The sequence below is a fragment of the Argiope bruennichi genome, chromosome X1 (genome assembly GCF_947563725.1).
Source record: "Argiope bruennichi chromosome X1, qqArgBrue1.1, whole genome shotgun sequence".
Taxonomy (NCBI): domain Eukaryota; kingdom Metazoa; phylum Arthropoda; class Arachnida; order Araneae; family Araneidae; genus Argiope; species Argiope bruennichi.
In genome coordinates, this window is record NC_079162.1 from 133,821,517 (window position 1) to 133,890,841 (window position 69,325).

A 69,325-nucleotide genomic window follows, 5' to 3' on the forward strand; every position below is an offset into this window, starting at 1 on the left:
CGAGACCTTACAATTATATGGATCTTGGTACAGTGGATCCTAACTGTATTGAAAGATTAATAAAAATGCAATTATAAAATAAAAGTTGTATTACAAGAAATGCTACAAATACTGATTTGTTTACTCTATCCTTTAAAATCAATTAACAGCCTTATAAAGAGCAATTAAATGTCTCAAAAAATGAAATACTTCAACAATTAAAACAGTGCTTAATTTTATGTTCTAAGGATCCTTCTAATATTTGAATCGTGGTTCAATACTGCTTACTTATGACCGCTTTTCTGTGCAAACCGTGAAAATCCACAACATCTAATTCAAAAAGTATCTTTTCTGAAAATACCCAGGTGATACATTGTTTATGATCCCCTGTAGTGTTTGAACTAAAGAAAGTATCAGTTTTCGGAATGGCGCTGGAACTCTTCAGAGTAGGAGGAAGGTAGGTTTTTTGGGGGGTCTTATAGTGATATCGAAATGTCCTTTCGACGGTAGAGATCCTTCACAGCTCTCTTTTGGGGGGCTTTCTAGTTGGGTGTTATTTGACTTGTTAATCAAAGCTCTAAAAGTCACTTCCACCAAGATGTCATCAACGCCTCTGACCTCTACCAATAGAGGCGCTTCTTTTGACATCAGTCTTATTTATGTCCCAGAGAATTTTTAGCCATATTATGTTAGTTTTTCTAGATGATATATATATATCCTCTCTTTAATTCACAGAGCAATTTTCCTTTTTTTTTTTTTTTTTTTTTTTCAAAGTAGTGTGGCACATGTACTGTATTTTGTTTTGTTTCGGATCTTCTTTTTACTAAACAGGCTTTATGTTTATAACAATTTTTTCCTTGAGCCTTTTCGTCTTAATTTATATAAATTACCTTTGTCCTTAATTTACAGAAATGAGTAAATAATATGACAATCTACATAAAATAAAAATAAAACTGTAAACGAAATCAAATCTTTAATTTAAAAATAATTAAGAAAATAAATTTGATTGCACCAAAATAAATGAATTAATAGCCATTTTTAATTTTCCTTATAATTTGTAAGAATTAAACATCATAATTTCAAAATCGTTTTATTTTGAATTACTATTGTAAATAAATTTAAAATAATATATTAATATGAATCCCAAAATATTACCATCAATTTACTGTTTAATGCATTAAAATTTAAACTGAGAAACAAAGTTTGCCACTAATATCTACAGATGTGCCAATTTTCTTCCATTATTAATCAAAATTGTTTAACTTCAGTAAGTTACGTTTAACAGCTTGTAAAGAATATTTAATTTGTGGTTTTTTTTTTCTATTAAGCATAGCTGCAAAAAATGTAATAATTTTAATAGGACAGAGACTATTACTTTAATTCACTTTAGTAAAATAGCTATTAAGAATTGGGTTCATTCAAAGCTGATATAAAGAATTAACAAATAATTTTAGTATAAGTATACAGATTCAATACCTTAAATAAATGTTTACAAATGTAAATCACTGCTCTTACTGCAACATATCATGAAGAAAAGGCATGCTGATATTATATATATATATATATATATATAGTCAATTATAACAATAAAGACAAATTTGTTGGAAGATAAATTTCAAATTTTATTTTAAGATTATTTCACAGTTTAACATATATACATCCATTGCTCTAACAGCAAAATTCACATGGCTGTTTGGTAGAAGATGATGATTCAGGTTAGAAAACACACTAGAACAATTATATCCACTTTTGTTGATCATACCAATATCTCTTAAAAAGAATTTCACTATTTTTTTAGATTTACCTCTATTTAACACCAAAATGGCATATGAAGTATTTTCCTTCTGTACTGGAGAAATAGGCCTTGTCCATACTTCTATGTAGTTCTTCTGAAAAGGGTATTTTATTATTTAAGAAAAAAAGCAAAGGTAGTACATATCAATATACACAGAATATCAAGGCATGCTCAATACGTCCTTTTATATAATTCATAAACTCTGCAGTGATTTGATTGCATTCTCTAATAGAATTATATATGAATTCATAACTTTTTATTCATAACAGACTGTTCTTAAATACCTAATATGGCAGTAACAGAATAGCCCATTGCTAATTGATTTTAAAACGAGAAAGAGTCTTCAAAGAAAACCTTCTACAATGTTTATACATCAATTTGATGTTTTTAAGACAATCTTTAAGAGGCTAGAAGATGAAAGAAACTTAAACTGATTCGAAATCTAACCATTTATCTTTACGAAATCAGGTTAATTGTACACCGGAAAATTTTCTAAAATAATAAAATAAATTTAATTTTTAAAAAATTAAAAGCACATTTTTAATTATGTACTAAGAAGAAATTTTTTACTTTAATTGTAATCTAATTCGAAATTTATAATTAATAATTCATTATTATAAATATTATGGAGTCTTTAAATCAATTTTTCCCTAAAATTTAATATCAGGTGGCACTCTAAAAGTGATAATCATTTAATTACACCAAGCGATTACTTTATAATTAAATTCTAAAAATAAGCATATTGCCCTTTAAAATACACTTGTGCAAAATACGAGGAAGTGAGAAGGAAAACAGTACATATCAATATACACAGAATATCAAGGCATGCTCAATACGTCCTTTTATATAATTCATAAACTCTGCAGTGATTTGATTGCAGAAATCTAAAGACAAGTTTTTGCATCTAAAATTCAGTGAAATAAGTTAAATAAAACAGTATGAAAAGAGGAAACTACCGGGCAATAAAAAGAAAATGCTTTTGACTTTACAGACTATACAATCTTTATTTTCAGTTCGATTTGTAATTATAAGACAGTTAAATTGGATTATTCCTAAAATCATTCATATATCATCATATAGGATATCCATTCTAATCGTGAAGATAAGTTAATTTTTAATGACTAAACACAGGCATAAAATTCCAATTGGGAAAAATACTTTAATTAGAATAATATTTTATATTGATAATAAATGATAATTGATTTTTTTAAATACAATTTTAAATTTTCATATAGCCCTCCCCAGTCTTATTAGTAATATTTAGTGAGTATTTTCAGCATACCACAATTTTAAACAAAAGAAAGCTATATTCTTTTGCAGCCAAAACAGATGGAGTTATGAAGCTCTGGATATCACTATTTTAGTTGATTTTAAACGGTTTCAATGGCTGTTTTAAGGATGGACATCCAATCAACTGGTTACATTTTTTTTTCAATAACTATTCATTGAAGTAAAAATAATGAAAATAAAAGCCTAATAACACAGTCAGTTATGATCACAGAAAATTGATAATTTGTTTAAAATGTTAACCTGACAAGTTTATTTTACTAGATTACTAATAGAACTAGGGGAATGTAAAAGAATTTATGTTTCTTAATTTTTTGAGAAGTACATTCATTATCTTTAAAACAACATAAATAGCACTCTATATTTCATTTAAAACCTTTTTAAACTATAACTAATACTATACTAAACCTATTTCAAACAATTTAGAAATTGGGAATTAGGTCACAACTAGAGTGGACAACATGTATACAAAAAGTTTTGAATATTTTAGATAAATATCGGTTTTAAAATATTAATGTTTTTGCATCTACAAAATGCATTGTGATATAAAAATCAAATTGGCAATGTTTCTAAAATTTGAAATAAAAACAATAATTATATAATTTCTGAGAAATATTACTTTATCTAAAATCATGTGCAATAATAAAGAGTATATCAAATAAAATTATATAAGCAAAATGGATCAATGACAAAATTAAACTACAATTTTTTACAATCAACAAATTTTACAGGCCCAAAGAAATTTATTTGGTGGTCATCAATATGTTTAGTCACAAAAATGATATAATGCAAAATGGTTTTATCCAAAAAGATCACAAGCAAAAGACTTATATTGCTTTTTTAATGAAGTGCTTCAATTTTTTTGTAAGGAAACAAATACAATTGCCCAAAAGTTCAAAATTTGTGCACAGACTGCAAATGTAAATCCAACAATATATTATTTCTAAATTCCACAGAATAATAAATTATATAATAGCCTTACACCAAAACTCTCGCTTATACAGAGAATGAATCTGTTGATTCAACAATATATCTCAATGTAAGCATAAATCTTGTTATCACAATTCCAGTAAAATAACTAACATTTTTTTTTTTTTTTTTATTCTTAATACTGCTTGGGAAGGAGGCAGCTTCTGTGACTTAGTGGAAGTTGAAGAGCTATTTTTTCCCCACAAATTCCCAATTAAGTGGCAGGGAATCATTGAGGCCATATTTCGATATAAAAAAATAAAACCAGTCTATAGCTAAATTTGCAATCAGACTGAAAAAGAAAGATCAAGACAGATGTTTAGGAAACGTGCAGAAATGGATGAAGGGGGGTGGGGCAGTTGACTCACTCTGCTTCAGAATGAAGATAAGGATTTGAAACTTTGAGCAATGTTTTTACTTGACATCAATTGCATACATTTTTGTAAAATCATTGCTTATATATTCAGGAAAAAATTAAGATGTTTGTTTTTTAAATTCCAGTTTTTCCGCAAGTTTTTATTTATTTATTTATAAAATGATAAGTTTCTAAACAATGAAACTTACAGAATATGAGACAAAATGTTAGCAAAGCACCCTATTGAAACGTAAAGAAAATTCTGTAAATATTCGATTTTTAGTAAATAAATTTCAACTGCGCAAACGAAAAATTGCCTATTTTTCTTTTCAAAGTCAGATATATGGGACAATCTATATGAAAATTCCAGATGAATAGAACTGAGTTTCACAAGGATAGTGGTATTTCAGTTGCTTTCCACCAGAACAAAGCTAAAAAACAACAACAATAGTTTTTCAATATATTGATATTTTTTAAACTTGAATCTTCGAACTGTAGTACTGAATTCTGTAAAAAATAAGAAATATGCTATATACCCCTTCATATTTATAAATTAAGTACTTCTCATGAATTACAGTTAATTAGATATCATAAATAAAAAAGTTTATTACATTATTCACACACGCTTTACACTGGTTTGATCTACAATATAATAATAAGTTTTCAGATACATTTATGCTTCGTTTATACGGCAAATGCATCGATTGCAATGACGGCCCTTACTCTATGAGGAAGGCTATCCTCTAGTTTTTGGACGGCTTCTACAGAAATTGTACATCTTTCTTATAAAAGAAAACTAGAAAAATATGTTCTAGCTCGAAATCGACGCCCCATTTAACTCCACAATTGTTTTAGATAATTGAGATCAACGCTCTGAGTAGGTAAATTTGATTTCTCAAGATCTGTATCAGCAAACCAACTCTGCACAGCTAGCGCTTTCTGAATAACAGGTTTGCTGAAATAGATGTTGAGGAATTGAGATAGGTTGTTATTCGATCAAGATGACAACTTCTCAACATCAGTGATATGGCTTTCTAATTTTCTATTACAAAAATTGTGCACAATTCCTGTACAAATATTCCAAAACTAATGATCAGCCCTCCTCAAATAGTAGCAGTCATTGTTGCAGCAAATGGTAAAGTCACCTCATTATTAGTAATTGACACATCTTCAAAATAAATAAAGCATAATCATATGCGGATGCTCACGTTCAATTATATTCTAAATAACGTTACATAATATCAGAAGTCTAATTTTTTTTGAAAATGAAATGAATAACATAACAAAATTTTCTATTATTTATGACATGTAATTTAATCCAATTAATGTCAAGTACTTATTTTAGGAATATGAAGGATTATTTAGAATGTTTTTTTAAATCAGTTTAACTATTCGATTATTCAGATTTAAAAAATACCATTTTGCGGAAAACTGTGCATCATTTAACTTCTTATAGAAATGAAATTCTGCCCATTGTAATGCCGGCATCTTTCTGAATTTTAATGACAATCAACTGGAATTTTTATAATAGAAAAATTATCACTTTTTATATAAATTGGCTTTGAAATTATGGAAAGAAAAATAAGTTATATTTCACGTGCGGGAAGTTAAAATTCTATAGAAAATACTCATATTTCCTCGAATATTTATAAAATTTAAATTTTATTACAATGATTTTATAACATATTGTCACATATTCTGTACATTTCAAATAATTTGGCTGAAAATTGAGTTTTATAAACAAAAAAAAAAAAAAAAAATGTGGGATTTTTTTTTTTAAAGTAATTTTCTACTGAATAAATAGGCTTGTTATTTTTACAAAAACGCATGTAAATGTTGTCTATAGCAAGTAAAACAATTGTTCAAAGTTTTAAATGATTATCTTCTTTCCGAGTTTGATTTGATTTGTGAGGTTTTTTGGCGCAAGAGCCACATTTGGCTAAGCTGCGCCAATCTTCTTTCTGAGAAACAGGGTGGAACAAAATACTTTTTTTTTCTCATCAATTTCTGGGCGGTCTCATAAACACCCATTTTTATAGAGTTTTTATGGTAAAACTCGCATTTAAACATATTTTCACATAGTCGAAATTCAAATACAGTTTATTCCGGTTTTTTCGAGATTTTTGAAAATATGCATAGCTTCGAAAGTGTCCGAATACTTTTGATCACATAATGTATTTCACGGAACACGTCTTTTAACAAATATTTTAATGTACATGATTTTATGATAATATTTTAAATACGTGCTTGTCAACAAAAGAGAAAAGACCAGAAAAAGTTTTGTTTCTTTTGCATGTATAAATATTTTAAAGTACATATTTTCTGAAAATGTTTGCTGCAACATAAGAAAACATATATCAAAGGAGAAAATGTAGATTTACCTTATATATTCTTTTACCAGGAAGTCCCAATGGATCTTGATTTATTTTAATTGCTTTAAGATTTAAAAGAATGTTTTTAAATATTGGATGCATTTGGCGCAAATCATTTGACATAAGTAATGGAGCAGGTAAAATTGACCAAACAGCCATTTGTACTCGTGCTTGACTGGGAAGTAAAGGCTGATTTCCAATCATAAGCTGAAAACAAAAATTGTGTCAATGTCAATATCTTATGTTGCTGAGTAAGAAATAATAAGGTGATTCCTTCAGTTAGAAATACATCTGCTCTTAGTTTTATTAGTTCCAAAATTTATAACCCTCCCTCCCCCCACTTTTACTGCATGTCTTCCGCTTGCATGTTTATTGATATAAACGTGCAAGTGCAAGGTATGATTTATGTACAAGCATAAGCGACGAGCACATCAACACAGAACGACAAAAGAGCGAAACGACGAAAAGTTCATGAAATATTTATACCCTTGATTTTATACTGTGAGATTTTGATATGGATTTCCTTACATGTGTCAATTTATGTAAGAGAATTATAGGAATCTTTTAAAGGAATGTCTTAGATTGACACATTTTTATCCCTTCACTCTGTGAGAGAATTTGTCGATCTCAGCAATTTTACAGAGCTTCTGTTGCATTCATTAAATAAAAAAAAAGGTGGAATTGAATCAAGAAATAAGAGAACATTTTAGAATGAAGTTAACATGGGCTGAATTAAGATAAAACTTTGGAAATTAATTAGGGTTTAATTTAGATTTCAAAATATCATTATATATATATATATATATATATATATATATATATATATATATATATATATATATATATATATATATATATACATACATACATACACACACACAAGGAGAGAGAGAGAAGAATGCTTAATATTTATATAATTAGGCTTTTTATTTATTTATTGAATGTTTCTGTTTTTACTTAATCATTTTTAACCCTTATATATCAAATTTGATTTTATATATGAATGGAAGATTAAACTGACAAGAGTATCTTTTAACAATAAAAAAATAACTAGAGAATGAGCACAGAATGCTCAAAGATGTTTATATTGAAGAGCATGAAGTATAGTAAGTATAAATTTATTTTTTAAAAAAGTTTGATTGTGTTGTTTTTAATTTAATTTTCTAGAATACGAAGTATACAGTATACTTCGTATACGAAATATATTGTAAATGTCAAATGAAATTCGAACTCGAGATTTTGAAGAATCTCCAGGTTTCGAACTTTCCTGAATCCAAAAACCATTTTTGGAATTATGTTTGTCTGTCTGTCTGTCTGTCTATGAATACGATAACTCAAAAACGCTTTGAGCTAGACAGATGAAATGGGTTTAACATAAAATTTGTAGATTTCTATCAAATTTAGAACCAAATTTATTGAGATAAAGTCTGTCTGTCCAGCTGTTCGAATAGAAGTGAATATGATAATTACAAGACGTAAAGAGATAAGATTTGGTGTACAGGTGTAGATCTAAAATTAAGATGCTTATCAAATTTTCAAACAATTCTACCAAAGAGTTCACCATCTGTCAATCTGTACTTTCGCATGCATGCAAACTTTAATAAAACTCGGTCATGACTACAACTGTAATTCTATGTCAAATTTTAGTTTCAATTGGTCGAAAGAAAGCCGTCCAAAATACACATTCGATTTTCTGATACTTGTGTATTAACCGCATGCCAATGATTATTCTCTAAAGATAGCACGATAAATTCAGTAAAAACACTAACATTATGCCAAAAAACGACATTTCGTAACTATTGTCCGCCAGTGCCATGCTGTTAATAGACATGTACAAATTTCCTTTACTATTCAGTGTACGTGACTATGAAAACAAAAATCTGAGCAATGCATTCAGGCTTTTCCACATTTTTAAGAATGGGTAGAATGATAACACCTTTATTAGAATGTGAGAAAGTTTTAGAAAGACCACTCCCACTGGTTAATAATATTAATATACTTTCTCTCTCTTTTTTTTTTTTTTTTTAATCTTTCGTAACTTTAAATTGTATCTATAGTTAAAGGAATTTTAATAAAACATCTTTATGATACTGATGTTCATGTATAACATTTAGTGTTGGAGAATCCTCTCTTTTTGTTTTCAATTCTACTATCTCTTTAAATTATATATCAATCTGTTTGCTTCTAATTTTTAAAATATGCACTTTGTTGCTGTTTTGTGGAAACGTACTAGATGGCAGGACTGCAATCGACTCATTTTCTTTTTATGACAAGGGAAGATTTCACTCTCCACAAACCTTCAATAAGATTGTTCCTTCATTGGTAAGTGGGCCAGCAGGAGTTTTGGAGGTGAAGATTTTAGATTTAAATTAATTATTTAAAAAATTTTACACTTCGGAAAGGCAACTCATTAGCATAATATTTGACATCAAAACTTCAAGTATATAATAAGTTACCATGTCAGGATCACTCCAACAGCCAGGTCCAATATGTCGGGATAAAACTTCCTGGTTATCACCGAAAAAGTCAATAATGTTCAGGATGCTTTTCCATGAAGGAGTAATATCATGGTAATTTCTCCATAAGTTACAATGCGTCGATATTAATTTATAGTTTGGCTGAAAATTGAAAGGAGAAAATTGATCAAAACACAAAAAGAGAACTGCAGTATGAAACTAAAATATTTTACCATTATTTCTTTTTCTATCATTTTTAAAAATTTCAAAACAAATTTATATTAAAAGCCTATTATATTAAAATTAAAAATGAATAAGAGAGGGAACAGATCATCTTCTAATTTTAGCTCAGTTTAGTACAAGATATTAACAAAATCAAATGACGAAGGTACCCAAAATACCCTGTAAAGAGTAATTTTATAAGTTAGCAGCTTTATAAGTTTACATTAAATTATTCCACAAAATAATTAACTTTGTTGAATTCCAGAAGAACATATAGAAATTTCAAGGCAAAATATAATCATCCCCTACTTGTACGGCAAAGGAAAATAATTTTTACTTCAGAAATATTTATGAAGTAAATTGATTTGAAAATAAGATGATTTAATTTAGTAAATAAAATATTATTTATTTTTCAATCTTCGACGATTTTAAAAACATAAATAAATATGAAACATTGAAATTGCAAAAACAAATATATGCTTGGATAATTTAAAACTTCTTTCGACATACAAGACAGCACGCACAGAACTGATAGTTAAATACAGTTACGGACTAACTTGGTTTCAAACATCTTATTCAACATACTGAAATCGTGGCTTATTTCAAAATGATTCATCAACTATTTAAATACTGATAATTTTTTATACATTTCCTCCGAAAAATACTTGAACATGTCATTATTTTTCGAATCTATAAAGGCTAAAATCGAATATATCATTTAATTTAGTATTGTGTCTTTTAAGACATTTAAATCGCATTTGCACAATAGACGTACTTCATATCTATTTTCACATCATTTTCACCAAATTTTCCAGGGATAACCACCATTTCTTCTTCTTTTAAACCAGCCTTACTTATTACAGATCCTTCGAATATAAAATTCAATTCGATGAAGAAAAAAAAACTTTAAAGTTTGTTTTAGTCTATTCAAATGTTTAAAAAAAAGTATAAGTTTCCTTTCGTTTTTACATTTCATCAGTTGATTCAATGTTTATACTAGGCTCTTTACTTGCTCTTATAAAGATGTGCACAAAAAGTTGAAGAAAAAATATTCGTCAAAATAGGAATCTGGATAATATTTCATATTTTTATGTTCATGTTCATTCATAACAAAATTAAAAGCAAATTTCATACTAAGAAAAATGTTGCTGTTTTTAAAGAAATTTTAAGAAAATTATTAGAGAAATATGTATTTATAATGTATCAACCAAATTAATTTATTGTGTTTAGTATTATTTTAAAATTATGGAGCATTTTGAATATTTGGGGAATTTTAAACATATATAAAATTCAAAAAACATTGAAATAAAATATTAGCAATAACTTCTATTCCATGTCTCTATAACATCCATCCAATTGCAGAATTTCACGAAAATCCGTATTATTATTGTTTAAAAAGAAGCAAATTGAAAAAAAAAATTAGGTTAAGAAATATTAGCAATAATTAATAACAAACTATATAATACAACAAAAAGATCTCCTAAAAGTGGAAAAAATTAATTTTAATATAATATTTAGTCACAATAAATTGTCTAGGAATTACCATTTTATATCCAGTTTAAAATGGTTTTGAATATTAATAATGCTCAACATTCCTACTTTTACTCTCATAACATGTGGTGCGATGTTCGAAAGAAGGAAAGGGGGGGGGGGGAATGAGTATATCTCCCCCCCCCCCTTTTTTTAAAAAAAATAAAGAGTCATTAAAGCTTCAAATCCTAATTGTGACAGGAGGTGGGTCTTAGTTCCACTACCTTTTACCATAAAAAATACAAACAAAACCTATTTTCGTTAATGAAGATTTTCTGGGAGAATATTATTCCCCCACACACACATGCGATGAAATGGTGGTTTATCCTTCGTTTCCAGTGCAGTTAGAAATATTCATTTAACCAATTTGAGTGTACCTAGACTATTTTGACAAACGCTGCCTCGATCACGACTCGATTTAAAAACGGTGAATGAAGGAAATATAAAGATATCATATTAAATACTGCGAGAGAACGTGCTGACAGAGTAAAGTTTTTGAAATAAGCACATGGAATATAAAAATAAGGCAAACAATCAACTGTTTAATGGATACAAAACAGCATCATTTGAATCGAAATTCATTATAAACAAGATGCATAACAATTATTCTTCAAAACTGAAGGAACTTCTCCGAACTAACGATCCTACTACATAGCCGAAATGTCGGTCCCTCAGAAATTTAAATGTAACCTTTCCTCCGCACAGCGCATGTTTAGAAACACGGATGGCTTCCGCTTTGTACTATAAGTAATGGATTGATTTTTTACAGCATGTCAACGATGTTTCATTCTATTTATGAAAAAATACTGGAATTGTGAAGTTCGGTAAAAATTATATATAAAAATAATTCCCGTTTTCAAATGAATTCCCTGAATTGTTCCGATCTCTCTGAAATCATATTTACAAGATTTTGGCACATTTTAACACTATCACAAGTGACATTACTATTTTTAAAGCAAGTCATCGAGTTAAAATACAAACATATGTAACTTAAATAAGAAAATAAAAAAAAATACAACTTTTAGCACCAATAAGCACTGAATTTGTCTTCATTTCAAAATAAAATATATCAATTACAAATTCTATTACTGAAATTCTGCTGATGCAGTGAGTGAGTCAAATAATAGAAAGCTGTGAGATAATTAAGAAATACCTAAACCAACAACATCTTATTAAAATAAAAGATTTTCTATTCATATTAAATATGGAGTAAATGGAAATAATTTCGCAAATACTCACTTCAATTTTATTTATAAGTTGATAATAAGGCCAACTGCAGGAATATACCATAGGTCTACCTGTAAGATTTAAATATTTCCCAAATGATGGATAGCCTAAAAGATATAAAGGAAAAACAGAAATATTAATTATAATAAATATTATGCTAATAATGAAAGAGGAATCATTTGTGTGCATACCGATACTAAGGTACGTGTCATAATAGAACCAGATTAGTTGTTAACGACAAAGTAATATTATTAATAATAGATACAAGATATATTAATCATTAGCATATCGCACACCTCACTCATTATTTGTTACATACAGGAATAGGAAATAAATACTAAGTTCAGTTTTTCAATATGATATTTTCAAAATAAGCAGGAATGAAAGTGTAAAAAACAATATATTTTGTAAACTAAAAATCTTGTTTCGATATTTTATCGATGTAAATAAGAAGTATATGCATCATGTTTTGCGAGTTCAAGTGAAAATAATTTCAAACTATATTCATCCCAAACAAAGCTAAACACTTTAGAATTTGAATTAATATATGTTTGATGTAGAAAACGCAATTCGTATTATATTTTCATAATTTTAATTTTTTAAATTGATCTTTGGACTGGAGATCTTCAAAAGAAAACGAAAATCTGTACAATATTAAGAGGGAATATAAAATATAATTTGTGCTAAATGTTTGTACAAGTTACATCAAGGTAATTTAAAATATAACTAATATTTTGAGAGAAAATTCGAGTGAAAAATTTTTTATCCGCTGAAATGCGACAGGAAAAAAATCTTTGAAAATGACACATGCATTTACCCATTAAAATACCAAGTGGACTTATCTAGATTCTTTATCCAAAATAATAACAACATATATCTACGTCCTCGTAATTTTTATTATCTACTTTTCAACAAACCCGATGCCGGCATCCTGGCCAAGAGGTATCTAGATTCTTTATCCAAAATAATAATAACATATATCTACGTCCTCGTAATTTTTATTATCTACTTTTCAACAAACCCGATGCCGGCATCCTGGCCAAGAGGTATCTAGATTCTTTATCCAAAATAATAATAACATATATCTACGTCCTCGTAATTTTTATTATCTACTTTTCAACAAACCCGATGCCGGCATAATGGCCAAGAGGTAGCGCGTCTTCCGCGTGATAGGGGTGTCCCGGGTTCGAGTCCTGATTCTCAAATGGTTGTTCTTCCCTTGTGTTCTATCTGTGAGGTGTGTGAAACAGCCAACCCTGTAAAAAGGGGTTGTGCAAGCAAGTGTGTGAGTGTCATCTTCATTTAAGCTGGAAGTGAGACTTCTGCACTCGGGTGCTCAGGGGTCATTACCCTCAAAAGCTAATGCAACCCCTTTCTGTGGTAACGCGGACACAACAACATCATCATAATCATCATTATTATTAACAAACCCGATTGTGATGAACAGTATAGATAGTACATGCTTTAAAATTAAGCTTTAGTTTCAATCAAGTATAACAGACAAGCTTTGTAAGACAGAAACAATCGATAGTGGAAGTCAAAACTAATCAATTTCTTTAAACCAAAAGACATTTTTTTCAAAGCAACAAATTTTTAGAAAAATAGTTTATGGTTGAAAACAAATGCCATTTTAGATCGAAATTTGCAAGCAAAATTAAAATTAATGATTTTCTTAAGCTCCGTGAACACAAAGTCGAAAAAAAAAGTTATTTTTCCATGAAATTAATCATTTTTTCAGATCAAAATTTATTTATGAATAAGCTATCGAAATTCGGCTAAGTAAGTCTCCAACAATTTGGGTAGAAGCTTTTTTTGGGCAACGTTTGTCGATCAAAAACATTTTACAAAATTTTTGGCGATATTTATAACTAATGGTAAAGAGATTGATAGTATCTTGTCAAGAGAAAAACAGGTGTAGCAAAATGAGACTACTTTCCTAAATTCGGTATAGAAATTTAAATTAAAAATCTAATCTAACGCAACATGGAGTTTTATGCATCATTTAATATTAAAGATTTATTTAATAGAATGCATATTTCCTGGGCGGTTTGGACTAATAATCTACTACATGCTATGAAGCTCAAAAAAAGTATTTGAAAACAGATGAAGGTAACCAAATAATAGGGTGTCAAAATAAGTTTCTTTCATATCATGCTAAGAATTGTTTTAATTGGCTATGTTTATATGAAAATGGATGCTTATCTACTAGCCACTATAATATCGGTTTCAGTCGTCCTAAAGCTCTTTTAAATTATATTATAAAGGCGAGGCAGTCTTTTTTTATGTAAAACTTCTTTCTACATCCTTCAATATAGACAGCTAAAGGAAGTATTTGCAACATATTATTGCTTTAAAAAAATGTAACAGTGCAAAAGATACAACAAACGAGGTTTGTACAATAGTCAACAAAAATAATGGGAGATTTCTGTAACTTTGTTACTTATTACAGCATCTTCACAAAATTGGTGTCAATGGAAATTACTGGAAAAGACAGTTTATTTAGATCGATAAACTGATTTACCGAATTAATTAACGTGATTAATTAATTAGCACCTCGGAATTTCTCTCATTACAGAAACTGAGATTTTTTAAAATTCGATCCAGTATGTCTTTTTCTATATGTGTGTCAAAAATCTCTCCGAAATTCGCAGTAGTTCTTAAGATATAATTAATTTTGTTTGCTTAAAAGTCCATCTGAAAAGAGACAACTCACTAAGAACCATATATTGAGCAAAACTCACGATTGCTAAAAGCAAAAAATTCATTTCTTTCGTTTCATTTCGCTGAGATTCCAAAAAATTAACCAAATGTGGCACAGATTGATTTAGAGAGCGAATATTCATTTTCAAATTCAAATTAATACATAATTTCTTTTCACTGGAAATTTAAGAATTTCATTACTTTAAAAAATATTTTCGAATCTGTCTCAATACTGATCCCGCCATAGACATTTCAATAACACCCAGAAAGTTTTATTGTGAATGAAATACATTGGTCCCAAAGTATATAAGTGAAATTTTATTTCACTAGTAAAAAATAATTCGCATAATGGCATTTTAAAAAAATAAATTTATCAGCCTTTATATAAAGGATTCAGTTCATTTTCAGTTTGAAGTCATTGTTAATCAAACAGAAAATTCATTAAGGTAAGAAGTACTTTTTGATTATAATAAAGATTTTATCAATATTTTAATCAGATTAATAGAATAAGTAAGTTTAAGACTTTAAATTATAGAAATAAATGTTGATTCACAGAAAAAAATTCATTTGAACGTCATCTGGTTAAAATCACTGTATATTTATGTTGATGACACAATTCATCACCGAGAATCACTTTTTCTTTATCTCATCAGAATTTAATTTTTAATTTTTTTTTCTCGTATACGAAGTATACAAAACAAAACAGTGCAATCGTCTAACAATTTGACCATGTGACTTCATATTCCGAATTTTTTTGAAGTAAAAAACTTATTTGGAATTATGACCTCCTGTCTGTAAAAATGTCCACTCATATTCGTTCACTCGCAAATGCTAATGGAGACTGGGCTGTGTGTGAGGCGTTTTATGTATGTGAAAATGGAGCGAGTTACATCGATGAAATTTCGTATGTGATCATTACATCAAAAATGTAGTAGTGCATCAGGTTTTGATTAAATCAAAATAAGTTATTATGTCTATCTGTCGGAAGAAAACATAACTCAAATAAGGCTAAATGGAAGAAATCTGGTATAAGGTTTCATCACAAAACCTAAGATCTGCTAAATGTTTGACTGCTTATTAGTCCGTTTGATTCATGAGTGTTCAAACGACACTACTCAAATAAGCAACAAACTAGATATATGATATATGAAATTTGAAATGTAGCTTTGACACTAAAACCGTCGCTATGTGCAGAATTTTCAGTTCGATGTTAATGTCCAAAAGACGTGTTTTATTATTATTATTATACAGTAACTAAAACATCAGTTGCCTTTTTGAATACTTTCAGTAACAGTATTCATCAACAATACAGTCACAATATGCATACAGCCATGCGGACAATCAAAGTAAGAATAAATAAAATAAATAAATAAATAAAAGGATCAAGTGATCCTTCATTTGCATATGAATTTTGCATTTTCTAATTCTATGACAAAAACCATTGAATTATGCGCGAGAATGCAATTTGTATCAAATACAAATCACGAATATAACATCGGATTTTTTTTATATACTTGTATAGACTACATAACTTTTAATTTTATTTTAGCCTACAATAAGGCTATGTGATGATATTAATGATATATTGTCTAGTTTGAAGGAGGATAACATTGTTGTTGCTATTTCTTATCACACACAACCAAGTTGACAAAAAAGAATAAAGAACGGTTTTTTAGCAATATACAATAACGATAGATGGTTGAATTAGGCTCAGGAGAGATATTTGAAAGAAAAGAAGTCCATATTTGCGTCACAAATGAGGGAAATTATCATAAAACCTGTAATTAAGTAGAGGCTCTGATAGACATCACTTGTAGAATCAATCAGTGTTTCAAATTTCTAAGATGAAGCTATCTACATATGTGGCTTAATCCAAATCACAAGCTCTTAAGGCGGCGACAGAAAAGCAAAGATAAATTGCATTTTATTTACTTCAACCTTATTGGTAAATTATTGGTCACTATTTAACGTAGATTTGATTTCTTTGAGCTACACTGTCTTAATCTACAAATTTGAGGAAAAATATAAGATCATATTTGAAACATAGTAATTAAAATAGTAATTTCAATTAATAGAATATCTTAAATAAATAAAAATCGTATTCCTTTTAAAAATAGCATTTTTTTAATCCCTCGATAAAAAAAGAAAATGCTTTTCAACACGAAAAATAGAAATTTATAACTGCCTTTGAGCTTCATGTATAAGTAAAGCAGTGTTCATACTCTAATTTGAAATTTTTAAGTCCAACAAAATCTAAAATATTAAAACTATTGGAATGATGCCTAAATTCTACTTCAAAATTCGTAAATGTAAATTACTTGCACAGATAATCATTGATCTTTAAATCTTCGAAAGAAAAATAATAAAATATTAATATACGATAAAAATCGCAATACAGAAAAATAAGTATTCTTTCTTCTAATAAGAAATATTTTCTGAAATTTTACATATTTTATAATATCAAGTGCTTGAATAAATTTATTTTTTACTAGAAAGTTAATTTCACTTCGTATGACAATCATCTGATCTGGGAATTAATCAAAGATGTTTTATAAAAGTAGTTAAAACTCACATTTCTCGATAGAAATGATAGTAGATCCATAGAAACAGAAATAATAATATACAATCTTTCAGCATGTAGGTGCGTCAAGGCTTTTATTACCTTACAATTTACTTTATCACAGTCATGCATATTCACAAAAATTGGAAAAGAATTTTTTTTTTAATTTATAAATTTATTTCATCCATTTGTGTAGTAAAATAACATTCTTTAAATTAACCAAAAAAAAATAGAAATGCATCATAGTTTCTAAGATAACGCCAAAAGTCATTATGATTCATTTAACATTGAATGCGCCATTTTTCAAAACTTTAACTCTCGAAATTTTTTATGAGAAGCTTACGATAAAGTTTTTTGGTGACTCATTTCATGATCAGCAATTGATTAAGAGAAAAATTTGGTAGGCGTAATGGGAAAATAATTGTGTTAAATAGGCCAATTAATCAGCATAGCAATCTAAATAAACCTGTCACGAGCCATTTCTATTGACACCAGTTTTGTGGAGATGCGATAATAAATAGCAAAGTTACAGAAGCGTCCTATTATTTTTGTTCATGACTGTGATGCTAAAACTATCATGACAGTCCGCAATAGGTTTAAGAAAATTAAAGAATTAATTTTTTTAATTAAGAAATTTAATTTTTACTTGAAATATGAAGACCGCAGTGACAGCCCAGTAACGAAAGAAAGATTTTATCACAGCAGTGACGCTGAAATTCAGCTATATCGTGTGTGCAGATGCCACTAATATTCCCAGAACAACGGTATATAAATCACAACTGAATATGCCAGTCGATGTGACGTTTTGGATTCCACGCCTATTGACGAAAACCAGCCTTTGGAATCACACCACTAAAATCGATTTGCTTCTCTAGTGACATAAAAGAGATCCTTTCTTAAAGAGGCATCGATTTTGCATCAAATGTACATCGAAAATGCACTAAATCTATATACAATAGTCCTACAACAGTTACGAAGCCCAGACTTCACCTGGAGAAAGTTGTTTTCTCCATTTGGAGGGATTGAGAAATTGTACGTGTATCGTGAGCTCCTTCCTCAAGGTAAAATCATCCATTCTGCCCAATATGGCAATCCATTTGATAAATGAAAAACAGCCAGAATTGGAGAGCTGACGAGGAGTCATTTTCCAAGCTGTTACAACTTGATTTAAGCGTTCTATCACCACCTCCGTACTCTCCAAATCTTGCTCCACCTGACTGATACTTATTATAGTCATTTAAACTTCTTTCCGTGATGAATGGTTCCAATCCCTAAGGGAAATAAAAACGCACATCGGGAAACATTTTCAAGCAAATTCCAACGATTTTGAGAAGAGGGAATAATGAGGCTTCTTCAGCGATGAAAGAAAGCAATAGAGATGAACAATCCATATATAATGCAATAAATCAGCTTTAAACAACAATCATCATGTATTCATTTTGTATTGAAAAAACGAATGGGGCACTTTAATATGTCTTTATAAAAAATCATTTTTGACAGTTCCTCTAATAAATGCAAAGTCCTCTAGGTAATTTTAACAACATTAGTATGTTTTAAAACTAAAGATATATTTTAATTTTATGAATATAAGGAAAATATATCCGATAATTTGATAACTGATTATACAAAACTCTTACATTTTCATTATAAGTGTCCATTTGTTTTAGCTATAAAACATTGCTATATTTCTTAGTGTTAAAAAATTTTCAGAACGATTCATTAAAAATTTTTCATCCTAAAATGCTTACTTTTTTATCAACTAATTATTCTAAAATAAACTCGTTGAAAAATGTAAGTTCCATTTAAACTATCGGCTTTTCTGAGAGATTTTATCTAAATTTCTACTACTTGTTTATTTTTTAACTAAACTAAAAAACATTTTTCGCCCATTTTCTTCTGATAATGAGACAATCTTCTCAATATTCGTTCAATTAGCAAATCGCCAATACCAAAGGTTAAAAACGGATTTAGTATATTAACCATGAATGATATTTATGTTTTCGTTAGAAATTAAAATCCTTTCAAGTGTAATAATTTTAACGTAAAAACTTTTGTTACAATATTTTAACATATATTTTTATGCAATATTTTTGTACCTTTGTTAAAAATATTTTAATATACAAATCCCAATTTTCATCTGAAACATTTTTTATATATTAATTAGTTCACAAAAGCTTTATTTTCCTGTTCTTCATCTCAATTTGAGTAAAGAACTTATGAAAATGTTGTCATTCCCCCAAATTTCTTAAAGTTTTATACTCTTCTTAATTACTATTTTGTAAAAGATGAAGACAGAGATGTATATGTTAAAGAGGCAGTAATTATTAAACTATCATTAGAATTCTTTTAAGATCAATAAATAACGTTGCTTAACACACGTTAAAAGATGAAATAAATATATTTAAAAAAATTAAAGTAGACTAGTTCAAAGTCTCACTATTACCTAGTAACAGCGTATCAATAAAAAATGCATTCTAAAACGTTATTCAGAGGAAAAATTATATAGAGATAAATTATTAATTATTACAAGTAAAAACTGACGAATGCTGCAGATCATTCATTGCACATCTAATTTAATATTCCTTTTCAAACGAGCATTATGGAACTGATTGAGCGGAGATGGAAGTGTGCGAGGTAAGGGAGATTCTAATATTTTTGTTTGTTAAATTATCACTTCAATATGCACATAATTTACTACTGTCAAAACTGCAAGGAATTTATACCATAATGCGTATCTTATGTTTATTTAGTACGATGACATTTATTGGAAAAAAAAAGATCACAGTAAAAATTTGATTATTAAATCAATATAAATAATATATAAAATATTAATAACCACAATAATTAATTCCACCACCATTTACGGCATAGCAAATTTTCAATTACCGTGATTCATATGGGCTAAAGTAGAATGGCACCCATCAAGTTTAACCATATCTACTTTCCATTTTGCGAATGTATTAGCATCTTGCTCCATATGACCAATGATTCCAGGGTACCCCATACAGGTTTTAAGTCCAAAATCTTGATAAATTCCTAATTTCAAACCTCTTTTGTGCATCTATGAATGATTTAGACAATTAGAATGCAAATGCAACATTAAAAAATGATAAAAATGAAAACTTGTTTTCAGAGATTTTCTGTATTTAGGTTCTTTCTCTTTATATATGTGTTTGTAATAATTTCCAATTACTTATAAAAATAATTTTCTAATCAATTCTAAAAATAATTTTCTAATCATTTAAACTCAGGCTTCACTGTAACTTTAAATTCTAAGATGTGTGGACTGTTCATTTTTCCACAAAATTAAAATACTGAGTTGACAGATTATTTTCTGAAGCCATATAAACTCAGAATATTTTCTCACTGTCGCCTTTTCCTGCTTTCTGCCTTCCTACTTGGTTCTTTCACCAAGGTTTGGACAACGACACCTTGACAAAATCGGATTATTTCTTTGAAGTTAAGAAGAATAAAACGTGTTGAAAAAGTTGCAAGTTGATTAAATGTGAAGTGTATGTATATGTGCATCTCTAGTAGTTTTGCCATAAAGAGCAACTCTAATAAAAAGATGGAGAAAGATTTTTTAATAGGAAACACTATGTGACTCGCGTTACCATCTGACATTTTTTTTCAAAATTAAATCTATATGTACGAATAAAATAATGTATTTGATTAACAAAAAGCTCTTTACAGACATCTCGTGTACAAAAACTAGGGCTTGTGTAGAATTTAAAATTTAATTTGTACAGATAATATCCAAACTCTAATTTGGCACTGACTCACATAACAAAAAAGAAATTTTTGTGGGTTGATTTCAACCTAGAATTATTCCTCTTTCAGCACAGTAGAATAAAAAAAAAAATCCATACAATGAATAATATTTCTAGGTTATGATCAACATAAAAATAACATTTTAATTGCATTGGTTAATCAACATTTTGAGCATGATTCACATCACATGTTTCTGTGATTATGTTATATTTCCCACTTTACTATTTAAAGTTAATGAAATATTGGTTTAAAAACATTTCATTTTGTAGATTTTAATGAAGCATTGCTAACTTCAATATATATATTGAAGTTAAGTATTTTAACAAATCAATTAAAATTAATAACTGAAAAAAGTGTGAATAAAACCAGTAAAAATTACACTACATATATTTCAAAACAAATTACAGTGATTTTATCTACCGAATTATAATACAAAAGAAAAAGCCCTCTTGCAGGTTTTAATTTCCGAATGAACTATGATCGTGGATAAAATATTTAATCTTATATTTATTTAATATATTAAGTAAAAATATTATAATTTGAAATATTTATTTATATATTAATTGGGATGTTACCTAATAAATATGAAATACAGCATACTACTTTGTATTTTTGTGTATGATTTAGGAATCCTAACACTAGCGCAAAAGAAAGAGTGAATCTAGAGTAATACAGTGCTTCAGTAAAAATACTTACCTGATTTTGTTGCAAAGGTGCACTTTGGATTTTATCCTGGAAGACATATGTATAATTTTCAGAGAAATGTACTTAAGTCATACATAATTCTCTGAGATATTCATTTGACAGTACAAATTGATTCATATTTTTATATAAATTGCCTTGCTGACGTTTCAATATCGTAACGTTCCAAATATTGTGGCAAAAATGTTACTCCAAAATGCGTGAGGTTGAAGATATCGAGTCCCTTGAAGAACCAAACTGTTAATTTCTAATAATTTTTTTTCAATCATAGGAAACAGACTGCTCCTCATACAGCCATTCATCAAGGAGAAAAAATGGCTACAGCAGCAAGAATTAGAAAGAAAGTGCGACATATACTTTGATACAAATATACCCTAATGAATTTTGAAACGATTTCAAAAGAACGGCTATTTCTAACGGTTCTCCGTAATGAAAAAAAGGAGCTTTAGTTTAGTTACATCAATGTCCCACTAGGAAACAACACGAGGGCTATTTTAGGACGGACGTAGTAACTTTGAATCCCGGTCAAATGACGAGAACGACATTTTGAGGCCCTTCTCCACACTTTTGCACTTCAACAACGAATGGACATTTGACCATAACATCAGATTTAACGTGCACCAGGCCCGCACAAAAATGGTCTTCTGTGGAATCGGGTCTCGCACTTAAAACGCTCCGAACTCAAAGCTGAAATCTCACTACTACTAGTGGTCGTTTCAGGATCTTACAACAAAATGCCTAGATAAATGGAAAGAAATGAATTTATAACCAAACAAAACGATAAGAATTTCAACAAGAACTCAAATACCAAATAAATATAAATAACCAAGAAACTGTAATGCCAAAATTAATTCCTTTCATTTTCAGTCAGTACCTTAGGTCTTTAAAGAAGATCGTTATTTCTAGTTATTCAAAAGAAATCGAAGTCCTCGTTGATTTCTGAACACAGATATCATTGGTTCTTACTGAATAAAGAAAGAGGCAAAATTTTATTAATTCCTGCTTTTGATGGATATAGATTGAAGTGGAAGTCTGCCAAGTCTCCATTTATTTTATTGTGGAAATAATTAATTCAACAATATAGATATGCTAATAGTAGTAACAGACAAGTTAAATGTTCTTTGTTGAATAACTCATGGAATTAATTAGTTAATTCTATTGGTGAGGACTTTTTCAATATTAAAATAAGCAGCAAAGAAAGGGCCTTTACACTACAAAACAACAACTGCAACATCAGTAGAGATGATTTTCCCTATTCTGCAAACTTCAGGAGGCTCAGGAGAATGAGAAGATCATTCACTCCACAGAAGTGGAAGAGAATTTTGAAGAATCGATAGATGCTGATAAGGTCATTATTGCCTGTACAGCAGTAAAGCTACGGAGAGAGCAAGAAATGGACCATTGTTGAGAAAAGCTTTCTTACAAACAGAAATGAAGAAAAGATTCATCGATACAGAACAAAATATTGAGAGAGCTGTGAACGAATGTTATCGCCAGTGAGCAAGGTAAATTTTCCTCTCGAAACTTACAAAATAATTTCATAAGAGATTAAATTACGTTCAAAATTTTCCCCCTGGATATCCAGCCAGCAACAATTTAATAGAGAGATATAACAAAGTTCTGAAACAAATTCTCCCACATGTAATAAGAACCGATTCTTCGAATTGGGTAAACACAACCCAAATTTACTATTAGTCTACTGCGAAGTTCCGAACTCTGCTATAGGTTTCACTGTTCTGTGTACAGAAAAAAAGCATGAATCCTTTGAAAAAATTAAAATCATCATGCTCTGGAGAAATTCCCTTATCAATGGATATTGGTCAATCTGAAGAGAATTACCTACAAGAGTTAAAATTAAAGATGGAAAAGACCATTGAGCAAGAGAAAATATTTGCCGCTAATAAGCTATATACTTATAGAAAATACTATAAGGTATACTGCTAAGGTATATTGAATAAGTACTACTATATACTTATTCAATATACTTTAGCAGAAAATGGAAACAGATAAAGAGAAGAACTTAGATTGCTTAAAAGAGGTTCAGAGGGGGAAAAAAAAAGGAGCCTGTTAATAAACATCAAGGATTGTTTACTGGCAAGCTGAAAAATTCTAAAGTTAAAGAATATAAAATTCGTTTAACATATCATATGGAAACCAATATTAGATGCAGGATTAATAGAAAAAAGTGATCCAGTAGTCTGTGTTTACAAGAAATGCAAGGGTATACAACTATGCATATACTACTGAGCACTGAATGCCGTCACAACACTAGATGAGTTTGCTATGGGGAACGATCTGATATACAGAATAGGAAAAGTTAACATCATAACAAGTCCAGTGGGAAAGTAGAGCAAGGATTATACATCATTTAAAACATATCGAGTCCAATATTTATTTAAAATTTAACCTTTTGAACTTAAAAATTCTGCAACGCCATTATTATACTTTATATCAATTTAGTGAATTTGCAAAAGCCTATATCTACAGTAATGTATTATTTCAGCTTGAATTTGAAACACAACTGCAACACCTGAACTGCATATTTACGAAATTACAATGCCTTTTATTCGTAGTAAATCCAAAGAAATGCTCACTTGCGAGAACACAATAAAGCATCAACTTCATCTAGAAAAAATTAAGACAATACAATTCTTCAAACTAAAACCTATTTATAAAGTTTACTTTGATTACTTGACTATAAGAAACCTCTCATTAACTCATGGAAGTAATAACGAAAAAAACATCAGAAATCTCTAATTGGAAATAAATACACCAAACATCCTTTTAAGAACTTAAAGGAAAAAATCCCGGAAAAACACTCAAAGTTGTACACCCTATCTTTAGAGAAACTATTCCTTATCGATTCTGATGCATTTCAGATACATATAAGAGCCTGCCTATTGCAAGAATATGATGGCAAGCAGAATTCCATTTGTTATATGAATCAGAAACTGTCCACTACAAAACACATTCGCCAAAAATCGAGAGGAAGCATATGCAACAGTATGAACTTCAAAAATATTTTAATTATGAATATTTTGCTCACCCGTAAAGATTATTAGCGATCATAATACTCTAATATTTCACATTAAATTACTTCCTAAATCATCAAAGTTGAAAACAAGGGCGCAAAAAAATAATAATAATAATAATAATAATCTTCTTACAGAACTTTGGGCAGAGTTATATCTGTCTCCAGGCCTGACTTAACTTTCTAAGTCTTAAATATAATCGATCCAGCTAAAATTACTTCAGCAATAAAACATAAATATAGAATAGCTTTATATGAGGTAAGTTTGTCAATGCCAATACCATTATTAAATTATGTCTGTACTAATAATAATGAAGTATATATAAATATTTTTTTCTTATTACTTTAATTCATGCTAAAATGCCTTGCGATGCAGATTAGACAATAAGTAAATTCACAGATTTTAAAATGCCTTTAATCAATTTTCCTAATACGACTTTATAGTGTAATGAGCTACACACATATGTACAATATTATAACTGTAAAAGTTCACTTCAGCATATTGCAAGTTATAAGGGAATTAAAAACAAAATTAACATTGTCTGAAAAATTTAGACAAAAATGAAATTAGATTAAAATAAACAGTTTAAAAACCTGGTTGTGCATCTATTCTGTTAATTCGTTCATATATACGAGTTTCCGTCGACGAAACAAGGAGCTCAATTCATACCATACATCCCTCTTGATTTCATTTACAGAATATTGTCTTCCTTTACTGTAAACTTCCCGATGCATGATTCCCCAAAGATTCTCTATTGAGTTATGATCTAAGCTACATGCAGTCCAAGAGAAATTGTTTATATTCGGAAAATTAAACCAGACTTTGTGTTGACTGCAATGAGAATTGAAGCATTATCTTGCTGAATTCCCATTTAGAGGCTCGACAAATGGCAGTAGGTTATCCTCCAGTATCTTAGCAACATACTAGCAGTGATGTTTGGCCAGGAACTGGATTATAAAATAAGTAGAAAAGATAATTGCCTAAGGGATCCACAACTTTGAAGGGTTCCAAGACAATTGGATGATTTTTATTTATACTAAGGTTACAACTTTTCATTTTTATTTTCTAAGATGCTGGGACTTTTTCTTCTGAATTTCTGAAGATAGCCAGCTTCTGAGTGTCTTTTGAAAAGTAAATGCACAAATATAATTTTTAAAAATTAATTTTTTTTTTCAACCAAAATAAATTTTTAGAAAATGTTATCTTTGGATGACTTCAAACAAATTTATTAATTGTACTGTCGCAATGAGGAAAATAAAAAGAGCCACCTAGATTTCTTTTGCAATCAATCTTCCTATGTGAAAACAAAAAAAGGTCATGATGGATAATAAAAGATGTCAGCCTAAAATTTTTGTCTACATATTTAAAACTATACAAACTTTGAAATTTCCTAAGGAACACCAATTTTTAAATGTCATGAATAGATTTCCCATGAAAAAAATACCCGAAGTACAGCTTTTGATTAATATACCATTGCATCCGGAGATATTTGACAATTTTTGTTAAGGAGTTGTTTCCATATTTAGATGTGTAAGATTAAGAAATTCCTTGGACGTCGGTAACAGTATTTTGTTGTTGTTGTTGTTATACTTTTAACGTATTTTAAAGCTTTAATCCACATAGTAAAATCGTTTGCTATTTCATTCATGACAAAATATTAACAGCAAAATATTTTAGGAGAATCTTGATTCTTTTCCGGAAAGAAATATTTAAGAGCACTGAAAGTTTTGCTTAAATTGCACACCATTATGCTGAAAGCACTAAAATAGAAAGTTTTTTTGTATGAGTAAAAGATATAAATTTAAATATATTTTTTTATTATTATTATTTAAAAGAAATGTCGATTTTAGCGTTAAAATTAATATCTTACCAATTCATCGAGAAAAAGTTAACTCATTTTTGCTCTTTTGCACTTTATTCCTGTATCTCTTTATCAGTATAGACTATCGTCACTGCTTACTAATAAAAGGCATGTAATGATACAAAAAAAGGAGTGCAAATAATTCACTAATAAATGTAAATCAGTTTCCTTCCATGCTTAATGTTTTATTCTTTATGTTCTATTCTTAGTATTGTTTGCCAAAGATTTCATTGTCTGTCTTTAATACGCATATATCCTATGTATATAGGATATATGCGTATTAAAGACGTGAAAAGCATATTGCAGATCATCACTTCTCTAAATGTTCATTCATATCTTTCAATTCTATTATTGTAGCATTTTTAAAGCTATAATTCATCATATATCTTGCTACTTCTTATATGAAAAGAAATTTGAAAGGAGGTATAGTTACAAGAAATAATATATTAAATTATAAGAATAATTATATCTATCAGCATAATTATTATACAGGGTGTTCATTAATTATTGTCGTAGTTTCCGTATCCCATAACTTTCGAATAAAAAATATTACGAAAAAAACCTATTACGAATTCGTAAATTACAACTCAAAGAATTTTATTAATGATATTAAAAAGATTAACGAATGTGCACATGGCTGCCCTTCGTGGCTCGTAACACATCGAGACGAAATTCGATTTCCCTCCAAGTGTTCTCCAGCATTTGTGGGGTAACATTTTGGATCGCAGTAACAATTCTGTGCTTCAGTTCATTAAGGGAGGGCACAGGAGTCTAATACACAATGTTCTTGACAAACCCCCATAGAAAGAAGTCCAGCGGTGTTATATCTGGTGATCTCCTAGGTCATGAGTTTGGTCCACCTCTTCCACACCATCTGTCGGGAAAGTTCTCGTCTAAAAAGTCACGTACAATCATACCCCAATGTGGGGGTGCACCATCTTGTTGAAATATCACATCTGGCTGATGTTGCTGCATCTGAGGGACCGCATACATCTCCAGCATGTCAAGGTATGTCACGGAGTTTATTGTTGTTTCAGCAATTCCAATTCTCGATGATCGTGGGGATTCTCCAAGTCCCATATTCTACAGTTATGTTTATTCATTTTTTCTGCCACATGAAAAGTGGATTTGTCACCGAAGAATCATTTCCGAAGGTAATTTTCCTCATCCTCAATTCGAGTCAAAATTTGTTCAGCGAACTCAGAACGACGTGGTTTATCATTCGGGTGTAAAGCTTGCACAATTTGCACTTTGTAGGCATTCAGATGAAGGCGCTTATGGAGAACGTTCCATATCGTTGTATGCGGTATATGTTACTGCACAGCTGCTTGTCTCGTTGATTTTCGTGGACTGCGAGTAAACGTTTCTTGGATGCGATCAACATCTCCCTGCGAAGTGTTCGGTCTTTCCGCTCCCTTTCGGTGTAGAAAGCTACCAGTTTCCTGAAATTGTGTTAACTAGCGTCTGATAGAATTATCCGAAGGAGGATCTTTCTTGTACGTGGTCCTGAAGCGACGTTGAGTAGTTATGACTGATTTAGTTTCGAAAAACCACAATACACACATTGCTTTTTCTTGCACGGTCGCCATTTTTATTTATGACGTCATAATTACCCAGAATGCAAATGCGCTAAGATCGCATTGTTGCCACGTAAAATTCTTTGAGTTGTAATTTATGAATAAGTAACCGGTTTTTGCGTAATATTTTTTATTCGAAAGTTATGAGGTACGGAAACCCCGACAATAATTAATGAACACCCTGTATATAGATAGTTATAAGAATAATTATTCCTTTTGATGTTTTTAAGAAGTAACCAGCTTAATAATCAAAAATTTATTTTAGAACACATTTCCTTAAACAGAACAAACTTAATTTAGTTAAACTGGGATTGAAAAATTTAATATTTATCCATCAACTTATCATTATCCATAAAAAGGATGATTACTAAAATCAATAAAAAAAATTTTAAATTGTAATAAAATATTACAATTATATATATATATATATTAATACAAAATATCAATATTAAATGCCTAAAAAATAATGTTTTGATGCCTGATTTTTTTTAATTCCATTTGTGTTTATATACAATTATACAATAACTTTAATTATGGCAGATAAATCTTATGAAATTTAAGACTTGTGAAAGAAATACTATGCACTTAAACATCAGTGAACTTAAACACAAATCGCAATTTTCTTGTTAGGAAATACGGAGATTTTTATCCATAAATTATTAAGAGAAATAATTTGTTAGAATGTTTGTAAAATTAAATAATTAAATCCTACAATGGTAATAATTACGAAATAAAATCACATTCTTCAAGAATTTGTTATATTCTGTAAATGATATTATATGAGCTAACAGATAAAAATTATAGCTTGACAAAGTCTATCATCCACATTTATAAATAGCGAAAGGTTAATAAAATTAAATATAACAGCAATGGAAAAAATTTTTTTTTATCTGATTTCGTTTGTATTAGGCTGACGTATTTTTTAAAATATTTTTTTATAATGCAACAATGCAGAAAAAGATATTTGCTTCAAAGAATGCATGATCAGCAACATTTCAAAGCCAAATAAAAAACTGCCGATATTTTGAAATTTGTGAATGTACCCCTAAATGCATAGCTTTCGGACCAATACATTAAACTTAATGTAACGGGAAAACTACTTAAAGGAATGAGCTGAAATTTTGCATGTCCACCAAAAATGGTATTGCCCTACGATTTATGCCAAAATTTAAGTACGCCTAAGAATTTAAGTACGTAAAAATAGAGTTAAAAATTTTTCAACTCTACTTTTGTAATTTTTTTCACATATTAAAAAAAAAATTTATGTTAAATATGCATGCAAAATGTGTAGAATACCTTATATTTTTATAACAAAAAGGGTTTTTGTCCATATAAATAATAATAAATTACACAGTAAAATTTTTAAAATATGAATAAAAATTCAACATTTAATTTTAAAATTAGAAAGACAAGTTTTTGTTAGCACATATTTTCGAAATGAATAGGACTAAACTAACGAAACTTGGTTTCCGAGAATAAATTTTGATGTAATTTTAAAATGTGATAAGAAAATGGGAAACTAGAAATTTTAATGTTTGCACTTATTTCCATATATAGACGGCCCCTTACGAAATTTGTAATTAAAAATCTTTAAAAAGAAGTGAAACCCTTCAAATGGTATTTTTTCGACAAACGATGCAAAAATAAAGCTGCATAGTTCCTCCCCCCCCCCTCTTCAACTGTACATTTATATGTACAAAAAAAATTATATAATTTATAACAAAAGAATTAAAATTTTGATTCTTTTGCACTGCACTTCCAGGCACTGCAGCTGTATCAGATTTTTTTTTTTTTTTATCTTCGCTTATGGACCGGTACAATTGTTGCAATTGCCTCATGGAAACATTTTCCTATTGTGTCATATCCACAGAGTCAGAAGATTTCCGCCTGCAGAAGTTTAAAATTAGAGTTGGCGTTAATGAAATTTCCGAGTCAAGTTTCGGCAACTTTTTTTTTTTTTTTTTTTTTCCTTTTTTCCCAAAAGAAGCAGTCTTAAGATGTATGGAATGAATAAGCTTAATTCTATTCATGAATTATACGAGACGGAATCGAATTGCTATTTTGCCCGTTCAACAATTTTGTAATATCACTTTTCCAGTATCAATAATACTAATAGCGAATGTTGAACTATATCGAAAACTCATGAATGTTAAAAATTTATGATAATGTTTTTAGAAAAAACTGAAAATTTTTCAGAAATAATGATACTTTTCACCATAATATGGTCACAATTATGATATTACTTTGAAAAGTAGTAATTTATAAACAGGTAACCGATTACACCGACTTATACGAATGAAAACGTATAAGTGATAATCAAAACCTGTATATCAAATCCCAAATAAACCATACTCGATGTTACTTTATTAGATTATATTTTTTAAATTTGATAATTATTTGCATTTCAGAAAAATTTTGGATAAAAAAATTATTTTTTCAATTTAACCATTGATTATCATAGATTCCACGAATATTTTTCGAAAAAGTGACTTTATAAATAATTGAAACTCCCAGCAAAAAATTAAATTTTCAATGTACATATTACGTATTAAAAATTTAGTGCAGCCATGCTACTATTTATTTATATTACAAAAGTTTCGAACTATTTTAAGTAAAAAAACATATCGATTTTGCATGCAATATATAAATATTAAAATATTCAATTATGAGGTTAGTCTATGGAATAGAACAGTGTAACATCTGTAATACACAGGAAAGAAGAAAGCAATTTTAAACAGAAAATACAAGCAACTAGTGCCTTAAATATTATACATAAATTGCTATCTTATTTATAAAAAATGAATGTGAACGAATAAAAAATAAAATGAAATTCACATTGCAATGTTCAAGCCTTAAAAAAAAACTAAATTCATAGTTTCAACAATAACTTTGATATTGAATACATTTCAATTTTTTTCCACATTCCAAAATAATTGCAGCAAAAGTTTTTATTCATATTATCTCTATAATATGAATATAAATTATTATAAAACTGGTGAACCCTTGTTTAGAATGCTAAATAACTAAACAATTTATTCAGCACCATAGCATTTAATTTGGTAGGGTCTTCTGCTATATTAGTAAATTACCATTTTAGGAGAAAAATGATATAAAACAGCGATACAAAGTCACATATACGATCCAGACAAAGAGAAAGAAAAAAAAAACCAAAGAGCAAGCGGTTTACTACAATAGAGAAAAATAACCCAGTAACACTACAGGTGGTCGAAACTAAATGGATCATTTTCAACAAATGTGGTTAAAACATGAGGAAGGCACTTTCGAGTTCTTCTGATTGAGAACCAGCAGTTAGAGAAATTTTACAGAATTTGGTTACCAAAACCTAAGGGAATAATTTAATTAGGTAATAATAAAGAATAAGGTAAGAGAATAATTTATTTACTTAAAATAAGCACATTACAGAAATCGACTCCCTTTACAGAGTGCACTAATCAAAAATACAACAAACACAAGCCACAAAGTAAATTAAAACACATATAAAAAAAGGAACAGCAAAGAATAAAGAATTATAAAATTCTAATCCATATATAAATAAGAATGTAAACAGTTAGAAAAGGTCAAAAAGTAAAACATATACAAGCACAATACCAACACAGAATAATAAAAATAATAATAATAATAATATTTGTCCTGATCTTAATTTTGATACTAGCTATCGATTCATTTTCACATTTATTTAATATTTTGAAATGTAAGAAAACCTATATGTATTATTTTTAAAAAAATATCCACAATAAACAAGGAATATGTAATTATTTGATTTTTCCAATGATGAAATTTTAGAAAATACATAAAAAAGAAAACTTGAGGCATGGTATTCTTAGAAAATTTATTTCATGGATTCTTAGGATTATTTCCAACATAACAAAAGGCATTAAAAATGTATTTCGGGTTACAGCTTTCATCAAAATCAATATTACAAAAAGAAATTAAGAAAATGTATAATTTTGGTATAAAAATCATACGAATGATATTTGTTATTTTACAGAGAACTAAATAATGTTAACAAAGAAGGTATGTTTTTTACGTGAATGCTAACATTTGTTAAAGTTAAATGGTGGTACTTAACAACTGCACATTTGAATACTTTTGATGCACATTTGCTGTTTTAAAAATTAATTTGTTTCTTTAGTTCTCTTCATCTGAATAACAAAGCTTTTCCCTTTGCAAGTGATATTCAAATTCAGGAATGAACATATCAAGTTCAACAAATTACATTTAAACAACAATCTTCATTTTTGAAACTATGAAATATTAGTCTCTTTAAATACAGATATACATTGCATTTCAATAGATGATATGTATATCGTGTCAGCAATCACACTATTTAAATAATAAATTGTTTCAGAAAATTTAAATACTATCACTATCATATGATAACATAAACTATTCGCTGCTTGAATAAAAAGCTGATGAACTCTTTTAGTCATTTGGAAAATATGCATTTCTTACTTTCATCATCATCAGATATTTTGAAAACATACACCATGACTCATAAAAACTGCATCTTTAAAGCAGGTTAAATATTTTTTGAAGAGCTACAAATATTTTTTAATAATTCTTTGATAATATTTTAAGCCTTTTTAATATATTTAATGCTATATTATATATATATACATATATATATTATTAGTTATAATCTTTATGAGTATTTCTCCTCCAAGTAAAGTGTGCACCTTCCTCATATAAACATTAATAGTAAACCAGTATAAGGCAACTAGTGCAATTTCTTCTTTTTATGCTAGGCACATTTACTAAGTTGGAAATCTTAAAAGTATTGCAATTTGATGATACTGCCATATCCATGAAAAGGGGCATTAAAGTAAGCTAATCCTCATAAATTTATGTCTGAAGGAGACACAGTTGTTTTTACATCCATTCAACTCCTGTAGAGGTGGAACCTCAGCTAGATAATTATCTCAAAATGTTACCAACAATTCAAGATGTTGAAATAATTTCAGCGACTTGCACTGAAGCCACTTTGAATCTGATGATAAACATTTCACCTCTTTCTATTAAATGAACTTCTGGTTAATCTTTTTTAAATAATTATTTTTTAGAAAAGTTAGCTTGGCAAAAAAAAGGGGAGGGGCATAGATTGCTAATACTATGATATGATACTATGATATTTTATTTAAGACAATTATTTGTATATTATTCAGTTATACTATTTTTGTAATTCATCTCAAATTTCAAGTCTTGAAATATCTACATTTTGCATTATTCATTAGTATATCTTACAGATTTTTTGGTATAAAAACTTTTTTCAAAACAATGTGGTGATGCTTTTTATAAATTTTCTATTGATAATTGCAATGGCAATTAATTTTAAACATTTTATTTCATTTTTAATCTTTCGGAATTGATAGCTACGGAGCTTTACATCAAGAAATAGGATTCCTTGAACTCTATGGTTTTATGCCTAATGATCACTATGTAGTGAAAAAAAAATGATTTTCAAAATATTTTATCAGAATTTGTACCAAAAAAATTGGGGAAAGTTATAATATGAAATTGTACATAACATAATAAAAATTGAAATACAAAATTTAAATTATTTTATATTTACAAAATGAAATAATTTGACTTAAAAAATAATTTTAAAGTTTGATAATATAATTAAACAGTAGAGTTTTTAAAAACTTTTGATATCATTTTACTATTTAGTTTAAAATGTAATAATTTTGTTATTTTGGTTTCTTATCACATTCACTCATATGTCACTTCAAAACTCTTCTATTGAAAAATATGCAATTCAGTCAATTTTAATTAAATCAAGTTTCATAAGTTTTAAATTATTTTTATTATAATAAATTTAACAATTTAAATGTATCATTACTTTTAAAGAAAAAAATTAATATCTTCAATTTGAAATAAATTAATTATTAAATAAGCAAGTTAATAACATTAATTTAATTATATATAATATAAACTTTTACATTAATTAACATAAAAAATGAAACTAAAGTCAGTAAATAGAATAATATTCTGCCCACTAACATCTGATGTCATCATTTTAAAGTAGTAACATTACAAAAATGATTTTACATCATGAAATTCAGCAAAAGCAAAAATTATAACCCTAACACTTTATGATTCACATAATTTGTATTTTTCATCAAAATGTTTATTTGGCAACTCAGTTAATAATATTTTTTTAATTACTTGATTGCAGCCCTTTATAATCAAATGTCTCTAGACAGCTGTCTAGTCAAAAATATGCTACTGCTTTCAAAACCACCAAAAATACTGAACTCCAAACTATTTTACTATCCAACTATATTACAAACTACCGATGTGAGAAAATCTTAAATTAGAATAATAATATATTTTACTTAAATCTATGAAAAGTTAGTTTGATTTTTAAAAGATACATAATCTATTTTATTATAATTCTACATATGTAACATGCCAACATTTAGGGGAGAAAATCATGAAATTAAGCATAAAATAAACAGATTTCTGATGCTTTCTTTATTTTCAATTTAATCATATAAAAATTATAAAAAAATGATAAATGAGATGAAATATTTTTTATCATTTATAAACAAGCATATAAGTTAACCATTTTTAATATTCTAATAATTTGTAAGCATACTATTTCAAATCATTTTTAAAAAAAGTTGAACACTTTTAAGTAATCCTATAACCATTCAGTTAAGAAAAAGGATAATTTAATTATGATTTGCATTATATAAATAAGTTTCAATAATTTATATAAATTATAGAAAGCCCAATTTATAAACACTTAAATATATAAAATCATAAATAGCAATTTTAATCATTTAGCAAAAAAGAAATGCAGAAATAGAAATTTACAATCTTAGCTTTGATGTACTAAAATTGTACATTCACGCAATTCAAGTTTCTCAGAAGTATACATCCTGCAAAATATTCATTGGTATAGAATAAAATATTTTATTATTGAACTTACATAATCTGCCAGATAACCTATGCCATGAGGAAATCTTTCAGGATCTGGAACCATGTTTCCATTTGAATCTCTAGCGGGAGCCATCCAGCAATCATCCACATTTATATACACATAGCCTGCATCTCTGTAACCATCATCAACTAATCTATCTGCCATTTCCATAAAAAGTTTCTCACTAAAATATCAATAAAATGTAATCTTTCTACATATTTAATAAACAATAAATGAAGTCATTCAATGCAAGTGCTTTAGGATATAATTTTGCTTTTTAAAGTGAAAGATTATGAAATGAAAAAGATTTATTACTAAATATTTAAAATACTAACACAATTCATAAATCTTAACAATGCTTCATCAAAAAGGAATCAATTCAGGAAATGTCATTGTATGTCATCTGATGTCACATCCCCCCCCCCATCATACTACCATATAAAACTACAAGCAGCAAAATATAAGATAAGCAGTAGATTCCAGCTTCAAATTAGCATGAAATACTTGACATATAATACTTGACCATAAACTGGCCCCAATGATTATATACAGTTACAAATAATATTAGTAATGGGGAAATGGAGATGACAAATATTTGATTTGGTAGAATTTATACTGACACATGATACATAATAATATCTACAAATAAAGGGAACAGGTATAGTCTATCCACTATTGTTTGTAGATTATCAGTGAAAATTAATACAAGTATGCATATTACAAAGAGCATATTGTCTTGCAAATGAGTATTGTTTCCAGTTAAGAATTCTAGAGATAGTTTCGAAATGTTAGCAGAAGCATTTTTATATGTAGGATTTTTTTCTACATTTTACATAGGAAAGAAAATAACTGTCATAAACAATTTTAAAACTGCATGCCAATTTTAAATTTGCATGCTAAATAAAGCTAGCTAATAATATTTAACATTAAAACTATTATTTAATTCATTTTCAAGTGTGCTAATTGATTTCTAGAAACTATTGCAAAAATTTCATAACAGGATTTTGTATAATCATTTATATAATGTTAGTTAAATGGTTTGTTATGCTATAGAATCTTAAATGAAATTGCAGTCATTAAGAAAAACCATAACTCCATTTGTTGTTAAACTTGCAAGTTAAAAGAGGAAACGTAAGCCTAGTTTCAAATATTATTATTGAGCCCAAGCCATGATCAAGGTAGAGAAATCTCGCATAGTTTTATCACTTAGAATATGAAATAAAAATAGGATAAAAGAGCAAATTTTATGAATATGGTTAAAAATAAATTATTATATTTATATTTATGTGATTACTTGTAAAGTCAAATAATAACATGCAATATAAAAATAAAGGTATACACAAACAGAAATATATATAATAAAATCATTAAATTCAAGCTGTTACTGGAACAATTTATTTGACTTAACAAAAAGAAACAATAAATTTGTGCATTAATAAAAATAATTGATTTTTATTTAACAGACAGAAACAAACACTTTTATCCATTTAACCATTTTTACTCAGTAATACAGATATTCATATCAAGCTTTTAACTCTTAAAGGCAAGTATGCAAATAAATATTCTATGATATCCTCAATATATAACATCCATGAATTTTAGTTATCTTGGAAAGTCTCATTCCACTCCACACATCACATAAAATTTAATTGTTTGCAAATATTTTCTGAATGATTCCATTGATGCCACTGACCAGTAAAAACATTATTTAATCCCTTTTTGGTAATGAAACTTAAAAGCAATTCTCCAGCATTGCAGTTTTCACAATTTTTCTCCCAGAACTCCAATCCCGAGTCTGAATTGCAGAGTATTTTTTCCCAAAAATCAGTGTTGCAGTAAATGTTCACTTCCTTTAGCAACAGAATAAAGTCTTCATTAGATGTGTCTTTAGGAAGAACATTTTTTTATTGTAAACTACAAAATTTTAAATATCCAATATTAATGCTCTAATTTTCTTCTTTAAAGAAAGCATGTGCTTCTTTCATATATATTTTAAGATAAAGCTTACAAATAAGTTTCTTTAATATCATTTTCCCAATTATCATTTCTTCATGCATTCCTGCAGCAGTATACATTATACATGTTTGGCATAAGAATTGAAGTTCTTTGTTTTAATTATCATCACTAACATTAGGCTCCCTTTCTTTTTGCAATTACAAACCACCTTTTTCACTGAACTGCTCACAACAATCATTTGCTTTCAAGGCACTCCAAATTTTTTTTTTTATTGCTTTGCCAAGCATTTGAAGAATTCTGTAAGAAAATTCTTTTGAGATAGTCGCAGTACAAGTATTCATACCTGAAAATTCATTGGAAGTATTTAATTTCTTGGTTTCTCTGCCTTTCTCTAAGCAGCTTCCATATTTTCTCTCTCTTTTTTTGGGGGGGGGGGGGAGGGGGTCATAACATACCTGAAGATTCTTATCTGTTATTTAAATATGACTGCTTCATTCATACAAATATAAGACATTAAATACTTTTTCATTACCTATAAATAATTACCATACTTAAATAACATGAATTTGTGCTAAAAAAATTTATAAACAGAAATATATTAAATTGTTCATTGTTTTTAGATTCTTCAACAAATATAATATGAAGTTATAATTTTCGTAAAATCAGTTCATTTCTAGTTAATTGTAAATCAAACATTACCATATGAATTTATAAAATGCTTGGTACATCAATAACTGACACATTTGATCGAAATATCTATAACAAATGGTAAAAGAAAATTATTAAATCTAATTATATGTTTCAAATACTCAGTTGTCAAATAAGAAAATAATTAAATACCTTTTGGCTATATTGTATATAGATCAAACTTTAAAATGTTAAAAAGTAATATAAATTCGCAATCATTCTCTAAAGATAAAAGAAAAGTAATAATAATAAAAGCTCTGTCACTTATGACAATCATAAATACCAGCATTCAAAGTTTACAAAAATTGTTAAAAACCTTTTAAAGAAATAATTTAGCTTGTAGATTATAAGTATGGATTTCATTTATAATTTTTTGTAGATATAATAGCAAGATTTATACTGATAAAAATACTAACAGTTACAATTTATACCTTAATGTTTTTATTTGTATTATTCATTATTGCCCACATTTATCTAGAGCATAGATTTCAGTGAAGTTATTTTAAACTATGTTTGAAATGTCAAGACAATTGTGAAGTAAAATGGCATTTTCTTTTTTAGTTTTTATTTAAAAAAAGTCATGCATATAAATATATATTAATTTTTAAATACTGTAAAATCTCAAGAAAATAAAAAAAAAAAAAAATACATTAGTTTTCTTTTTATTATCTCAACAAAAAAATTAAAGGGAAAAATGCTTTAAAATACTAACACTTTCACATCCAAATCTCCAATTAATGGTACATGTCACATTAAATCTGTTTAGAAACTTTAAAAAAAAAAAAGGAACAGTTAGTTTAGCCACAGAAGGAAAATACGACTGTTTTATAAAAAGGAAGCCTGGGATTAATAATCCTAATAGCATAATAATAATCCTATTAGTTTATGCCTTTATAGTTAGTATACAATTCTCACTCCCGATTTCAAACCATTCCATTTTGAAACAAAGATGGTACTCCATAAACCGGTGATGGAGCATTCTGTCTCAGTGGATCACAATCTTTGATACCTAATCTTGAATTAATTAAAACCTAGTATTATTATGAGCTATTATTCAGATTACGGATGTGCCACTTCAATGATTACAGGTTTCAGAAATGATGAAAAGTATATACTTTTCAAAATCTAATATCATACATGTAATTATATAACTGAACGATGATTGTAATTACTGCCCAGTTATCAAATTGATAATAAGAAGCTTCAATAAATTAGATCAATAATACTGCTTTCCAATTGCTTCCACAGTAAAATATCAGTATTTCTGTACATAATATTAAAAAATATGAACGATACAGAATTTGTGCTGTGAGTAAAGAAATAATAACTATTTAATTTCTTTTTTTTTATTGATGAAACACTCTTTGATATCATATATGCTATAGAATCTCTTTAAACATTAACAGACAAAAAGTTTATAATTTATTTAAATATTCAATAATAATGATGGCCCAACAAATATCGTAGAACTAAATATACAGAATTCCCAAAATTTATTAAATAAATTAATTTTAAATAATCAGACAAATATAGAATTAATAATATTCTTTTGTGAAACTTCGTAGCTTTTCCACAAAACTTCAATCACTTCCTCCATTAATTAAACTATTTAAATCCTCCGAATTTTTTCTCCCTCTTAAGTATCAAGTTAAAAATATATTTAATTTTCAGTTTGTATTTATTAAATTCAGACTAAAAAAAAGAAATAAGGCAAATAAATTAACATAGTAAACTAAAATAGATGTTAAATAATTCGTTTTATTGAAGCACTATTGATAAAATATTATATACCTGATGCAGTTATCAGGATCAAATCGGCAGTTAATATTACACTTAAATCGTTCCCACGCTAGCCATCCCATAGGAGGTGTTCGAGCAAGACCATTTTCCAAACTTAAGGTCGCCTGATAATGCACAGAAAGTAAATACAATACAAAAGTTATTTTAATCCTCATTATAATGTTGTCCCTGATAATTCTTTGAAGAATTTTCTCCAATATAAAAAAAATCAGCTTCACAAAATTTAATTTTATCACAAAAGCTGAGCTCACAAATGATACTTTCGCAGGCTGATGAAAGATGATATTTAAAAAACAGTTTGAAAATTCATACAATTTTATATAAAGAATATTTAACATGCACAATAAAAGGAATTTAAATCATCATAATATTATATTCAAAATAACGATGTGTAGATTTAAATAGCGATACTCATTTGAAAATATCCTAATAAAATCATTCTATAAATAATGTGCCCGTTAGAAGCGAAACATTTTTTGACAAATCGACTGATTGGTTGATTGTGATTATAGAGTGTTTGCAAAGTAGAGTTGAATAATCCCCGATTTTTTTTATTTGAATAATAAATATTTTTGCTATTGTTAGTTTTAAATATTTGTTCCAAATAACTGTTATTTAAATCACACATTTAATTAAAAAATTATTAATTATTATTAATAAAAATTTCTTAATTGTAATTAATACTTGGTTTATTAATTTAAGTAAAGTGTGATTGACTTAATTTATCTATTTCAGTTTAATTTTTAATTTTAATACTATTCAAAACCATTTATTTTATTTATTTATTTGAGTAAAATATTTTCTTTAAAAAAATTTAAATAAAAAAAATGTCATTTGCCTAAAGATTTAGTTCTATATTTTGTCCCTAGATGGCGCCTATAATGACGGTCATTATACTGACAACAATTGAACGTAAATTAAGGCCTTATCAGACGGGCAAATACCATTTACACTTTCATGGACAAACGCGCATGGAAAAACCTATGTAGTGACACGAGGGCATTTGCTGTATGGCAAACCCAAATCCACAGGTGTACTTTACAGGTTAATTTATCGCTTGTGAATATCTGTAGTTGACTAATTTCGTTAGTGGGATTCCTGTTCATACATTCCGTTACTGTCATTACTGCTTATAATGGACTTTTATTGCTACTTTTAGTTTTTCTTTTCACTTGCTATACTTATTTTTAGTAACAGTTTTGTTTTTGTTATTAACAGTTTGTGGTGGTAACATTATAAGCCAGTTAACAACTTCCGGAGATGAGTGTACACTTTTGTCTAGTGGCTATGTTACTCGGCTACGAACCCTAACGTTGTGAGTTCGAACCTCAACCTGCACAAGTTTATATTGCTGTCCCATCAATTTTGTGAATTTTTCAGTAATAATGACAGATTTACATACAAAAAAATCTTGTAATTGCATAATGTGCTGCATTGGTATTTTATAGATTAAATTGGGAATATCAAATTTAACACAGAATTACATTTAAAAAGCGATTTTGGGGGTGGGGGTGTAATTTTCTTTAAAAACGAAAACTTCACTATTATTTCTTTCATTAAAACATTAAACGGCAGCAGAATCATTCATATTTTCCAATTCCTTCTAATGTGACTATATAATTTTCTGAACTCTATTTCAATGGTTAGAAAATGAATTGATCCTTATAACTTTCACATCAGCATAGGAGTTAAATAATTTTTTTAAAATTTCATTGAAGATGTTAATTGCATATTTTAGAAATTCAAAGTATATAATCAAAAATTCTACCAATGTTTTTTAAATTATGGATTCAGTCTGATCAAATATATTTGACAAAAAAGAAGACAATTCATATAAACATTAATAATTTTAATTCTGAAAATAAGTTTCTTTGATTTTGATGAGTATCTATTGGTGTTAGAACTCTTCATCTTCTGATAATTTTTATACTAATTTCTTCTTATAACATTTTTTTTTAATAATGAATATTCAGTGGATTACAAACAGTCTCTTTTTCGTGAATAAAGCCAATCAAAACCAATTTTTTTATCACACGACCATACAACTTTTTTCGCCGTCTTTTTACAGACAAGGAGTGATTCGGAAATATGTTTACAAATTAGTCTCATGTTGGCTTCAATCACGACAATCTTGACAGCTACGCCACTACCAAAGCCCTACACGATTGGTTGAATTTCGTTTGGAAATGATCTTTCCATCACTATCGTCAATACTTTCAAGCTGGTTGAAAACAGTTCACGATGACGAAAATCTTGCTTGACCTGCGGGCATAAACGGAAAACTATCCACGAAATTGTAAGAGGTATTTGACCGTCTGATAAGGCCTTAAGACGGTCATTGCATTGACAATTAGAAATTATTTTTATGCCAAGTCACTGAAAGTTAAGAAGTCAAGTCACCAATACCATTAAGATAAACTTCGCACTTTTAAACACTTTCCAGTGAATAACTCCAATTTCAGTGATATGAGTTTGAAATGATTACAATGATACTGTAATTATGGAGAGTGAATATTTTATGAACGGTTATTATGTAAGCAATATCAAAATGTCGCAAATACCAGTGATCAATACTTTTGAAGAGAAGTGTGATTCAAATACTTGATAGGATTTTACTGGTGATATTTCGATTACAGGTCCTGGTTCACGATAGAAAGTAACAATCGATACGATCTGTCCAATTAAAGCTAAGGAACAAGAATTCAGTCATGCGTAGGGAAAGTCTTTTACACACAGACGCACGTTCCAGGAAAAGACCCCTTCCCTCAGCTCCCTATTGTCGTTGCGGGACTTACTGGTCACAAGCAGAGAGTTTCTCATTTCACAAAGAGCCCCATGTGCGCCTTCAGATTGGAGCCCTCTTTCCCCTCACTTGTGATTTTCCGAGGTTCTTTGATGTCTGCTCATTTTATCGACAATATGTGGAAAGTTCCAGATCAACATCACCGGGTGAGAGTGGTCCTACAGTGGGTCAGATGGCAGATTTACGACCATATCCGTAAAGGAACGGAAACTCTCCTGAACCATGCCTGATAATGACTGCTGCTGGAAGCAATGATCTGCTTATCTCATTGTGCATAAATGCACTCATTCCACAATAAAATATTTATTTATTTATTCTCATGATAAACACTAGTGATGGCTTCGGCATCAAAAACAGCAGAAATGAGATAGAATTATCAAAAACTGCAACTACAAATTCAAGTAAAATCAATCTCAAGTTTCCTCAATATTGATATTTTTACTTTGGGTACTGATATATATATATATATATATATATATATATATATATATATATATATATATATATATTTGGGTACTGATATATATATATATATATATATATATATATATATATATATATATATATATATATTATACATAATGCTTAGAAATTAATATATGATCGATCATTGTTAAGTGAATGTACCAAAAAGTCATTGAATTAATTAGTCGATTTCAGGTTTATGTTGGATATTAATGTAAAATCTTAAAATCTGCAATAGGCAAATAAATTGTAAGTGGAAAAGTAATAAAAACAGTCGTGGATTTCCTTCAATCTAAAACCGAAAAGGAACAACTACCCGTACTGACATTATGCAGCCTGAGTCAACACCTCTGAAAGAATAGAAGGGATATCGGCTGATTCCCGACGCTCCCGGGGGAGGAAAGGACATGCCAGAAACACAAATTATTCTTGTGCCCTCAGAGAATATCCCATCCCCATAACTGTAGTCATAAAGAGAAAAGCAGAAATATGTTAATGGATTGAAAAGTGAACGGACCGGTTATTCTTCGAATTACCGTATCATTGAAATTGGAGTATTCACAGTAAAGTGTGAAGTCACCACTCCACTTAATGTTATTTGCGACCTTGACTTTCCGATATTCGCACTTGACAATGCTCTATCCCATAAAGATAATTTCTAATTGACTGTGACATGACTTTCTAATGGAATTCATTCTGTTCATTTTGCAGGTACCATCTAATGGCAGAATTTCGAACTAAAGTGAAATTTTTTTAAAGAAATTACATTTCTTTAAATTCCGCTTTATCAGATAATGCTTTTCTCCAATAAATAAATAGAATTTTAAAAAATCAAAATTAAAAAGTAAGCCGAAATAGCTAAATTAAATCAATCACACGTTACTTAAATTAGCAAATTAAGTATTAATTGCCATTAATAAATTTTATATTTCATACTAATTAATAATTTTTAATTAACAGTATGATTGAAAAAACAGATATTTGGAACAAATATTTAAAAATAACAATAGCAAAGTTACTTGTTATTCAAAAATTCATGGATTATGCATCTCTATATCTTACCATGATCTAGAGATGACGAATATTTTACGAATCGTTATTATGTAAGCAATATCAAAAAGTCACAAATACCAGTGATTAATACTTTTCAAACAGAGGTGTGATTCAAATCCTTTAAATAATTTTGCTAGTCAAATTTCGATCACAGGTCCTGGATCACGATAGAAAATAGCAATCGATACGATCTGTCCAATTAAAGCTAAGGAACAAGAATTTAGTCATGCATAGGGAAAGTCTTTTATTAAAGTATCTATTCCAAATTATGATGTGGAGGTGCTCGTGACCACTTTGTCACATCTCTTAACTCCGAAACATCACAACGTTGCCGTTGCACAAAGTCTTTTACACACAGACGCACGTTCCAGGAAAAGCCCCCTCCTCCCGTTCCCTATTGTCGTTGCGGGACTTACTGGTCACAAGCAGAGAGTTTCTCATTTCACAAAGAGCCCCATGCGCGCCTTCAGAATGGAGCCCTCTTTCCCCTCACTTGTGGTTTTCCGGGGTTCTTTGATATCTGCTCATTTTACCGACAATATGTGGAAAGCTGCAGATCAACGTCACCGGGCGAGAGTGATCCTACAGGGGTCAGATGGCAGATTTACGACCATATCCGTAAAGGAACGGAAACTCCCCTGAACCATGGAGGATAATAACTATTACTGGAAGCAATGAGCTGCTTATGTCATTGTGCATAAACCAGATTTCTTTCGCTCTCAAACTTCCACAGTAAAGTATTTGATTATTTTTTTCTGAAACAGTTTTCTGCAGACATTCAATGCTGCAAATCAATTCCATCTGTAATATCCCTTCAATAGATATAAAGCCATAATTACTGTCATATATTTAATATTTTTCTATGACTGAAACGTTTTGGTATTCACATAATTAAATTGTCTGTGCCTGGTTGGTATGAGAATTCCCTGCCGCCAAAGAATGCCCTGTTTTTAATGTAGTAATACACAGTTTTTTTAAATGTAGCATATTTCTTAGTTATGGTTCATAGAAAATATTTGTTGCAAATTGGTATTGTGTATAAGTAAGGTGCAGCAAATTGCGATGTCTGTGATTCTCAAAATTATATCGTTTTAGGAGTTAAAGCAACTTAACACTAAAGTTAATAAATTATTTCGCTAATTTAAATAATAATTATATATAATAACATTAACCCTATGAGCCTTAACTCGACCGAGATCGCCCCGTCCAACAGGGGTCTGATTCAGAAGCTTTGAGGCATTTAGGTGAATTTCAGGGGTGGAAAGAGTTTCGTGACGAGCGCACCATATGTTCGCTATGGGGGGTCCGCTAACCTTGACATTGATTGATGAGCAACGTTTCAAATCTGCTATGATTGCGAAAGAAAATGACACATCCGATAATAACTAAGGCAATGAAACATTATTTATCAGTAAAAAAAAAACTAAACTCAATGATTGGATTTTAAAACATTTTATAATGATTGCCATAAGTTTTTCAGTATTTTTACGCATAAGATATCAATATTTTTAATATGTTTATCAATTAAAAAATGTATTTTATTCCTCTTTACTTATTTTTATTGACACTGATTATTCGAATATTTTTTCGAAATCTGTTTCTTTGTGTTTTCTTTTCTGAAACTATATTTAGTTACGAATTGATTTTTTCCAAATTTATTGCAATATCAAAAAACTTCAATTAGATATTAAATAAATTACAATTACTGTTTCTTTCGTCGCCTTTTTACATTTAGTACATTTTAGAAATAATATGGTGACTGTTAATTAAAATCAATTATTGTATAAAATTTAGAAATAAAGTAAAATTTAATGCATTCAGTTTCAATTTTGAAGGAACTTCTATGAAAATAATTGAAAAATCACGAACCGATTGATAAATGTCTACCTGCGGGTGAAAAGTACAAATAATCTTAACATATTTATTAGCTTATTTGTCAAAACTTCTCAGTTATATACAAATACAAAAATCTTGCAGGAAGAAAATTTATTATGTTTTAATTATGAAATTAAAAAAAATATTAATATTAATTCAGAGTCTAATTTGAATTGCTGTAAAAATTCTACATGCACTAGAATATTTTATGAGAATAAATAAAATGATTATTTGAGAAACCGATAACAATAATTTTTTTTCTGTTGTGAAATATCGCCAGAGCACTCCCCTCCCCCCCCCCCAATTATGTAGTTTATGTACTAATATGAAAATAGATTTTTTTGAAGAAGCAAGAGAAGGTAGGATTGTATTAAGATATTCTTCGTGATCATCTTTACTGAATCAGTTTTTCAGGGAATTAAACATACAATTCAGAAAGGAAGAGCTTTTTACAAACTGCATTCTATATTTGGTATTTAGAGATATTTTAAATTTTATATTGACAAAATAAGAAATTTTAAAGATACATTTTTTTAATCTTTTCATTAGATTCCGAAGTTTTCATTAGATTCCACAGTTTTCTAGTCGCCAGCACCTTATTTAATATTGCACTATATCTACAAAGTTTGTAAAAATATTTTGGACAAGTTAAAAAGCAACCCTAATTTTACTTTAATAAATAAATTTAAATTATTTTATTAATAATTATAAAATAAAAAAAATGCTTGAATTTTCAAGACTTTTGTTGCTAAAATAGTTTTCCATTCTTTGAAGACTTCATGATAATTTTCACATGCTTTTTAAAGGTTTAAAAAATAATAATAATAAAAAAAAACACTAATTCTAAAATACAAACTTAAAATCCCAACTTTATTTTTATCGTCTTATGTTTTCATACTTCATAAGTAAGAAAATACACTTTTGAATAAATGCACCTAAAACCGTTGAAATACGGGTCAGTGTAAATTCTGCATATCAGTGTAATTGAGGCTATTCACAGTAAGTATTTGTAAGTGTGAAGTCATTGCTTGCTCAGTGGTACTAGTGATTTTTTGACCTCAGTGACATCGCACTTGACAATACCAGTATCCCCTGAAGATAATTTATAATTGCCTGTGACGCGACCTTCTATTGGCATTCATTCGTAGGCGCCATCTTTTGGCAGAATATAGAGCTAAAGTGAAAATTTTAAAGAAATATAAGGGAAAATTTTAAAGAAATAGAAGGGAAAATTTTAAAGAAATAGAAGGGAAAATTTTAAAGAATAGATTTGAGCTAAAGTTTTTATTTCAATTTTTTTTCAAAAAATACTTTACTCCAATAAATAAATTAAAAAATTGGTTTTGAAAAAAATTCACAATTAAAACTTTAGCTCAAATGTGTAAATTTAGTCAATCCCACGTTATTTAAATTAATAAATTAAATATTAATTATAATTAATAAATTTTATTATTAATACTAATTAATAATTTTAATTAAAAATTTGATTAACAGTTATTTGGAACAAATATTTAAAGATCATAATAACAAAAATGTTTCTTATTCAAAAAAATCGTGGATTATGCATCTCTAATTATAATTCGAAGAATAACCGGTTCGTTCACTTTTCAATCCATTCACAAATTTCTCTTTTTCCCTTTATGACTTCAGTTAAGTGGATGTGAGAATTGCTTCCTTGAGGACACAAACGAAGAATACGTTTTTGATAATTCTATGTCATTTCTGCTGTTTTTGGATACGGAAGCATTGTCTGGTATTTTTCATGAGGTCCCATGGTGCATTTATCTGAGAATGATGATTTTGATATTGAAGGGAAACCCGCACTCAGAACTGACTTAGAACTGTTTATTTTCACCTGCAATCTCTGTAAATCATCTGCAAAATGGCTGAAGTGAGTGCAGTTAGAATACCTCCATACAACTTTAGCGACCCGCAGTTGTGGTTTTCAATGTGTGATCGTACATTCGCCCTCGGTGTCCCTAAGCCTATCACATCCAGGTCGCCATTGAAGGGAAACTGAAAAATACAGTTCCTATCATTTTCTTAAATATAACTAAAGTTCAGAAGTAGTTGCATCCTAGAACTATTCTAAAGCAATAAACTTAAATCAAATCGTTCTGCTCTCCCGGGAAATACGTGAAGTACAAGCTAGCTCGCAGAACCGGAATGAATGCATACGTCAGTGCGATCGTTATCTTAGCTAAAGCTGACGCATGCGCAGAATGCAAGGAAAGCTTTGGCGCAAATTGGTGATAGCACTTCTCGCCCCAATATTAATAAAGCGGAATGAAAATTTATTTCTTAAAGATGATTATTTTTCTAGTAATATACAGCAAAGAGGTTATATACTCTTTTTTGTTCCATATATTTTGAAAATAAGTGTAAAAAATTGTAAAGTGTAAATATTTCTCATACAAAACGCATACTTTTATGGATGTGATTTCATAGATCTTTGTAAAAGAAACCATTAATTTCTCTTATACAATTAGAAAAAAATCATTAGATGAATGGATTATTCTAAGAATAGCTAATTTTACATTCATTTTATATACTTCTTGGGATTCTTAAAATTATATTTTGAAAAACATAATTTTCTGTATTTATAATGTCTATTTTAAATGTAATTTTTAAAGAGGGATGACGTAATACATTTACGCATTGCTCTGAAATGCGCCTGTTTCAGAATAGAATTTCTCCATTTCCTAAATTATTTAACATTTGCTAAGGAGATTGATACCAGTGTTTTTAACACCAGAATTACAAAGAGAAAGCTTAACCGTCAACCTTAAAATCCTTTCTACATATATAACAAATGTTATGCACTTGTTTTAATATGTGTTTTTAAATAAATGATAACAGTATGTGTCAATTGAAACTTTATATAAATGCCCTTTTTGTGAATGGGAACTCCTCTCCCCCTGCTTTAAAGGACTCATGAATGGATAATGGAAAAGAAATCAATCCTTCTTAGAGAGCTGACCGTGAGTGGCTGTTAGAATGTCCAACTGCTTTCCAAACGAGTGGTCGATCGGTCTTGATAGAATTTCCGATGATTAGGGAATTTTCGATAATTAGCGACATTTCGATAATCATCAAACTTTCGATAATTATCGAGTTTTCGATAGTGATCGAATTTTTATGAGTACAGAGAATCTGTGATACCAATATCTTACGACTGGATTTCAAGGCATTTTTTGTATATCAGTAGCAAGTATGCTGGTATCTTTTAAACCTTTTTAATCTGCATGATTTTTTACAGTATGCTCTTTTATAAGTATATAATTTTTGTAGTTTTAAATCTTAAAAAAAATGCTCTTTTTTCAATTTTATAATATCTATTATTCATTAGAATATTTTATTTTGTAATAAGTTTAAGATTATTTTTAGTGATAGAACGGTTCAACTTTATTTTATAGCTATGTAAATTTTAATGTTCACCGTTCTTGATCAGTTGCTGTGTGCTAACCTGACTTTATAGAACCTTCATCGAACTTTCGACTATTATCTTTTTTCGATAATGACCGAATTTTCATGACCATTTAGAATCAATATGGGCAATATTTTACGACTGGATTTCAAGTCACTGTTTTGTTTATCAGTTGATAATATTTTTTTTATCCGTATGTCTTTCTGTAGAATGCGGAATTATATTCTTAAAAATGCATATTTTTTCTAGTTTTATATCTTAAAAAATGCTCTTTTCCAATTTCATAATATATTTTTTATTAAATTATTATTATTATTATTTTGTATTTAAAACAAGTATAATTTTTAATGGATAAATGCTTACTACTCCGACTTATTTCAGTTTACAATATTAGAATATATGTGCAGTCCCCCCCCCAATTTTAACGTAGTTAAAAAATGTCTTCTTCTCCCCCCTTTTTTTTATTCATGTGCCTTTGTTCAAATATACAATATTTTGAATTGCTAAAAGAAAAATTCTGAATTTAATAGATTTATTATATTGGTATTAATATAATAAGTCTTGATATTAATATTATTATATAAATAAATATATTATATTAAAAATGACTGTTTTTCTTACAATTTATATTTAACTATACTATATTACATTATTAATGAAGAAAAAAGGAAACGTTTTCTAGAAAACAAACTTGTTCTTTTAATGAACTTCGAATAGAGTGAGATGGCCCGGCGTTTATAGTTCTGGGCTGGAATTTTGATAAGTCATAATCTGAAGATTTAATTTTTATATATTTAAAACATTACCAAACATTAATTATGATTCAAAACTTGCTTACTTGAGGCCGATGGTCTGGCAGAGGAGGAGATTTGTATTAATAAAAGTTGATATCTTAGTTGCCAAATAAATAAATTTGTAAAATATAGGAATTCTGTGAGTTATAAAATGTTAGCACTTTTTCAAATGTAATTATTCAGGTTCCAAGATATTTCATTACTTTCACTCTGTTATTACAGCATTAAAAAAAACAAAAACAAAAAAAAAAACGGCCATCTGCTTAAATAAAATTGTGAAAAGTGTATATGCCACACAACCATGAGTTTTGATAAATAAAAACATGCATTTCCACAGAGTCATAAAATGAAAAATTTGTGTAAAATAAATCGTTGCATGCAGATTAATTTAAAAATGTGTTATAATGATTGATTAAATTAACCAGTTATGAAAAGAGGGTCCACATAACGTACGTATTTATAACCCAAATTCGATATTGATTTTAAAAATGACAGAGATGACTCTATAAAAAATTATATTTCAATTTAACACTCAGTTTCATTAGATTTATCCTTTAAAGAAGAGTAAAACAGCATTTTAACCATGTTGTGTGCCTTGAATTTTGAACACACAAACTATAAAAAATCAACACGACCTTTCTAATACAGTCCATGGATCAAGAGATTATATGAATCTTCTACGAACTTCATTGATTATTTTTACTTACTCATATGTGAAAGGAAAATTACTGTAACCGTCAAAAACTTCTATCTCGAAATTTTCTCCACGTTCTAGACTATGCTCTGTCCGAAAACCAAGTATCTGTAAACAGGACGAGCTGGATTTCTACCAAATTTTAAACGAAATCCTTCAACAAGAAGTTTGTATACTTTCCCATTCGTACTCGTATGAGCACGAACACTTCGGAAAGCTTCGAACCAAATGTCTGAAATTTGCTGTGTGATCTTATTAACAGTTTATTTTGAATATATGAGTGAAGTATTTGAAAGCTGAACTAAATTATGTGCGAAATTTTCACAGGGTGCCTAGTGAAAATTTCTGAACGATATCTGCATTATGTTTTAAAAAAATTCATCTCATTTGGAGGAAAAGAAAAGAGAAGGGGGGGGGGGTTGTCGAGAAAGCTATGAATACTTTTATATTTGAATTCTTAGAAAAAACATCGTGTTCTAAAAGTTTTGTTTTACAAATCCAAATGTTCTTCGTCTGGTCGTCATTCAAAAGACAGCGAAAAAAAAAAAAAAAATCCAAATTTTTTGATACTTCAAGTTACACATCGCGAGCGCTACTTTCTAAGGCTTTTTGAAAAATAATAACAGTAACTCTTTTTTCAAATTTGACTTATAACAATCATTAAAAATTACAGAACATTTTTAGAATAGGAATTGTTCAGACGGATAGAAAAGTACTTAAAAATATTTTCGGACGAGATTTATTTCCAAAATTAATAAAATTTGATATTTTGTTAATATTGACTCCTATTTAATACATATGTACATCAGTGGAATTAAAAAAAATTAAGTTCTATTCAGGAATTAAAAAAAAAAAATGCCCGCGTGCCCGCGCACACACACACACACACACACATATGTACATACATATATATTGTTACGAATCTGTGATGCTGCTTCCCAGCATAGTTGGTTCCATCATTAGAAAGACTGTTTTACAGTCATGGGTATTGGACGGAGTCCGGGTGACGCATCGGAGGTCCCAGAGCTTGGCGACAAACTTGGCGACTTTGTGACGAATTTGGCGACTTTGGCGCCAAAATAGATTATACCCGAAACATCGAAAATTTTTCCGATCCGTCCATTGGGAACCGAGATATGCCTCGAAAGTTCCTGATTGGTTGAGAGGCTTCTAGTCCCGTCTCCTGAGACCTATAAAAGGAGGCAGTCTGCAGCTCCGGAGGAGTAGTCGAAATCGACGGTAAACAACGGGTCTTCCAGAGATTAGCAGAGAAGAGACGGAGTCAAGCTAGTGCTGAACTAAGCTGTGCGCTACTGTCTGCAGTAGAGTCTTCTTGTGTGCTGCTGTGTGCACGTCTCGGCTGAAGATAATTGTCTTCTCTATGCTGTATATAGTTGTCGTCTTTGTGCTATTCTTTGTGTCGTAGTGTCAATAAACGTGTTGTGTGTTCGTCTACTGAAAGGACTGATCATCGTGTTGTGTTATCTTCATACCATACACAACCACTAAATACACACAAGTAAACGAACCCGACGGATTGATAGTGATAGGGGGAAATCCGTAACAATATGAAATATAAGGTAGATTCAGTGGTGAAGAGCCATTTAAAAAATGACACAGTATATATAGGTTCAGGAAGGGTAATTGGGAACGGTGCCTACAGCAAACTCCGGTGAAGTTTTAATGAGCTGGAAAGCATGCACCTACTTTCAGGCTCTCTAGAGGAATACGAGCAACACTTTCCAATCTTTTATAATATTATTTTATGATATTTGTTTACTGTAGATGCAACCGTGTTAAAAAAAATGAAATTAAAATTTTTCTATCATTATTTATTTTCTAAATCAGTTATTTGTAAGGTTATTGCAGAATTATATATATATTTTTAATCTATAGGATGTAACGGTTAAAAGAAAATTCCTTTTTTATTTTTGGACTTTCTTCTGAGGAACAGAATAGTGTTCTCAATTATCCTTGACAATATTCAAAACTTATATTATAAAAACCTGTATTTTTCATACATTTGGAATAATTTACTATATGATAATAAGAGATTAAAAAAAAAAAAACCTTGGAAACGCTGCAGCATCACATTCTGTCAAAAATGTTCATTGTTTTATGTCAAATCAACAAGCGAATCTACCATGTTACCAAGAAATTTTATTAATTGCTTTTTGCGTATGAAAGTTGGTTACTAATAATAATTGGATGTTATTTTACTTCAAATATGGAAGCAAACAAGAACTGATGTCGCAGAAGGGGAAAAGGTGATGTTGCGAGCGGAATCAAGATGGTGATTTTGATTCTTTTCATTAAGAAGTGGAGTTTATGGAAATGGGGACAAGTAACCTATCTAGAGTCATCCAGTGTTCCTTTTTTCCACAAAGTTGTATATTTTGTTGCGATTTATCTCCACTAATAACGAATGTGTGTGTTAGCACTCTAGACTTTCAACAGAATATTAGACCTAGAACTACCAAATTTGGTACAGATATATTCTGAAAGATGACACTATACCACCATTCGGATAGATTTTTTTGAATATTTGGTTAGAGTTTTAGTTAGTTAAAAATTTAGTAAAATTTCAAATTTTCCCTCCGTATCCACTACAAATGTTATAGCACAAAAATGAACTTTTACACTAATTTAAACTTTAAAACCGATTTAATTTTACATTATTTTCAGTGAGGCCAAGTTAATTGCCATGTAATGCTTCGTTTATTTTTAATTTATTTTAAAAAGAATCATCATATTAAATGCTATAATAAAACTTTTTTTTGCTACAAATATTTCATCTAGGCTGGCTGGTGATGGCCATCAAAATTCAAGCATCGTTCCCGCCTAATTGCTTTCGCAGTGTTCTAAATTATTCAACAAATGCGTATTCATTCGGGCGTAGTTCCGATGTGGGTAGAAGGAGTCCCGAATTTCAGTGTCCAAACTCTAAGGAGTAGTAGGTTGAAAATGAAGTAGCTACAGGGTGATAAGGAAGGTATATATGCCCTGAGCGCCGGCTTTAAAGAGTGCTATCGGGACAAAACTTTAATGAGTTTACATAACTTATTGAAATAAAAATATCATGAAATGGTTGAAAAGTAATGCTATATCGGACACCTATATTTATTAAATCCCTGATGACTGCAAGGAATAAAAAAATTATATTATGCCCCTAATGCCTATTTCCATCGCCACGCCATTAGTGGTAATATATTAATTTTATTGATTTAATATACTTTTACTAATATTTTAATATATATTTATCAACATTTTTTTAGATATTTTGCTAGAATATGTATCCGCAGGCGAGTCGGATATCAGAATTTTTTTCAGTTACATTTTCAGTATGAAGTGAAATTTTTCAGCCTTAGAGTTTGATGAAATTGAAAAAGCAATTCAAACATAAAAATTGGATTGAAAATGAATAAATAAACAAGAGAAAGGCTATTCTTCCTACTCATGAAAACTCATTGCGCACAAAACTAATCGACTGACTTGAATACCAAAAGCATATTGCAAAACTTCGGAACATATTATTACTCATAAATCCTGTTTATATCGCTTTAAAACGTTTAAAAATAGCTTTTCAGTAATATTAATTTTATTTCCATACAATTTTTTTCTAATTTTAATCTTTTAACATATTTTTAAATTATTTTATACTTTTCCTTACTTAGTTACTGCATTTATACTAACTAGGGTTTGACGGTTTTCAAACCCGGTTTTAAAAAATCGTTTTTTTTAAAGTAAATTTGTCACATTCGAAAACCGGTTTTTAAATTAAGAAAACCGGTTTTAAGAATTCATATTATTATGTAAAAATTAATTTTGAACTTATTTGATTTGCTATTCATTCTAGGCAACGGGCAGAAAACACATTTTTTTCAACGTTGCAAGTTGCGTTGGCCAGTGCTTGTGCACTGCACAGTTGCACCTGGAATTTGTCAATTTATGTTTTTCATGAACATCCCTTTTCACTTTTTTTTTTTTTTTGTGAAACAAAAGTTTGATAAAGTTTATCTCTTGCTTCTCGTCGGATGTTTTGTCTATCGGTATGAAGTCGGTGCTAATCGAAACGTCAGCAATTTGACTGGCTCGTTTCGAAGAAAGTGTGAAAGGAAAAAAATAATTCCCCGTTTTCTGCTTCTTCATCACAGAATTTAATGATAACATATAAAATTTTCTTCGTACCACTCCTGAAAGCTTTTTTACCCCACTTGAACTAGCCATATCAATACGAAATATTCAGTTAAAATAAAATTCTGTCAGAAATGACATAACACTCACATACACGTGAAAAAAAAATAGAACTAAAAAAAGTATCTAATGCGAGAAATCCAAGATCAAATGTGCTCATCGTTCCGCGTCTCACCCCTTAATGAAATGGAATTGTCGAAATGTGGTCTCAGAATCCGATCCGTCTCGAAAAATATTTTATTTTTCCCTATTCATTTTTTTTTTGACAAAAATTCGAAAACCGGCTAAAACGGGTTTTTTTGGTGATATCGAATTTGAAAACCGGTTTTTCAAAAAGTCGGTTTTTGTATAAACCCTAATACTAACCCTCATTGCGAAGATATTAATTCCTTTTTTGTGTGTATGTTATCACTGCTATACTATGCCTTTATTTGTGTACATAAAATATGATTTAAGTATACGAATGAAAAAAAATTTTTTTTCATTCAAATTTTATTCGCTATATCTAAATAATAATGATTTTATTCACGTTACAGTTCATCTGTATTTCTGAAACTGGCTGATACTTGACCTTTTCTTTCGTTTCTACTTGTACATCAGCCGTGCTTAAAATTTACCGTCTTCGGAGCTGAAAAATATTAAGTCACTGAGGAATTTGTCTTTCTACAATTCGAAGCCTTGTTTTATTCGCTCTTATACCCTATCGAAGAGGAATAATTTTCGGCATATATATTGGAGTACAAATCCTTCTAGGCATAAAGAATTTTGTATAACACCTGTATTTATCTATACTTATAATAAAGCTCAGTGTGTGTGTGTGTGTGTGTTGGCTCTCTACAGGCAAGGTCATTTGACATACAGCTATCAAATTTGGTACATGTATACCTTAGAGGTCGGGAATGTGCACCTGGGGTCCCTTTTTTTGAAATTTTAATTAGAATTTTAATTATTAATTAAAAACTAACTTTCCCGCCAAAAAAATCTTCCATTTCCCCCCGCCGCCAACTTTCCCGCCAAAAAAATCTTCCATTTTTCCCACCGCCAAATGAGTAAGGCTTCAGTATTTTTTTTTCTCCCAACAGTAATGAGGCTAGGGTTAACGTTTTTCGGCGGATTATTTCAAACGATTCTGTTTATTTTCTTAATGTTTTATGCATTTAAAATTAAACATTGTTAATTAATCCATATTTCAGATTCATTCTGAAGTACTTTTGAATAAAAATAACACAGAATAAAGGAAATTAAAAATGTCTAATCTGCATAGCGTTATCCCAACTGGAGTAGAAAAATTCACGCATTTGTCTTACCTAACTGGAGAAGAAAATTCACGCATGCGCATTGTTCTGATTGTTGTCATGACAACCACTATCAACGGATGATTTAAATTATTTTTAGGTTAGTTGCATGCTTTTGTAAGTAAACTGTATTTATGTTATATATTTTTTGTATATGCATATAGTTTTAAGTACATCGTTTTTTAAGTAGTTTTTTTTAACCCGTTTTCAATGATTGAAATTATTTTTAGGTTAGTTGCATGCTTTTGTAATTAAATTGTATTTATGTTAGTTATATATTTTTTTGTATATGCTTATAGTTTTAAGTACATCGTTTTTTAAGTAGTTTTTTTAAACCTGTTTTAGACCGATTATTTTAAACGATTCATTTTATTTTCTTAGTGTTTGATGCATTTAAAATCAAACATTGTTAATGAATCGATCTGTTCATGATGAATCTGAGAAAATTTTGTTGACAAATTCTTGAGATATTACATAAATTAAGAAAGATATTCTTTAGTGCCCATAAAGTTTAAACGCTCAGTGACTCTATTATCAGTAATCATATTATTAAAAAAATGCTTTGTTTTAGTAAAAAATATTATTATATTAATTGCAGATTAATCATTTACACTTTAATTTAAAGCATAAATTCTACGATTGGTAACAGAAAATTAGAGAGATACATATCAAGTTATGACTGAAGGCCTTTATAATATTATGAGTGAATTATATGACTATCAAAATTTGAAGTTTTAAAATATTTTGCTGAAGAATCTATTAAAGTTGGAATTGCGTAAAATATTTAATTATTAAAATTTTAACGAACATTAAGATTGGCGAACCGGCTGGTCGCCAAAGGCGGCTAGTTAATTAATAAATTTAAAAATTCTTAATAAAATGATAAATTTGAATCTAATTTTAAAATAAAAGTAAAATATTAAATAATCTCAGAATTATTAATTAAATATATCAGAAATTTAAAAAATAATGAGGCGATGCAGATTAGACAAACCAATAATGTACATAAAAGGTATCTTCAACAGTGAAAGAGGATAAAAAATGATATTAACGGCACCAAATTAATTAAAAAGCGACATTAATTAATTATCTAAAAACAATAACTACATTAAAAATACTAATTAAAATTTTAATTTATGAAATAAAATCACATTACTACTTAAAATTTGGAGAAAATAATTCAAAATATTAATTTCATTAAAAAAATCGAAATCTTTTTGTAATTATTCGGCTAGCTCAAAATTCATCTTCGACTTTAACTTCAGTGCTGTTATCAACGTTATGAGAAGACATCCCGACATGTGCAGAATGGTTGAAAATTGATCAGATGCGGGTTGTTTGGTACCTGTCACATGAGCGTAATTGACCCCACTGAGGGAAATTTTTAAAAAATAAAATATAGACTATTCAAACCGAACACATTATTAAGCATCGAAATTTCCGGCTAGAAATTTGGAATTTCTTTAAATTTTTAAAACTTACTTGTGGAAATTTTTCAAAAAAAGTCTCGTTGATTGCATTCACTTTATACTCTTTGCTTTCTATGAAATTGGAAGGGAAGAAATTTTCTTTTAACACTTGATAAATCAAATCTACCATCGTGTTTCGGTTTGCCGATAGAATTTTTTAAAGTAAAAGCTGTAAAATTTTGAAAATTCTTCCTTTTTCAAATTTTAACTTCATTGTTTCATTGAGGAAACAGATATTTGGATTTAAAAAATCAAGTTAAAAATAGGAACAGAAAATAGCAGCGCTTCGAGAGTGATTTCAAGTCTTATTAATTAAGACTTTGTTTACTGAGATAACAAATGAAGGGCTAAATGCAATTTCCATTTCAGATTATTGCACGAAGCCCTGGACAGATGCAGTTGTAATTTGAGATTAATGTATTTCCTAATTTTTTTCATATTCTCCCTTTTTTTCTATTTCTGTCGTTTCTTTTCAATTTTTTTTTCTCTTTTCCCTCTTCATTTGTGTGTTTTAGAGTTCAGTTCGAAGGACCTCACATGTCGATGGTCGAGTGATGTGAATATTAACTCCTCGAGAAGGCGCTCTGCACTCATTCGATTATGGCTAGCAGCCAGAGTTCGTTACGAGATATCAGCAGAGAAGGGTTGCACCGCAGCTCGAAAAGAGATTATCCTCTGAAGAACCACAACTGGAATTCTTGAGCGAAACCACACTGCAGTTTTTGAGTTCACCATGCATAGATGCAACAAAACCATTCCGGATTGTTGCACATGACTTTCCTCATGTAGTATAAATATCTTCTTCATTATTAAAAGTCATCAGGTTCATATTTGTTAGTAAAAAGATTAAGCTATCTAAATGGACGTGCATTAAAATCCATCACACCCAAATATATTCTACAAAAGAGTTTGACAGACGACAATTTTACTGCCAAAATTCTATTTTAAATATTTGTGTAAAAAGCAATTTTAAAGGACAAGCGGATTAATTCTCTTTTACCATCCATAGCGTCTCCACTTCAATACTATAAAAAATGCATTCTCTTTTCTTTACAAGAATTCGTATACCTCCTTGAAAACAAAATTTAAGGATTTGATGAAAGGTAGCTATAGACTGAACTACTTCCGTAACAATCAATATTTTAAGACAAGATAGTAAATAAATAAAATATTATTTTAAATATAATTCGATGTTATCATATAATAGAGAAAATGGAGTTTTGATTCTTTCTTTCTGCGGTTCCTTAAAAACAAAATTTGCTGATGACATATAGATATTGAGTCACCTATTTTTGTAAGAATTTTTAATATTTTAACACTTTAAAAATGATTTTAAATGCAAAGATATTATCATATAAATTGGAGCTTGCAAACTAAAGTCATTTTTCCAAATAGGAAGCATTGATTTGGGGGAAAATCATTCAAACTTTTGATTACTTGCATTTGTTTACAGCTTGAGTACTGCAGCAAACGCAGCTATTTTTTAAAAATTCATATAGGTGCTTTCAAACAGTGCGAGTACCCTCTTTATAAACTTCTACACCATACCAATGGGAACGCTTTATTGCATCTCCAGGAATTTTGTTGACATTTTCCGTAGTATTCAAAGAAAACAAAACTTAAAAATTTACTTTTTATTTCATAAAAAGAGTCGGAACAATAAATTCATCTTTTAAAAGACCAGAAATTTAAATTTTAAAAATAACACATTTAATCTTAATTAAAATAAGATAATAATTGTAAACGATGCACACAAAAAATTGGAAAACAGATTTTATCAAAAAACATTGATAAATACATAGCTAACAATTTTACGCTCACAAGTTTTTTTTTATGCAATCAAAATAAGATTTAGTTTTGATAAAAAAGAAGTTCTAGACAATTTACTAGGTAATGCTCATATTTTGTACAAACTCTCCGGACAATACTTTACACACAAATGCATTTTCGATATTAAAGAAAAAATCATCTAAAGTTTCTCTCATTTCTCCTTCCACAACCCCTCCTTACACAAATCCAAATGTTCTATTTGGTTGACAGTTTTGAAAACGTTATCTTTTTACATTTCTGAAGTGAAAAGGGAGCTATATTAAGCCACTTTGGATTCTTAAAAGACTATGGCAGAAGCCTCTTTGGAACATTCATTTTGGTAATTTTAAAATATATTCTATTTCATACGTTCATATACTCACTGTTACTATTTTGCTCTATTTATACAAATATTGTCATATTCAGTGCATAAGGAATAAGATGCAGCAACAAATTTTATTGTTTGTTTTTAAAAGAATATTTTTCAAGGGATAATGAAATAATGTATGTAATTATTATCCAGGAAACATTGTACTAAACGAATGGAATCTCGTGAAATTTTTAGTTTAACAAACTTTATTTTTTTGTCTACAAATAATTTAATGCATCAATTTTTATCAACGCGCGGCATTAAAAATATTATGTCATTTTGAATTAGTACTGGAATTCATTTATTTATTTGATGGACTATACCTCTCTTTAGTCTGTTTTATTCATCATCTTTTTAAACAAATATAGTTTATCAATTAAAGTATTTATTTTAATTAAGTAAATAAAATGAATTAATAGTGGATTTTTTTTTTTTTTAGTTACTCCTTTAATTATAAATTAAACTAACACGGAAAATAAATAATTGTGTCTGAAAATTAACATTTCTTCCTCGAATTAAATCATCTAAATTCATTATCTCCAAACTATAAATTCTCATAACACTCAGATTTACTTCTCAGGCACCAGTATTTCTTCTTTTTTAAAGCAGCGAAATGGTCGTGAAATCAACCCAATCATCCATTCGTCTTTACTTCGTGACTTCATCTAGTTCCCAAGAAAATTTTTATTAAAATTTTAGTCATATTTGAAACGGAACTTTTATTCACTTTTCGTAAATATAAAGAAATACTATCCATTCCCAGGCATGCACAGTAAGATAGTGACAATTTTACTTATTACACAAACCCTCAAGCATAGCCACACCTGTTCCTGGGTGATTGACAGGGGGAATTCCGTCACTGTCTGCCTCTTTTCCGAACGTTAAGACCTGTTCGACAAATTGAAATAAAAAATATTAAAACAATGCCAAACAGGGTTCCCAGACAAAATCAGGTCAGCTCTCTGAAAAGTCAGACCAAATTTAAAGAATGAGGCTTTTCTCCTTTATTTGTCTTTACAAAAAGACTATTTTTCATGAAAATGAATCCGAATAGATTAATATATGTTCAATACTCGACTATATATAAAATATCTTAGATATTTTGCCTATGATGTTGTTTGATGTTCTGTATACCATACAGGAATGTGAAGGCATCGTAACAAATTTTTGGGCATTTTGTACTGATAGTGTCTCCAAAATGAAACGCAACGAATAGATTCGATTGTTGCTATTATAGAATGAGATAGTCAAATAAAATATAATAAATAAACATGTTATCAAAAATTATCTGTATTATTTTTGGACATAATTAGAATAAGTAAATGTTCATATCATAATAAATGACAAAAAACAGAAAATTAAATTCAATTATTATCCATGAAACTGATTTCAACCTCGTAATAAATGGCTGAAAATTTCCAAAAAAGATCAAGGAACATCAGAAATTGAATATTAATACAAATGTTATCGGATATATTTTTTTAAAAATTATTTTTAGAAAATGAAAGAAATGCTCCCAAACTGCTTAAACAACTCGATGGCCTGTATAGTGATAACATTGTGGGTTTTGAAAACAGTAATAAGGTAAACTCTATTTGCATTATTTATGTTTATAATTCTGAAAAATATACTGATAATAAGGGCGATTTTGATAATGAATTTAAAGCGGATGCGAGCTAGTTAATCAGCGTTATTAGATGTATCATATGTGGCTTAACTTTTGAAATTATTTATAATTGCATTTAACATTTATTAAATATGAATTTAAAAGTACGTTTTACAATTTCTTTGGGACGCGAAGGTAATTTATTTATAATGATGATTTCCTAATATATGCTTTTATAAGAATGTTGGTATTTGACACTTCTAATATTTTTTAAACTGAATATAAACATAATACTACTATAAATTAATTTTAATGTGATATACATGAGAATAATCTCTAATAATTAATATTTTTTTTTTTTTGCAAAAGATTGGATTGAAAGGTGCATTAGCAAAACTAGTATATGCTGAATTAGGCTTAGTTCTTTCCATTATATTATTTTTATTAAGCGCTAAAAAATGCTATTAAGGTTATATTTTAAAAATTTATTCACTATTTAACCTCTTATATCTTAATTGTAGATTATATTTTTCTTTGCTGTGCTCCGTGATTTAATGATATATAAGATATTATATATTAAATAAATGGCAAAAGTTAATAATGTATCAACTCTTTTATGTATATATTTTTTGCTCTATCACGGACCTTCTACTAATAAACTTGTATAGTATTTTTTTCTATGAATAAAAATTATAAACTTATTTATTTTCTCTTCTTTGCTTAAAAAGTTCTCTAAGTTAATTATACTGTTTGAACACACACTCACTCACACGCGCGCGCACACACACACACACACACACACACACACACACACACACACACACACACACACACACACACACACACACACACACACACACACACACACAATGTTTATAAAGTTGTATGAAAATAAAATTGAAATAGTCTTATTAGCGCACAGAAAATGACCTACATTTTACTCTAATTATTCTGAAATGTTGGATGTGGACCCTTCACAACATTCGGTGCAAATTATAATACGCTTGACGAAACGCATTTGAATGGTTGGACGTGCTTTCGGTTACCCACCCCTCTTCTTCACTTCACCTCTCTATACCTACTCATGTTACTTTTTATTTCAGTTCGAATGCGAAGAAGTTGAATAAATAAATATAATAATGTAAGGTAAGTCACCAGATCATAGTTATATTAACATCCCGTTTTAAAGCAACACTAGGGCTATTTTGGGACGGACTTCGTCATTTTGAATCGCTGTCAGATGACGAGGACGACACCTGAGCTGGCATCCTTTCTCCACACTACACCAGCGGGAGGGCGTTTTGCCCGGACGTTTAACGTGCACCAGACCCCCTTACATGACAATTCTTCGGTGGAATTCGGTCTCGAACTTGACACCCTCCCGTTCCTAAGTCGAGACCACGGCACCGCGGCCCCTGCTTTGTCATTGAATAGCATGTGTATAAACGTATTTCGTCCCACTCTATTCCATCCAAGAACTTTATATTTGATTAATTTTCAAACCAATAAACTACAATTATCTCAACGTTTTTTTGCTTGTTTTTTCTTACTGATAATTAAAATAGTAGCCGCCTTCGGAAATCAGGCTGTTTGCCCCGAATGCTAATTTTGTTTAAATTTTTTATAGATAGCTTGGTATTTCGTGATTCTCTCAACGAGACAATTGGAATCTTCTAAATATGATAAATAATTCAGCCACGTTATTTTAATATTTAAACATTTGTTCTACTTTTTGTAATAATGAATTTCTCTAATCCAGTCAGAAGTCTTTTGAATTCAGAGTCGCATGATATATCTAACTAGTGTGTCATGTAAATGCTTTTTTAATACAATGTTATAATCCGGAAGTTATCAATAGAAAACGCCAGCATTTTGCTTTATTTTAATTAATTAAAATGTTAATTTAAAATTTGCAGCAATTAGTTCAGTTGCATGATAAATGAATCCCAAATGTATTGTTGCCATGTGATATGAATTTTCAAAACAATTTCACGAACATAGAATACTATATTAATTATTTTATGTAATAAACTAAACAAGAAAAGAAAATATTATGGAAAATTTAAAAAATTATCCATTACCTGAGGTTTACTAAATAAAATAGAATAAAAGTTTAACAACAGTAGTAAAATATATAAAACCTGAAAGATGACATCATTGGGCTTATCTAAGATTCAAATAATATTGAAAATGATCCAATTTACTGAAGATGAACTCATCAATAGGAAAAACATTTTTCTCGGAACGAATCAAACATAACTATGAAATTTGTATGCCGGGAAGCAGGGAGTGTAAATAAGATTAAAATACGATTCAGCAGTACTGAGGATACAGAATCCTCAGGTTTCTTGATTTTCTACAGTTTTATTATTAAACCTGAAAAGGACGACTATTTTTTTTAATTAATAACATCTATCTTTTCATATAAAAAGATCTCATAGATGGAGAGATGGTCGAATCATTCGAAAGTTCAGACTTTACCGAGAAAAAAAAAAACAACAACAGTAAAGAAGGGAAAAAAACATTTTTGAAGTGGTTATTAATCGTCTACATGACTTCCATCCAAAATCAACATAATCTAGGTGCATCAAATTTGGTCTGCGGTTTTAACATACATTGTAAATTTCTATCGAATTTTCGTAGAAATTCAGTCAGAAATTTGTCTGTCCGTGTACATGTATACACGACGTTTCAGAAATATCAGAAGCATGATAAATATAATTCCGTGTGTGATCTTGTGTTTGTAAATCTGTGTTAAATCTTGGAAATAAATTTTTTAAATATCTTCTAATTCTTTCCGAAGTGAATGAAAGATGTTCCAAATGAATGAAGCTGAATACAAAATGCATTGTATTGTGTAAGTATACGAGAAAGCAAACTCCACTGGTTTAATTTATTTACATACTATCTCTAATTTTATACAAAGCAACCTTGAATATATGAAAGTTCATTATATATCAAATATATTACTCTCAGATAGAAATCCAAGTCTTTCTATCGAAAATTGCATAATTTTAAGCTAGAAATATAATTTATTATTTACAGATTGTCTCTTTATATTATGTATTTTTAATGTGAAGGTGCGGATAATCAAAGGCATATCTTCAGACAGAAAATAATATCTCCCTTCCGAGAAAGGTTTTCCGCTGATTAAATCGTTTCTATTAATTACTCTATTTTCATGAAACAATGTCTTTGCTTTCATTTTCAGAAAATACTTAAAAAAAAAAATATTTGAATGAAAGTGGCATATAAAGTAAGAATAGATTTCCTTCAAAGAAATTTTTTCATCATTGCGGTATGCATTTTTTAATCATTTGCTCTGGGACATATTATTTATTTATTATTTCCATCTAATTTAACAAAGAAAGTGTTTTTTGCTCATTTAGTTGCTAAAACTGCATGAAGCTCAAATTGATCAATTTTTATTATTATCTATCTATACTTATAATAAAGCTCAATGTGTGTGTGTGTGTGTGTGTGTGTGTGTGTGTGTGTGTGTGTGTGTGTGTGTGTTGGCGCTCTACAGGCCAGGTCATTTCACATACAGCTATCAAATTTGGTACATGTATACCTTAGAGGTCGGGAATGTGCACCTGGGGTCCCTTTTTTTGAAATTTTAATTAGAATTTTAATTATTAATTAAAAACTAACTTTCCCGCCAAAAAAATCTTCCATTTTCCCCACCGCCAACTTTTCCGCCAAAAAAATCTTCCATTTTCGCCACCGCCAAATGAGTAAGGCTTCCGTTTTATTTTCTCCCAACAGTAATGAGGCTAGGGTTAGTATTTTTCGGCGGATTATTTCAAACAATTCAGTTTATTTTCTTAATGTTTGATGCATTTAAAATTAAACATTGTTAATTAATCGATCCTTCAGATTCATTCTGAAGTACTTTTGAATTAAAATAAAACAGAATAAAGGAAATTAAAAATTTCTAATCCGCATAGCGTTACCCCAACTGGCGTAGAAAAATAATCACGTATTTGCGTTACGTAACTGGCGTTGAAAATTCACGCATGCGCTTTGTGTTCTGAATTCCGCATTGTGTTGACGAATTATTATCAACGGATGCGGACTGGATTTAAATTTTTTTTAGGTTCGTTGCATGCTTTTATAATTAAAATGTATTTATGTTAGTTATATATTTTTTGTATATGCTTATAGTTTTAAGTGCATCGTTTTTTAAGTAGTTTTTTTAAAACCTGTTTTAAACCGTCTATTTTAAACGATTCGTTTCATTTTCTTAGTGTTTGATGCATTTAAAAGTAAACATTGTTAATTAATCGATCTGCTCATGATGAATCTAAGAAAATTTTGTTGACAAATTCTTGAGATAATACGTAAATTGAAAAAGATATTCTTTAGTGCCCATAAAGTTTAAACGCTGAGTGACTCTATTTCATTAATCAGATTATAAAAAAATGCTTTGTTTCAGTAAAAAATGTTATTATATTAATTGCAGATTAATTCTTTCCACTTTAATTTAAAGCATACATTTTACGGGTGCTAACAGAAAATGAGAGAGATACATATTACGTTATGACTGAAGGCCTTTATAATATTATGAGTGAATTATATGACTATCAAAATTTGAAGTTTTAAAATATTTTGATGAAGAAGCTATTAAAGTAGGAATTTCATAAAATATTTAAATATTAAAATTTTAACGAACATTAAGATTGGCGAACCGGCTGGTCGACAAATTCTTGAGATATTACATAAATTAAGAAAGATATTTTTTAGTTCTCATAAGGTTTAAATGCTCAGTGACTCTGTTTTCGTTAATCATGTTATTAAAAAAATTAACATTTATTGACGAACACGAACACACTGATATTTACCGTTACTCTGATTAGATGTTATAAAATCTGAATAGATAAACATAAGCGTGAAAACAGCTGTGCGCCGGTTTCTATGACAACACAGCTGGAAAGGGAAAAGAAGTTTCTAAGACAGCTTTACACAATTTTATAGAATAACTTTTCCCCCTTTTCGTTTCATTTTTTAAAAAAATTACTTATTTAATAAGAACACCTGCTTTACCCAATTTTTTAGAATAGTTTTTTTCCCTTCTTCGCTTGGTTTAAAAAAACATCTATACTTATATATAAAGTTCAATGTGTGTGTGTGTGTGTGTTGGCGCTCCACAGAAAAGACCATTTGACCTACAGCTACCAAATTTGGTACATGTATACCTTAGAGGTCGGGAATGTGAACCTGGGGTCCCTTTTTTTGAATTTTTAATTAGAATTTTAATTATTAATTAAAAGCTAACTTTCTTGACAAAAAATTATTCATTTTCCCTACCACCAATGAGTTCAGTTTTTTTTCCCAACAGTAATGAGGCTAGGCTTAAGATTTTTCGGCTGATTATTTCAAAGGATTCTGTTTATTTTCGTAATGTTTGATGCATTTAAAATTAAACATTGTTAATTAATCGATCGTTCAGATTAATTCTGAAATACTTTTGAATTAAAATAAAACAGAATGAAGGAAATAAAAATTTCTAATCTGCATAGCGTTACCCCAACTGGCTTAGAAAAACTCACGCATTTGCATTACCGTAACTAGCGTTGTAAATTCACGCATGCGCATTGTGTTCTGATTGTTGACATGACAACCAATATCAAAGGGCGATTTAAATTATTTTTAGATTAGTTGCATGCTTTTGTAATTAAAGTGTATTTATGTTAGTTATATATTTTTTGTGTATGCTTATAGTTTTAAGACCATCGTCTTTTAAGTAGTTTTTTTTAACCTGTTTTCAACCGATTATTTTAAACGATTCGTTTTTTTTTTTTTTTTTTTTTTAGTGTTTGATGCATTTAAAATTAAACATTGTTAATTAATCAATCTGGTCATGATGAATCTGAGAAAATTTTGTTGACAAATTTTTGAAATATTACATAAATTAAGAAAGATATTCTTTAGTGCCCATAAAGTTTAAACACTCAGTGACTGTTTTCAATAATCATATACAAAAAAAAAAAAAAAAAAAAACTTTGTTTCAGTAAAAAATATTATTATATTAATTGCAGATTAATCCTTTCCACTTTAATTTAAAGTATAAATTCTATGGGAGCCAACAGAAAATGAGAGAGATACATATTACGTTATGACTGAAGGCGTTTATAATATTATGAGTGAACTATATGCCTATCAAAATTTGAAGTTTTAAAATATTTTGATGAAGAAGCTATTAAAGTAGGAATTGCATAAAATATTTAATTATGAAAATTTTAACGAACATTAAGATTGGCGAACCGGCTGGTTGCCAAAGGCGGCTAGTTAGTAATAAATTAATAAGAAAAATTTTAAAAGAAGAGGTGCGATAGTTTTCTAAATTCATTTAGAAATTTTATTCCTTTTGAATTTAATTAAAATGTAGATGTACTGCCCAATGAAATCTAGAATGATCTGTAGATTGATTAAATAATGATTGAAATGTTGATGTACTGCGCAATGAAATCTAGAATGATCTGTAGATTGATTAAATAATGATTGAAATGTTGATGTACTGCCCAATGAAATCCAGAATGATCTGTAGATTATTGAAGAATGTTTAAATTGTAGATGTACTGCTCAATGAAATCTAGAATGACCTGCCTTCTTTTAGAATGTTTATACCAAATACGTTTCTGAGATAAATCTACGGTGCCAGAAAATATAAAATAAATAGGCAGAAAGAAACTTAATACTTGATTTGAATTTTCGGGGTGTAATGTAGCAGGCCTCTACGAGGTGCACCCTGATTAACACTAAATATGATAAAGCTTTATCTCCTTCCTTGTGTCTGTTCAAAAATATTGGAAGGCGAGATATCTAATGGCGTCATAGTCAATCTTTGGGGTATTTGTAATAAATAAATAAATTTGAATTTCCATATTATGCTGGATCTTAAAGTTAAAGACAGTTTTTCACAATTTAGTAATCAAATTAAAAGTTAGGTATAGAAATTTTCGATTTGAAACAACATTTGCACCGACAATTTCAGATTTTTTTTTTTTTTTAAGTTTTATATTCAAGAATATTAGTTTTTGCTAGCAAACTGAACAGTAATTCGTTAAACTTCCTAATTACTTTCTTTTAATTATTACAATACATTTTAATAAACCTAGAAAACTGCATGTTAATTAGCAAATTTTATTTTTAACTATATTAAGTTTGAAGAGAACTTACGATTTTCGTAAAAGTTTTCGTTTCCAATCTCGAATGGAAATATTACACATGATGATAATCTTTCATGTTCTTTCTTCTAGAATACTAAGATTTTGATCACAAATGTGACTATTCCAGCAAAACTCAAGGCGTCCCCTTATTGAGGTGCAGAGGTGTTGAGGCGCAGACATAGCTTTCTATTGAGAAACTTTTGTGACGCGCTACACCTGATCTATGGGATTTGTCCAGATTCCCAGCTGTAAGAAGGAAAAATGGAGATACCGAAAAGGGATGGTCAGTGACAATGAAATGCATATAAGGAATTGAAATGGTCTGCCCAAATCCGACCAACTGTTAAAGGTGTTCCGTGTAAACAAATCTTAAATAATCATCTCAGAATTAGACTTATTTTTAAACATTTCAAAATAGTATTTTTTTTAAATTTTAATAACTCTTCTATTGAATTTCGATCCATATGTTAAATGATCCATTGCCTTATAGTTAGGCAGTAGTACAGTGAGTTCCA

The 69,325-nt window shown here is 29.0% G+C and overlaps 1 protein-coding gene across 1 annotated transcript; it reads right to left on the reverse strand.

The window, feature by feature from the left end:
- Positions 1 to 1,576: 1,576 nt before the first annotated feature.
- On the reverse strand, positions 1,577 to 40,256 carry LOC129958128 (alpha-N-acetylgalactosaminidase-like). The gene is made up of 7 exons (XM_056070328.1): positions 39,776 to 40,256; positions 35,351 to 35,525; positions 20,339 to 20,513; positions 12,205 to 12,299; positions 9,214 to 9,375; positions 6,767 to 6,964; positions 1,577 to 1,868 (listed from the first exon to the last, which is right to left on the reverse strand). The coding sequence occupies exons 1-7, from the start codon at positions 40,120 to 40,122 to the stop codon at positions 1,602 to 1,604; spliced, it is 1,419 nt and encodes a 472-aa protein (XP_055926303.1). The 5' UTR covers positions 40,123 to 40,256; the 3' UTR covers positions 1,577 to 1,601.
- Between the last annotated feature and the right edge of the window lie 29,069 nt (positions 40,257 to 69,325).

Excerpts from the sequence above, each read along its gene's own strand:
- LOC129958128 (XM_056070328.1), bottom strand. The coding sequence starts at position 40,122 with ATGTTAAATATTCTTTATATAAAATTGTATGAATTTTCAAACTGTTTT. Across the intron at positions 35,526-39,775 it reads GATCCTGATAACTGCATCAG|TGAGAAACTTTTTATGGAAA; the intron begins GTATATAATATT and ends TTGATATTTTAG. Across the intron at positions 9,376-12,204 it reads AACTTATAAATAAAATTGAA|CCAAACTATAAATTAATATC; the intron begins GTGAGTATTTGC and ends TTCAATTTTCAG.